The sequence below is a fragment of the Lampris incognitus genome, chromosome 21 (genome assembly GCF_029633865.1).
Source record: "Lampris incognitus isolate fLamInc1 chromosome 21, fLamInc1.hap2, whole genome shotgun sequence".
In the NCBI taxonomy this organism is placed as follows: domain Eukaryota; kingdom Metazoa; phylum Chordata; class Actinopteri; order Lampriformes; family Lampridae; genus Lampris; species Lampris incognitus.
The window spans coordinates 17906177-17975295 of record NC_079231.1 but is presented as its reverse complement, the minus strand read 5'-3'; the positions used below and the strand labels follow the sequence as shown (position 1 = coordinate 17975295).

At 49.0% G+C, this 69119-nt stretch overlaps 2 protein-coding genes across 3 annotated transcripts; both read left to right on the top strand.

Moving 5' to 3' along the window:
- Positions 1-9268: 9268 nt before the first annotated feature.
- Positions 9269-56274, top strand: appa (amyloid beta (A4) precursor protein a). 2 transcript variants are annotated; one of them, XM_056301466.1, is made up of 16 exons: positions 9269-9567; positions 29986-30153; positions 34372-34501; positions 34780-34892; positions 35233-35423; positions 35795-36108; positions 36516-36683; positions 40200-40333; positions 43757-43831; positions 44114-44263; positions 47032-47160; positions 47540-47639; positions 49788-50009; positions 50335-50426; positions 52642-52788; positions 55851-56274. In XM_056301466.1, exons 1-16 carry the CDS (start codon positions 9505-9507, stop codon positions 55950-55952), a joined length of 2298 nt encoding a protein of 765 aa, XP_056157441.1. In that variant the 5' UTR covers positions 9269-9504; the 3' UTR covers positions 55953-56274. The 2 variants fall into 2 exon arrangements, with proteins under 2 accessions (XP_056157441.1, XP_056157440.1); XM_056301465.1 differs by having other exon boundaries at positions 9270-9567; positions 44105-44263.
- Positions 56275-59780: 3506 nt separating this feature from the next.
- On the top strand, positions 59781-64049 carry atp5pf (ATP synthase peripheral stalk subunit F6). Its single transcript, XM_056301427.1, has 4 exons — positions 59781-59835; positions 61890-62060; positions 62886-63010; positions 63948-64049. Exons 2-4 carry the CDS (start codon positions 61891-61893, stop codon positions 63974-63976), a joined length of 324 nt encoding a protein of 107 aa, XP_056157402.1. The 5' UTR covers positions 59781-59835; position 61890; the 3' UTR covers positions 63977-64049.
- The last annotated feature ends 5070 nt before the right edge of the window (positions 64050-69119 follow it).

The following is a 69119-nucleotide window of genomic DNA, read 5'->3' as shown; positions in this document are numbered from 1 at the left end:
TGAAGTGACAAATTAAAAGTTAGGTACCCGGAATATTTCCCCTGGACTAACAAACAATGCTGCAAACCAAAGGAATGGGGGGGGGGGGGGGGGGGGGGGTTTGTTCCCCGGAAATGTTAGAATTTATGTTTTCTATTTTCTTATAAAGTATTTTCCGATTCAAATATAAAAAAATGTTTTGTTAACATTGTTATATTTTATGTGGAACAATATTTTATCTTATATGGGCGGCACGGTGGTGCAGTGGTTAGCCCGGTCGCCTCACAGCGAGAAAGTCCCGGGTTCGAGCCCCGGGGTAGTCCAACCTCAGCGGTCGTCCTGTCTGTGGAGTTTGTATGTTCTCCTCATGTCTGTGTGGGTTTCCTCCGGGGGCTCCGGTTTCCTCCCACAGTCCAAAGACATGTAGGTCAGCTGAACCGGCCGTACTGAACTGTCCCTAGGTGTGAATGTGTGGGCCCTGTGATGCACTGGCGGTCTGTCCAGGGTGTCTCCCCGCCTGCCGCCCAATGACTGCTGGGATAGGCTCCAGCATCCCCGTGACTCTGAGTAAGGATAAAGGGTTTGGATGATGAATGAATGTTATATTTTATTCTCCAAGACCATACTTGGAGAGCGTAGAGGAACCTTAGAGCCAGGTCTAAATAAGAGAAACGGGTACACTCCAAAACAAACTCGATCACCGTAATAGTTTACAAACTTCAGCCGACTGGTGATAGAAACATCTGAAACGTCCCCCTTTACCTGAATTTGTCAAGACTCAAAGCCATCCATGTACCTGGTGAGCTGGTGCTCAGAGAACGTCCTGTACCCTCAATACCGCGAAGACCAAGGAGCTAATCAATAACTTCGGAAGGTCACGGAATGATGAGGATGCTCCAGTCTTCGTCAATGGAGACAGAGTGGAGAGAGAGAATTCAGGTTTCTGGGCATTCACATCTCAGAGGACCTCACATGGTCCACTAACACCACTGCACTGGTCGAGAAAGGGCAGCAACGGTTGTTTTTCCTGAGGACGCTGAAGGAAGCTGCTCTGCCCCAACAGCTGCTGGGGACCTTCTGCCGCTGCACCACCGGGAGCATCCTAACGTACTGCATCTCTGTGTGGTATCTCAGCAGCCGACAGGAAGGCTCTTCTGCGGGTCATCTCCAGCGCACAGAGGATCACTGGGATACAGCTCCCAGCCCTGGGGGACATGTAGAGCTCACGATGCCTCAGAAAAGCTGCCAGCATGAGTAAGGACTCCACGCACCCGTGTCGTCGTCTGTTTGAACTCCTCCTATCTGGCAGACGTTATAGGGCCATCTATGCCTGCACCTCCAGACGAAGAAACAGCTTCGTCCCCAGAGCCATAGCTGCTCTGAATCAGGCCACCGAGTATCCCCCATAAACTGTCTGACTGCAGGGGCGTCCCCAAGTAGCATCGCTGTCGATTCCGTTGCCCACCAACACGGGGATCACCGGTTCGAATCCCCGTGTTACCTCCGGCTCGGTCAGGCATCCCTACAGACACAATTGGCCGTGTCTGCGGGTGGAAAGCCGGATGTGGGTGTGTGTCCTGGTCGCTGCACTAGCGCCTCCTCTGGTCGGTTGGGGTGCCTGTTCGTGGAAGGAGGGGGGGCTGGGGGGAATTTTTTTGTTATTTTTATATCTTATTTACTGTTTTATAGCAGCAAGTACTGACGCTGCGGGCTTAATCTCATTGTATTTGCACAAGGGAGATAAAGATATTCTATTCTACTTTGTTCTCTTCTTTTAACACACTGCAGTTGCTAAGCGAAGAAGGGGGTATTGCTATTTTTGCCAATGGTGTTATTACCTGAAGAGCTGTTCCCCCTGTAAGTGTTCCCAAAGACGTCTGGCCTCGGCAGGGTTTCCGCTGCTCATTATTTATTGAACGCATCTCGTTCTCTTCGGTACATTTTGCCCATGGTACGCTGCACAACGCAGGCCGGGCTACATCTGGAGTCGTGCTCCATACCGCACTGTTCGAGCACACATAATTGTATGTTATTAAATGGATATACATGACATGGGTGCCGTGTGAGTAACCGGCCCGTCATGTGCCTTTACACTGTCCCTTTGCGCTGTGTTGAGGTCATGTTAACCACGCGTGCCATGTGTGCCGTGACAAATTCTTGTACATTTGATTGTTTATTTCAAGACAGTAATCTTAGCAAATCCTCAGTCCCCCCCAGCGAAGGTTGGTGTACGGCTGTCACAGTGTTGAAGAAGTCACGCAGCCCTCACTTAGAGACCATTTTCATTGACCGTAAACCATTTTATTCACAGTGGGAATTTTCATCATTTATTCTGGTCGGTGTCTATATTCCACCCCAGGCCTGTGTTAAAGAGTCGTTAAAACACCTGGCTGATCAAATTACAAACATGGAGCGCAAACATCCAGACCCCCTACTCATCATGCTTGGGGATTTTAACAGAGCAAACCTCAGCCACGAACTGCCAAAATACAGACAGCATGTTAAATGTCCCACCAAGGACAAAAATACTCTGGATCATTGCTACACAATATTAAAGGACGCCTATCGCGCTGTCCCCCATGCAGCCCTGGGACTCTCTGATCACTGTCTGATTCATCTTATCCCAACCTGCAGGCAGAAACCAAAATCTGCAAAGCCTGTGATTAAAACTGTGAGGAAATGGATCAGTGAGTCAAAACTGGAGCTCCAGGCCTGCTTTGACTGCACTGACTGGAGTGTTTTTGAGGCTGCATCTACAGACCTGGACTAACTTACTGACACTGTGACCATCTTACATCAGCTTTTGTGAGGACGTGTGTGTGCCCACCAAAACTTTCTGCACCTTCAACAACAATAAGCCCTGGTTCACAGCAAAACTCGGGCAGCTTCGTCAGGCCAAAGAGGAAGCCTACAGGAGTGGAGATAGGATCCGATATCACAAAGCCAGAAATACACTCACAAAGGAGATCAGAGTGGCAAAAAGGTACTACACTGAAAAGTTGAAAAACAGGTTTTCTGCCAACGACCCATCGTCAGTCTGGAGAGGTTTGAGAGACATAACCAACTAAAGGAGACCACCCCCCACACTGCAGGGAACCATCAACTGGCAGACGATTTAAATGGGTTTTGCTGAGGGTTTGATAAGTGTACTTTCATACCCCTCACCCTCTCTGGCCACAACACACAACCAACTGCACTCCCTGCCAGCCCCTCTCCCCACCCCACCCTTACTCAGGATCTGTGATGAGGACATTTGCCAGCTCTTGCAGAGACAGAAGATCAGGAAGGCACCGGGCCTGGATGATGTGTCACCCTCCTTTCTGAAAGTCTGCTGACCAGCTGGCCCCCATTTTCACACTGATCTTCAACAGATCACTAGAGCTGTGTGAAGTCCCCTCTTGCTTCAAGAGCTCCACTATCATTCCGGTCCCCAAGAAACCCCGTATCACAGGATTAAATGACTACAGGCCCATTTTCCTAACATCTGTGGTCATGAAATCCTTCAACAGACTAGTGTTGGCCCACCTGAAGGAAATCACAGGCCCCCTGCTCGACCCTCTGCGGTTTACCTACCGAGCAAACCGGTCAATGGAGGATGCAGTCAACATGGGATTGCACTGCATCTTCCAACACCTTAACTCTCCAGGGACACACGCAAGGGTCCTGTTTGTGGACTTCAGCTTAGCGTTCAACACCATCGTCCCAGATATCCTCCACTCCAAACTCTTCCAGCTCACTGTACAAGCCCCATCTGCCAGTGGATTAAAAACTTCCTGACAGACAGGAGACAGCTGGTACGGCTGGGAAAAATCACATCCAGCACCTACACAATCAGCACTGGCGCCCCCCAGGGATGTGTGCTCTCCCCTCTACTCTTCTCCCTCTACACAAATGACTGCACCTAAGGTGACCTGTCTGTTAAACTCCTGAAGTTTGCGAATGACACAACCATCATTGGCCTTATCTGGGATGGTGATAAGTCTGCATATAGACAGGAGGTTGAACAGCTGGCCCTCTGGTGCCAGCTTCAGGATGAGGCCCCAACACTGCCCCACCCACCCCACCATACTCAACAACACAGTGTCTGTGATGAAAAACTACACATTTCTGGGTTTCACAATCTCCCAGGGCCTAAGGTGGGCATTCAACACAGACACAATCATCAAAAAGGCCCAGCAGAGGCTGTACTTTCTCCGCCAGCTCAGAAAGTTCAACCTGCCTCAGGAACTGCTGATTCAATTGTACTCTGCAATAATCCAGTCTGTTCTCTGCACATCCATCACACAATCCAAACCAGACCATCACTGTCTGGTTTGGATTGGCCACAAAACAGGACAGGGACAGACTACAATGGATAGTTAAGTCTGCAGAAAAAAAATCATTGGTGCCAAACTGCCCTCCATTTAGGACTTGTACACCTCCAGAGTCAGGAAAAAGGCAGGCAACATCACAGCAGACCCTTCAGACCCTGGTCACAATCTGTTCCAACAACTCCTCCCCTCTGGCAGGCACTACAGAGCACTGTACCCCAAAACAACCAGATATAAAAACAGTTTCTGTCAGTTTCAGTCATTCAAATGAACGCTTAACATTGTGAAGTAAATCCAACCACGGTGTATATACTGTACATTGAATGTATACTGGTACATGCTGTCATGTCAATCTGGTACATGCTGTCATGTCAATCTACCTCAGGCATGTATGTAAGTAACCCGTTTACATGTATTTCAGCATCTCTGATACGTTTTCTGCACCCTTGCCCTTTATTGACTCTTATTTCGCATAGAAATAGTCGATCCTTTTGTATATATCTGTAGATTGTTGTGTTTCGTTGTTATACTGTTAAATAGCCACGAAACCGGAGTCAAATTCCATGTATGTGCAACCCTACATAGCCAAAAAATCGGATTCTGATTCTAATACTGACTTGTCATACCAGGCCATTTTCTCAGAAGTGTGCAGTTTATGAATTTAACCACTAGGGGACGCGACTCCTCCACTGACAAGATCTCCAACACAGGGCTGGAGACATGTGACATGTGACGATCAAGTTTTCTTTACTCCCTCATCAACAACAAAACACACGATTGAAATGTTCGCCTTTAAAGCAGATTAATTTAATCCAACACTAGTCTCAACCTGTGTCTGGGAAGCCTGCCCGGAATTTCTTAAACATTAATACAATGTCCTTCTCCTTTTCTTCCTTGCTCTCAGGTCCTCCACCTCCATACACATACGACTATGAAATGTACACTCCCTCCCTCCACCCGCCACCATACACCCCAACTCAACCAAGGCCGGCCAACCACTCCCCGCCTCCGCCCTACCCCGGCTGCAACCGCAAGTGAAGCACCACTCCACTCGACCGGGGGACTGCTTATATTACAGCAGGCTGAATGCCTTTTATTTTTCTATTATTTAAGACGGAAATGTGACTGCACGGCTGACGCTCTGTGCTGCTCTGTAGCCGCCTTTGGACCAAAGCAGTGTGGAAAAGGGAAACCTGGACAAGATTGTATTTGGGACAGGGGGCCCCTCGACTCTTCAGTATTTCAGCTGTGTGCACAGAAGACAGTCTGACTGGCCCGCTAGCCTGCGGCTGGTATTTTTCAGCTCATACCTGATACCCTTATCTATCCCTGGATGTGCACAGCAAAGGCCCCGAGCGGCTTTGATGAAGGTGAAGACCACTTTGACGCGTCATGAAAGGGGACCTCTTCTGTGCTGGAGGAGACTCGAGAATATAACATTGACTGTTATTATTCTCCCTGATGGAGAATGATGGAAGGCTCTTGTCTCGGCATTCCCGGTTTCCCCCCCAATTATACCTGGCCAATCACCCCACTCTCCGAACCATCCTGGTCGTTGCTCCACCCCCTCTGCTGATCCGGGGAGGGCTGCAGACTACCACATGCCTCCTCTGATACATGTGGAGTCACCAGCCGCTTCTTTTCACCTGACAGTGAGGAGTTTCACCAGGGGGACGTAGCGCGTAGGAGGATCACGCTATTCCCCCAGTCCCCCCCCCCCCGAAAGGGTCGCCCAGACCGACCAGAGGAGGCGCTAGTGCAACGACCAGGACACATACCCACATCCGGCTTCCCACCCGCAGACACGGCCAATTGTGTCTGTAGGGACGCTCGACCAAGCCGGCAGTAACACGGGTTCGAACAAGCGATCCCCATGTTGGTAGGCAACGGAATAGACTGCTACCCAGTTGCCCCCCGATTTTGACATTTAAACTTGATTTGACTTGATTTCACAGACTGCCATAACTTGTTTTAACTTGAGTCACTCCCTGGGCCTGTTGTAAATGTTGGTCTTAAATGTGATGTTGATGATACTGTTTTCAGTGGAGTTTGGAGCTTCACTTTGTACACCTTAAAAAGGCTGAGTTGCTGTTACTGGTTGGAGCATTGCCATTTGTCCCTAATATTGCAGTGTCAATAGCAAAGATTGGGGTCGTTTAACCATCAAGAGAGAAAGCGGATTTTCCTTCAAATTCAAAGACTCTAAATATGAGTGTTAAATGTTGCTATATCCGAACTACAGGGACGTGATTTAGAATTGAAGTTTTTTGGGTGTAATCCAGTTTGAGTTTACATGTTGAATTGAACTCAGCCCTGACAGGTTGCTCTATGGGTGTGAATCTTGGAGTCACTCCAATCTGTAAAATGAGTCGGAATGAATCATTGTCGCATTTTGTCGTTTCTATTTGCTGTGTCTCAAAATAAAGGTGGATTTCAAAGTATGTAAATTGAGTCTCGGCTGCGGTTAAAGGGACAGTTCACCCCAAAATCACAAATACACATGTTTTTCCTCTTACCAGTGCTACGATGGTGGTTAAGTAGACTCGCTAGCCCTTGGCTAAGGGGGTTGGACCCTTTAGTTGATTGGCTAACGTAGTCGCCCGTGGTGCGGGAGACACGGGTTCACGTCCCGGCTGTGGCAGTTCCTGGCTGCCCCCCCTCCCCCGAATTCGTGGGAGGGTGAGACCGTAAGGCCATCAGAAGCGCATGCGCCCAGAGGCGTGAGGGGTTATGTATGCTGAAGCGCGGGGCCGCCCCTCAGGGTTGAGGAGGGGCTGGTGGTTAAAGGCAGTGAGGCAGCCCAAGCCGTTGAACAGAGAAGGCCGGCGTTGTCGCCAAGGCGAGCTAACCGTCAGGATGGCGGATCCAGTGTTGGCCAGGAGAGAGAAACCCAGGTCACAAAACAAGCGCTCCCCTGGCCGCTCCCGATGATCTCACTTCTAACACCAATGTAGCCAATTCGGGGGGGCAGCCGGGAACCGCCACAGCCGGGACGCGAACCCGTGTCTCCCGCACCACGGGCGACTACATTAACCAGTCGACTAAAGGATCCGACTAGCGAAGGGATAGCGAGTCTAGTTATCCATGGTCATTACAATAAGTTTGATAAACTCAATAGCAACGTCTCTTTCCAGAAATCATGACCCAGTTCCTCATGATAATCCACTGACCTTGTTGTGTGAGCAGTTTCATGTGGGTGTAGTTAGGTCTAAGAAAATAGTTCCTATATGAAGCTGCTCACAAGGTCTGCGAATTATCTTGTGTAACTGGGTCATGGTTTCTGGAAAGAGACGTTGCTGTTGAGTTTTTCTGAAAGACGAGACAAGACTACGGCCGATATCTCCAAAACTCGGCAAGTCACACCAAAACGATCTAGAGGGATAAATGACACAGCAGGTAAGCGGAAGAACATGTATTTTTAATTTTGGGGCGAACTGTCCCTTTAAATATTTTTACAGATTTCATTGACTGACGCAGCCTTCAGCCGAGGCGGACAGACGGTTTGAAGGAGAACCTGCATACTTTTGCACCCTATGACCACGTGGTTGTCCTTGTCTGGTCTGGACAAGAAAGGATACGCAGGTGTGTGTTCATGTATTGCTATATTTGTAAAGTCCGACCCTTGACAGTCCACCTCTCTTGTGAGGACAGATTGGATGTGTGAGGACATGGACGACTTCAAGGCAGAGGTAGGTTTGCAAGTAAACAAGTCTCACGACCAAGTCCCAAGTCAAGTCCCAAATAAAGATGGTTTAGGTGTCAAAGTCAAGTCACGTGTTGCACAAATCAGGTCAAGTGGAGTACTTAACATTCATTTTCAAGTCCTGAACAAGAGTCAACGTGTTTTCAACCGCATTTCATCCTGATTTCCAGAATTGTTTTCTTTGTTAGAGTTCAGTGTTCAACAGTGATTTTATTTTGTACATTTTGTTCCGATTTCTATTAAAAATTCAAATCCCACAGAGCTATTGGATCGTCATTTTTGGCAACAACGCTCCATAGTGTCCGGGGGGGGCAGTTATAAAGCTCCTCTTTTCACTTCATTTCTGTCAGGCGAAACGGACATTAGGACGAGTCATTCAAGTCGTTTAATTAGAGGTCGCAAGTCAGTCAGTCACAGCTGCACAAGTCGCTTAAAAAAATCCCATTTTAAGTCTGAAATGATGGACTTTAGGACTGTAGTCTGCTTCGAGTTTTTATGTTGGGGTTAGGATTTGGGTTTAGGGTTAAAACTGGGATTGGGTGAAGGTTAAGGGCTGGGCAATGAACGTAATCAGTGAAGGTCCCCGCAACCACAGAAATTCCGACGTGTGCGTGCGTGCGTGCTTTCCTCTCTCTCTCTCTCTCTCTCTCTCTCTCTCTCTACCCCCCCTCTCTCCCTCCCTCTCCCCCTCTCTACCCCTCTCTCTCTACCTCCCTCTCTCTCTCTCCCTCCCTCCCCCTCTCTCTCCCTCTCTCTCTCTCCCTCTCTCTCTCGCTCCCTCTCTGCCTCTCTACCTCTCTCTCTCTCTTTCTCTACCTCTCTCTCTCTCTCTCTGCCTCTCTACCTCTCTCTCTCTCTTTCTCTACCTCTCTCTCTCTCTCTCTGCCTCTCTACCTCTCTCTCTCTCTTTCTCTACCTCCCTCTCTCTCTCTCTCTCTCTCTCTCTCTCTCCCTCTCCCTCTCTCTCTCTCCCTGTCCCTCTCTCTCTCTCTCTCTCTCTCTCTCTGCCTCTCTACCTCTCTCTCTCTCTTTCTCTACCTCCCTCTCTCTCTCTCTCTCTCTCTCTCTCTCTCTCTCTCTCTCCCTCTCCCTCTCTCTCTCTCTCTCTCCCTGTCCCCCTCTCTCTCTCTCTCTCTCTCTCTCTACTTCCCTCTCTACCTCTCTCTCCCTCCCTCCCTCTCTCTTCCTCTCCCTTCCTCTCCCTCCCTCCCTCTCCCTCTCTCTTCCTCTCCCTCCCTCCCTCTCCCTCCCTCTCCCTCTCCCCCTCCGCTGTTCCGCTCCGGTCAGGTGATCTGACGCCGAGCAGCTGTGCCGCCTCGGTATCTCTCGGCGTCAAACGGAGCGGAGTTAGCGGGACCGACGGGGGGAGAGCGCGCGACGCAACACACACACATAATAAACAAACACACGCACGCACGCGCTCAGCACGTTTCACCGAGCAGACGGACACACAGGAGACACAACGGCAGAGACGCAGCCGGAGAAGACACGTCGAAAAACCCGGGGAACGGCATGGGGGACCGTTTGGCTCTACTGCTGCTGGCCGTAGCGGCGGCTTCCACGCTGGCCGTCGAGGTAAGAGGCCGAGGCGGGTGTCTTCACCCCGCTGTTTCCGCCCGTCCGCCGGGCTCCCATCTGCGGGCCGGCGGGCGGCGCTTCGCTCCGCCGCGGCTCAACTGCCGAAGGGCACCGGCTCAAACACGGCGCGCGCGTGTGTGTTTATTTTCGACGACGCTTTGTTTTTATTATTATTATTTAACGTTTGAATTTTCACAGAAACGAAACGAGGGGAACCCCCCGTTGTAATTAAAGCTAAAATAGAAACAGTTCAACGCGGTGCACCTCGTTGCCCGCTCTGAGGTCGGTGTTGCCCCCCCCCCGCATCCGAGCCCCCCGGGGAGGCTGTCCGGGCTTTGACCGCGTTGTTCTTGCCCTGGGAAACGAATGTGGAGACTTCGCTATTGTGGCTTTCATAATGCGATATGTATTTATAAGGTGGAGCCGGTTAACGCGCAAGTTACGCCGGCCGCGACACCCCCGATTCTTCCGGGACTGGGTGGCGGTGGTGTTTGTGGCACGTCGCGTGTGTTTTCGGGTCGGTATTGCGAACAGCGGCGCCCTGTGTGTTATTTTCCTATCGGGGGGGGAAGGGAGTGGGCGTGTTTTAGTGGGGGGGTACATGTCTATAGGTGCTACGCGTATACTTGCCCCGTCAATATGAACGGCTCGCCGTGAAAACCCCTCGCTTTAAAGCAGGAATTTGCGAGCGACTGATGGGCGTTTTCTAAGGGGCTAAACGCCAAGTTGTTTGTGGAGTCGGGGCGTTTTGTTTTTTGTTTTGTTGGGTTTTTTTTTTTTGCGGCTCCGGTGATAAAGAATGGGGAGACAGAAGTAAGATGGCGGCGGTGCACTGCAGCATTCCACAGCGAGGCTCGGCAGGACGGGAGGTCCGCGTTTCAGCGCTGACCGTTACGTTTGCGTGTTAACAATCTCTATCTCTCTCTCCCCCCCTCTATCTCTCTCCCGCTCTCCCTCTCTCTCTCCCTCTCTCTCTCTCCTCCCTTTCTCTCTATCTCTCTCCCTCTCTCTCCCTCTCTCTCTCACTATCTCTCTCCCTCTCCCCCCCCCTCTCTCTCTCTCCCTCTCCCTCCCTCCCTCTCTATCTCTCTCCCTCCCCCTCTCTCGCCCTCTGTTGAATTATAATCGCCCACCACACGGTTTTCTTGGAGGCGTGAGGTTTATCTGTTTATTTTTCATTCCAACCGATGCTGCTTCTCACAAATCACTTCTCATCCATATCTCAGGGGTCTTTACGTGTTGCCGTGAATGTGGCCCTGTTTTGAGAAAATAACACCGCTTGACGTTGGCTACAGACAGACTAACGGACAGACTGTTGTCTTCAGACTGGGGAAATTGTTGTTCTCAGTTGACGCAATTACAAAAATCGACAGACAAGCCACTTGACATTACACACCTACTAACAGATATTACACAGGGGATCACACGACACCGTGTATGACAGCAATATATATGAGGTAACAGACATAACAGTAAATACCACATTGCACCATACTGCAGTTACAGACATGGCCTCGCAAAGGCATTACAGAGTAAATCGGACGTCAAACGATACACGTGCACCAAAGACACCTAGGCATTACAGAGACGTAAGGCTGTGTTGGTTAGTTGTTGCTGGGGGAGGAAGGGGTTGATCACCGGTGGAGGGGGGGGACACAAGGCGTTTACCTAAACAGTTTCTCTCGCTAGTGAGTGTCACATATTTGTCTGTAACCACCGGCAGCAGCATCGTTGTCGAGGGGGGCCAGCGACTGTGGCGTAGCTAAGGCCCGTTTCGTCAGGGAGAACCGCTTGTACTTGAAGCCGTACCCGCCGGATATGCTAGTCGGCGCTGCCTTTTTACAGGTGTACGGCACCAAACAGCGGCCGTTAACCCGTTTTGAGACCTTTGCTTTGTGGCGTACAAGATTAAAGACCACAATGTCCCCAGGGGATCGAGCGTGGAGGAGGCCGGACGATTCAGCTGACCTTTCTGCACTTGGGGGAAAATGTCGCACACTGCGTCGTTTCAATCTACTTAAAATGTATAGTTCTGGCCACTCGTCGAGGATATTTGCTTTGCTAAAAAAAAAAAAATCTCTTGCAGATATCAGTGAGGTGTTTTATTCATGGGTTGTTCACTGACACGTGAAGGTCGACGACTGACCCCCAAAGCTGGATAGAATAGTTGTCGGGAATGAAAATATTTGTCTGTGTGAGACATAAATGTTTGCGTTACCTTTATCTCTTTATCTCTCTACCCCACATGTCCGAAGAACGTGCGCTTTCCCCGGTCGCACACAGTGTTCCGCTCACCTCCTTTTCCAAATAAATGACTTTAGGAAGCTACTTTCCCCGGTGAGCCAACCCTCCACACGGAGGCTGTAGTGTGGAGCGTGGGAGTTGGATGCCACCCTTTGTGTATTTTTCCATCCTTGGGAAATGGGCCTTGGATCATTGCAGGCAGTCTGTTTGTGTGCATACTGCAGTCTTTCAGCCTGGGGCGGACCAGCCCTCTCCCTCTATTAGCGTGCATTAATCCCATTATGCCAGTTTGGCACCACCAGCGTTGCTTTCTGGCATCTTCCCTGCTGCTGTTCCACCCTTTCAGAAGGGTTTTTTTTTCCTCCTAAGCCACACCAGCTTGGAAACTCTTGTAGGCTTAGTTTCTTGTTGTGATAACCGCAGGGGTGGAGATATCCTCTGCGATGATGAGACATGGATCTAGCTTGACGCTGATTCTCTCTTTCCCCTATCCCTCAGTCACTCCATCCCTCTTTCACTCTCTCGTGTTTCTTTCACATAAGCCTCCTCTCATCCAGACGAGGTGGCTTTTGAAACCCTCTCAAATCAGAATACACTTTCTACCTTGGTCATTTGAGCAAGTCATGATGCTGTGATAAACACCCAATTAATTAGGGTTAACCACACACATAGACACACACATACATGCTGCCCCCTAGACAGACATTCCTGGCCCTTTTGAAAGTTGTTTTTGTTGTCATGGTCAGAGTCTCTGGAAAAAGAGGGGGATGACCTTTACTCTTTCACCAAATTTCAGGCCCACCCCTCCCTTTCTTTTCTCTTGTTTATTTGTTGTAAAACCTCAAACGGATTCATGGGTCTCCCAGTTCGCTTTTAACACCTTTGGTGAGGGGCGAGGGACGTCAGCTGGTGCTTCTGTTTAGATTACCCGTTGCATGTGCTGCACCTTCTCAATGGGGTCTGCTCCCCACTCGTCACCGTCTGTCCCGGCCTCTAGAATCCCCCTCCATTTGTAATTCAAGAGGTCTTTCGGCAAAAGGTTGGGTCTCGAGCCTAAATGAAGTGGTAGGCATGTGGTGGAGGGAAATTCGGTGGCAGTAGGCCAGTGCTCAGGCTCAAAGAGCAGATTTGTGCGCCCCGACCTTGTCTCCGAATAAGCCAATGTGGATCGATGCCAGAAGACCTGATTAATTCCAACAAGAATCTAATGGCATCAGGAGTCTGACGACCATCAACTCCCGCTGCCCACCGAAACTCGTATATTCACGAAGCTCATTTAATCAGGCAGGTTGACTTACAGTGCATTTTCGTTCCCAGTGACTATGAGCGAGATCTTGGACCCGCCCGGTGCAACTGCATTCTTAGCCCTTGCTTAAAGCTAATGGAGGGTTTTAACCAAGTCAGTCTTGATACTGTAACCAGAAATGTTCCTGGTTAAGTCTGGCGTTTGCTTTGGGCACCATTCCCACAAGTGATCCGCCACATTTTTAAGATTGTATTAAGACAGGCGTGATGTGAATGTCCACTGGTGGCGCAGTGCATCTTAATAGCATCTCGCTGAGCTGAGCGCTGACGTTACCGTGGCAGGTAGTTTTGAAAAGTGTGGATTGTGACGTCCCTTTTTGCAGAGGAAGTGCGTTGAGTCGACGGCATCGTGTCAGTGTGTGTACTGATACTGCGTTGCGCCTCGCTCCTTTTAAACCGTTTCCTCCCATTTGTCTCATTCTGCTCACTGGCTGAGATAGGACTGTGTGGAATTGATAAGAAAGTCTAACAGAAATCATGTGTCAGCCTTTTTTTTTTTTGCCAAAACAGACTGGAAGTATTCTTTGTTCGCATGTAAGTCAGGTTAGCTTTCCATTTAAGGGTAAAACGCAGTCGGTCTCCTCTCCTCACCCTCCCCGTTCAGTTTTTTCAGCAAACCTGACCGGCTCCCAGCATCTATCAAAAACTTGAAACTTGTCCATCTGTACGTCAGCAGTGCGCCGTGAAGATGCAGTCTCCATTACAGAGCTGCTGACCAAGCAGCTGTTGGCACAAAATTTAAATAATGAGTTAAACACAGAAGCCAGTAAGTCCAACCCGAGCAAACGCAGCAGCACCCGTGAGGCACAGTACATCCTGCCCCATACAGCCCACATACACACATGTATGCTTACATGCACATGCCTACGAAGGCTGGCCTTCATCTGCGAGGACGTCCCCGCTGCTGCTCTTTCGGCAACACGGGTATGCGTCAGTATTGTAAGTACGTCATCATAAGTCCCTTCCGTCTAGGTTATGGTGTGGCACACGTGTTGGGGGTCGGAGGGGGGGGATATGTTTTTGTGTGCATCTGTGATCGACCTTCACACTAAAAACGTAGACCGTAGCGAAATAATCCGACTGGGGCTGACACAACCAACCATTCATCATGGTTTTGGTCTGACGGGAACAAGTGTTTGCGTGTGCAGTAAATGCCCATGTGGGCTCCCTCCCTACCATCGGTGCTCCGGTATCACGCGGTTGTGTTGGTCACAGAGAGGTGCGTCCTGTCACACCCTGGTGGACACAATGAGACAAACGCAGGCTTGTTTTCAGACTCGCACTTCATCTGATCATGCAACCAATCCCTAACCTCGCCCTCACGTGTCCTCTGTTGAATCTCGATCAAGGGTTGTGTAATCAACCAAATAGGTGCTCAGACACCTCAACTCTCGCTGTGACGCAGCTGAGATGCCACGAGGCTTATGCCAGGGAGGGTTTTATCGTTTATTCTGAGCATTGTGGGCGATGGCAGATTTGACGTGGTTCCACACACCGAAACAGGGCACATCTCGACCAAGAGTCGTACAGTGCATCTGGTGCCTTCTGGGGGGGGGGGCCTTTTAATAGCTGAAGAAGCATGTTTTGTAGACGTTGGTAAAGCGCTTCAGTTTTGATAAGGTATTACAGGCTGCTTTCTGATTTTTATAAGATCCAACTGCCAAAACTGGAATGAGAAGAAACGCATCCCAGGACCGCGTGATCTGTCAGAATTTTAAGTCCGATACAGCAACTAGCCTTTATCTCTGATTTGCACATGTGAGACGCTGAATTTTCTTTCCTCCCCAATTGTATCCGGCCAATCACCCCGCTCTCCGAGCCGTGCCTGTTGCTGCTCCACCCCCCTCTGCCGATCCGGGTAGGGCTGCAGACTACCGTATGCCTCCTCCGATACATGTGGAGTCGCCAGCCGCTTCTTTTCATCTGACAGTGAGGAGTTTCCCCAGGGGAACGTAGCGCGTGGGAGGATCACGCTATTTCCCCCAGTCCCCCCCCCCCCAAACAGGTGCCCCGACCGACCAGAGGAGGCACTAGTGCAGCGGCCAGGACACATACCCACATCCGGCTTCCCACCCACAGACACAGCCAATTGTGTCTGTAGGGACGCTCGACCAAGCCGGAGGGGATTCAAACCGGCGAGCCTCGTGTTGGGGAATAGGCCGCTACGCTATCCGGACACCAAGACGCTGAATTTTCAGTCCATCTCTTTTATTCGTAACTGGTCATCAGCCACATCACTTGGTACTGTACTAATAGGTATATGATACATTTCACGGTGTCATTAATTTGAAGGTGGGGATAGATTCCTACAAATTCCCATCTTAATGATGTCCCCAGCCCAAGCTCTCCCTGCCTAAACCAGGTGGTCCACTCCCTCCCCAGCTACTTGCACCTCTCGGGGGGGGGGGGTGTCTTTATTTTCCAAGACGCCGTTAAAATGGTTCCATCTCTCTCTCTCTCTCTCCATACCTTCCCGGGTGTTTGGGGTTGCTATGGCGGCGGTGTCTTCCCCAGGCGCCCGGCACTGAGACTATAATTAGGCCACCCCAAGATATTCCTATTCTCCATCCCCCCCACCCCCTCCTTTTCCTGCTGCTGTTTTACCCATTGTTTGTTCCAGGAACCTCCGACATATAAATTGTCCCCATTTTGAAATGCCGGGTCATCCTTTACCTTGTTGAAGCGCGAGGGGGAATTTTGGTCGCACTTCATGTCCGGGGTTGACTCAGGAAGTCACGGTTCAGGTTCTTGATATTTCGACAGAAATGGTCACCGACAGGTTTCCATGGAAATGGGAAACAAACGTACTTGTTGAAATGCCAAATTGTGTGTGTGTGTGTGTGTGTGTACACAATAATTTAAGAGGAAAGGAAAGGAGAGGCTTGTGTCAGACAGCAAAGGGATATTCTTCACTGTACCCAGCTATTTCTGGAACAATTTCCTGTTTGATCCGAGTGGGTTTTTTATTTGGATTCTGTGTTTGCTGCACAGCCGTGGGTGTATGTTGAGAGACGGGAGCAGAGAGCGAGAGAGACAAATTACATAAGTTGTGCAATCGCATACTGTAGAAATGACTTTGTAAGCTACTTTATATTCGGCCTGAATTCTCTGCGAGGGGAAAACAGATATTGTAACACACAATTACATGGACACCGCACAGCCATGTGAGGTTGTATGACATTTGAGATGGGTGTTCATTTGCACGCAGCCTGAAGAAAAAACTGCTTGATGACCATTACTCATAAATACTGGCTCTGTTTCTCGTCTGACAAACCATATTCTAAGGCAGTCTGGGTTTTTTCTCCTTCGGGAGGAAAATGGGCCTATGGCCAGGCCAGTAACTGATCTGTAAATTATCAACACCCGTCTCAGTTAACCCACTATTTAAGCTGGTATAAACAACATGAATTAATGATGTTCATCTTTAGATTTGATTATTCTTAATTTGACTATATATTAGGTTATATCTTTGTAAATATATTAGTATTGGTGCTGCTGTCTTGGTCATTGTTTGCTTTATGGCAATTACTCACTAGTGTTCAGTTCCCTGACCAGCCATTGTTGGATGTGTGTGTCTGGGTGTGTGGGTGTGTGTGTGGGGGGTCTTAATGTCAGTTTAACTCATCCAGTCTACTCACCAACCCTGAGTTTTGATTCATGTTTCTTAAGTTAAGACCACTTACCCAGGATTACCTTCTCCTGGATCGCCACCTTGCCGTGGTGGAGAAGCTTGCATGTGCCAATGATCCCAAGAGCTATGCCGTCCAGAGTTTGGCTCCAGGTAGGGTCACCTAAGGTGGATAGGTCAAGGGGGAGGTTCCTGACGAAGCCTGATCCAACAAAGACCTCAACGGCGGAACTGGTGGAAGATGTCTCCAGGTCACAGCGGCAGTGAAGGTGGATGAAGGCTGCAACAGAGGGTGTTCTCCAATCGTCTTGTTTCTCCATGCCGTTGGACTCTGGCCACCCCCTGCCAAAGACCGTGTGGTGGCTGCAGGCACATCAGCCACTCCATGTAAAAAGCTGTCACGCACAGGCGGCCTCCCATTATGTGGCTCCAGGATCGGCCTCTACCCCTCACCTGAGGGACCCAGAGGGAAGGACGGTCATTCTCGAACCCGAATGACCACGATGATGACCTTGGCGGGGCATATCATACAATAAACCTATATGGATTCTACACTGTATTGTATGTGTGTGTGTGTGTGTGTGTGTGTGTGTGTGTGTGTGTGTGTGTGTGTGTGTGTGTGTGTGTGTGTTTGTGCCTGTCCAGAGCACCGTCTGTGTGTGACAGCAGGCCACAGCATAGTGGCTACCAGCTGGATCCCAGAGAGGTCACTGCTAGTTTAGCCAGCCAGAGCTGGCCATCACCAAATGATATTGGACACACAGGAGAACATACTAAATACATGTCCTCCTTTTTTTTGCTTTAATTTATGAACATGTCCTCGTACTCATACAAATCCAAGTACATGTAAACTGTACATATGCTCACACACACACACACACACCCCTGCTCCATGCAGAAAGCAAATCAACCCGATGATGAAATTCCTGCTCCCGGGTGGCAAGGGTAATGCCGTTGACTGGGGTTGTTGTTGCAGTGATGACTGAGAGTTTATAACCGGCACCGTCCCTGGGGTTGGGAGCAGTCTCCGTCTCCATGCTGATTACAACCAAGGAAACCTAAAGCCACCAGCACCTCCCCTCCACCCCGCCTCATCACATCGAGACAAATTACGTGGGCCAAAGTCAGAACTAGTTTTCCAGCACACTTCTAATCAGATTTCAAGCAGATTTGTCTGAGATGGTAATACGCAAGAAACCACCCCTGAGACTGAGCCTAATCGCGTTGAATCTGAATGAAGATAACTCTTCAAACTTCAGTCCTGCTCATTGAAGAAAACCTTGTGAGGTTGGAGTGTGTCCCAAGAGGAGCCCTGGGGCCTCATGTATCAATCGTTACTACGGGCAAATTTGTTCTAACACCCCCATGGGATTTGTTTAGCCCTGGAGTTTGTCTCAGAGGCCAGTGTAGAACCTGGGTAACCCCTGAATTTAGACGCCGACTGGCTAACACCGATGTCTTTGCAGGCCTGGGTGATTGCTCGTTGCAAGAGGGAGACAATAGATGTTAGGAGGAAGGAATTGCAAATAACCATCATGCTTTGCTACTGACTGTCGAGACAATGCTGAGGGCTAAAAAAATTCCATGGGTGTGGAAGAACAAATTTGCCTGTAGTAACGATTGGTACACGAGGCCCCTGGAGAGGACCAGAAAGGAATGAGCATGGCATTCCCGTTGACACGATGACTTATGAAGCTTTGCGAATCAGTCGCTCCCGCTGCGGGTGATGCTGCAGGGGGGAGGTTTGTACAGTGCAAATGTTGGTTACGGTTTCACACTGGAAAAATCCCAATTTGACATTCAGGTTTTTCACCTGTTTCAGTGTTTTACACCTGGGGCTAAATGTATAAACCATGCGTACACACGAAAACCGTACTTAGGCCACTTCCCACGTAGGTTTACGAATGCATAAAAATCCACAGACTGAGAATGTGCGTACCGGCACACAGCTTTCACACCATCCATCTATCTATCCATCTATCTATCCATCCTTCCATCCATTGTCCAAACTGCTCATGCTTACTCAGGGTCGCAGGGATGCTGGAGCCTATCCCAGCAGTCACTGGGCGGCAGGCGGGAAGACACGCCAGACAGGCTGCCAGGACATCACAAGGCCGACACACACACACCTAGGGACAATTTAGCATGCTGATTCACCTGACCTACATGTCATATTTTAAATTTACACAGTTGATTTCTCGCTTGTGAATTTGGGTGACATTTTATTTAGAGCTTCTTTTCTTTCACTATGTTGTGTTAGGATGTAATCTATACTTTAAAAAAGCCTTCTGTATGATTACATAGTGGTGCGTCACTGGTTATCAACCCTATCTCTACAAGCCTTAATTTCATTCTATCTTGAGAATATATGTTTTTCACTAAGCATTATAACAGTTATAATGATAATGGCGGGTGGGGAGACACCCTGGACAGGCCGCCAGTCTGTCCCAGGGCCAACACATGCACACAACACACACATTCACACCTAGGGACAAATTAGTATGGCTGATTCACCTGACCTACATGTCTTTGGACTGTGGGAGGAAACCTGGGCACCTGGAGGAAACCCACGCAGACACGGGGAGAACATGCAAGCTCCTCACAGAGGATGACCCCCCAAGGTTGCACTACCCTGGAATTCGAACCGAGGACCTTCTTGCTGTGAGGCGACCGTGCTAATCACTGCGCCACCAGGCTGCCCCCAGTTTGACTATACAGGTCAAAATAATACGATCAGGAAAGTTGACCTTGCTCTATTCATGCGAGTTACGTCTGCAGTAACTTTTTTTTTCCCCTCCCCTTTTTCTCCCCAATTGTATCCGGCCAATTACCCCCACTCTTCCGAACCGTCCCAGTCGCTGCTCCACCCCCTCTGCCAATCCGGGGAGGGCTGCAGACTACCACATGCCTCCTCCGATACATGTGGAGTCACCAGCCGCTTCATTTCACCTGACAGTGATGAGTTTCACCAGGGGGACGTAGCATGTGGGAGGATCAGACTATTCCCCCTAATCCCCCCCCCGAACAGGCGCCCCGATCAACCAGGGGAGGCGCTAGTGCAGCGACCAGGACACATGCGCACATCCGGCTTCCCACCCGCAAGACACAGCCAGTTGTGTCTGTAGGGACACCCGACCAAGCCGGAGGTAACACGGGGATTCGAACCGGCGATCCCCGTGTTGGTAGGCAACGGAATAGACTGCCGCGCTACCCGGACGCCCCCGTGTCTGCAGTAACTTGAGAATTGACCTGCCCCACTAGAAATGCTGCCGTTTTGCTGAAATGCATTTCGCCTGACCTCAGCCTCAAAACCTGCAGCGGTGTCTGGAAGATAAGTTGTGAGATCCACCCTCTAACTTATTTCTGTCACTTACCCCACTTTTTTTCCCCCTTTTTTGTTGCCCTGGTTTGCTGGATAGCGGCATTTCCTTCCGCTCTTTCATCAGACTCTGGTGTAAGGCCATGGCTACAGTCTGTAATTGGAATTTTGGCAGGCAGGGTGTGTGAGGAGATGGAGAGGGTCTGGCTGCCCTGTAATCAGTGAAAAACACTACCCGCAAGATCCGCTGCCGCTCACATCAGACACGGCTAGCCTTACACACATCACAGGGGGTAATGTTACGCACATGCATGCGTGCGTGCGCGCACACACTTGAACCCCGCGGCGGATCTTCTGGCTGGAGTTCCTGTAAGAGCAGGCCCGTCTTGCCAAGTGATTAGAATGTGCGGCCGTGCACGGGCGTGGCTGCCACGCGCACGAGCGTTTAGCATTCTGTCGCCTCGCCGGTCTTATCTAATTCAGTCATCACAGATCCCTTCCGACCAGCGAAGCCGCTTCCCACGGCCTTGTAAACAACCTACAGACGGCCAAGCTCCCGGCTGTCCTACTTAAACCGGGCTGATTGATGGATGGATGGGAGTCCCGTGGTGATTTAGAGGCGGCTCACACATACGTAGGGTTTTGCGGGACACGGTTTGATGCTTGCTTCCAAAAAAAAACGACTTTTCCGTTGTGCATTTTGTTGCATCCACATCGGTTGTGAGTCTCGGAGCATGTCATTGCCGTCATGTTCCCAGCCGTGCCATTGTCGTGCAGAGATGCTAGTGTGTGTGTGCCTTCACGCTAGTGTGTGTGTGTGGAGAGCTCCTGCAACACGTCCAGCTCTCCAGGGAGTCCCCCCCACCCCGACCCCACCCGGCTAAGAGCTGATCTGGGGGACCCCTCCCCACCCCCAACTCCCTGTAGCAGGCCTGGGCCACTCAGATAAGACTGTACAATTAATAGCACTGTGGGAACAGCCCCCTTCGGGAGCACTTCAAAGCCCACTTGTGTGTACGTGTGTGTGCTCGTGAATACATTAAAATGTTTGTCAGCTTTGGTGTGTGTGTGTGTGTGTGTGTGTGTGTGTGTGTGTGTGTGTGTGTGTGTGTGTGTGTGTGTGTGTGTGTGTGTGTGTGCGTGCGTGCGTGCGTGTGTGTGCGTGTGTGTGTGTGCGTATATATGATTTCAGTGAAGTGCTTGTGAGTAAGGCAGGGATGTCATGTTAAATTTTGGTCATTTAACATCGATTCATGCACTATGTTTTGCTTCTTTTTTTTACCTCTTGTGTGTTTATTTGTGCTTTTTACATGTACTTTTTTTATGATTTCAGTCATAAATCTCAGCAGGCAGGGTGGTGTATCACTATAATGTGTGTCCCTTTGCACAGTGACATGTTGAAGGCAGTAGCTAGGTGAATGGGTAAAGACCAGCCTTATCTCACTAAAACACACACACACACACCTGAGACCTCTTGTCACCTTTGACTCGTTTGACCTTGGGCGGTCAGTGCCAGCCATTGGCTCAGTGGAAATTAAGCCACTTGTTTTAATAAGTCAGCTTTTAATGTCTTGGGTTTTAACCCTCATCTCTCAAAACAATATGTCCCTGTTCGTCTGTGTACCTGGTTTGGTTTGGAGACGGTGGCGCTGATGAAGAGACAGGAGGGGGAGCTGGAGGTGGCAGAGTTGAAGATGCTGAGATTTGCACTGGGAGTGATGAAGAAGGACAGGATTAGGAAAGAGTATATTAGAGGGATAACGGTTTGGAGACAAAGCAAGAGAGGCAAGATTGAGATGGTTTGGACATGTGTGGAGGAGAGATGCTGGGTATATTGGGAGAAGGATGCTGAATATGGAGCTGCCAGGGAAGAGGAGAAGAGGAAGGCCAAAGAGGAGGTTTATGGATGTGGTGAGGGAGGACATGCATGTGGCTGGTGTGACAGAGGAAGATGCAGAGGACAGGAAGAGATGGAAACGGATGATCCGCTGTGGCGCCCCCTAACGGGAGCAGTGCAACACAAAGACAAAAACACATCCAAACCACAAGAACACATATATCCAAACTACAAAACAGTATAAAAAAATTCACTGTCCAAGAAAGCGAACACCAGGATGACCGTCAGACTGCTGGTCTGCATGGGCTAGCAGTTAGCTTAGCCTGCCCCGCTTCCGCGTCCTGTCAGACCGTCCTCGGTGTTTCCTCCTCGGGTGCAGCTTGAAGCAGGGCTGTGGTTCCCCCAGCTGATCCAACGCCAGCTCTCCCAGCAAGACACCTTCGACACACCTCCTCGCACTCCACACGACGACACCAAAAACACAGTCAACGCCAGGTGAGGCCGCCGCCAGACTGCCCTCGGTGTTATTGGAACTGTTGGTCTGCATGGGGTAGCAGTTAGCTTAGCCTGCCTCGCTTCCGCGTCCTGTCAGACCGCCCTCGGTGTCTCCTGTTCGGATGCAGCTCCAGGCAGGGCCGTGGCCCCTGGACCCACAGGGCGCACCAGACCAGGCTCTCCCAGCCGATCCAGCGCCAGCTCTCCCAGCCATCAAACAAAAACACAAACTTAGACGTGGACAAAGACACTGCAAGGCCGCCGCAAGCGGGAATTCTGCCCACACCGGAAGCAGCCGTGCTTTTGTAAGTAAGATACAGATTCCAGTACACTGTGTTTTGTGTTTTGAGCTTTGCCTGAATGGGATTTGTGTCACACTTCCAGTTGTGATAAAGGGTCACCTATCTAATTCCGAGTCAAAACTTTCAAACAGGAACAAACATTACACGAGTTTGTAGCTGCGGCTCTGAGCTTGGTGTCCGATTCGTGAACTTCCTCGGGGTAGCAGACTGCTTTATCGAAATATGGCGGAACATGGGCTTGTGTTTGTTTCTTCCCTGCTCAATACTTTTTTTATTGCACATTACCCGTTGGGGTTTTCACTGTCTGCATTCGTGGCTGTTTGCGCGTTACTTCTTTTTCCGACTATCGCCCCCTGGGAGCAACGGATTCTATTACATCCACAGGTTATTGTTTACTAAATGTGGTTTTATTGTGTACAATCTCCACCCGAGTCCGCATCCACCATACCAGCCTGTCGTTTTCCTCTACATGGGCTGTGGGCAACTCAATTTTGCTCCCCGCCCGGTCCCAGTTGGGCCAGCAGGCGCTGTAGATTAAGCCCTTAGTTTGTTTCATGATTGACTTGATTTTCTGATACAGCGTTGGCCCATTTTCCACAAATAATACACGCGGAGCAGAAAGGGCACCGCTCTCGCTCTTGCTTCGCTCGGCTTATTGTGTCGTAATGCTTCGTGCTCGCCTAGTTTCCCCTCCATTAGATTTTGGGTCCATTTGATTTCTTTCTTCTTCTTTTTTTTGCCACTAGAGGCATCTAGTGTAATTAAAACAAACACCCAGAGAGGCTGGCTAAAATGATAAAGCACTACTTAAGCTATATTGCGTTTTGTAATCGGTGTTTGGGCGAGGTTGGACGCCTACCAGTATGTGGCTACCAAGCACTTGTCTCTCCTTTCGGTCTCGGTAGAGACCGTCCCTGCCGCGGTTGGACACGCCACTGCATGTCACGCTGTAATGAAGCCGTCTTGTGGAGTCACAGCTAGACAGCATCAGGCCGCTTCCCCCACCGGCCTCTTTCCTGTCCATTTGGTGATGGCTATCATAGAGGATTGAGACCAAAGAGGGATATCTCTCCCTGACCAGGCTCCCGCCCTAATCCTCAGTGCCCAGATTACTGCTCTCTCTCCCTCCCTCCCTCCTTGCAGACAGGCAGGCTGCTTCTATAAAACATAGATAGGAATGAAACACGGATAGGACGGACAGAAGGAAGGTCCGCTGCTTTAATATCCATCTATCAGCTTCTCGTCTGCAGCGACCTCTCGCCGTTTGTCCACCCGTCATGGCCACATTGGCGCCGTCTATCCGCTTTGAGCGGCGTTGCGCCCGCATGCCTTCGGGGTGTGCAGCCGAGACACTTATCTGGAGCAACTTAACAACGGGTCGGCCGGTCGGCGTTCAGGGCTTTGCTCGCGGACGACTTGGCAGACGTGGCTAATGCCGGGGTCGAACTTGTGACCTTTTGATTAAAAGACGGGCTTTAAATCGTTTGGCCACCCTGCCTCTTACTCGCTAGCTAAGTAGCTGCCGAGGAGGGAAACGGAACGAGAAGATTTGGCTCAAGTCAATTGTTCTCATGTTTGTTTTGCCTCTTGGGGGATTTGCAAATACACACACACACACACACACACACACACACACACACACACATATATATATATACACACACACACATATGTACTTGGGTGGCACACCACACAGTGGTTAGCACGGTCGCCTCACAGCAAGAAGGTCCTGGGTTCGAACCCTGGGGTAGTCCAACCTTGGGGGTCATTCCAGGTCGTCCTCTGTGTGGAGTTTGCATGTTCTCCCCGTGTCTGCGTGGCTTTCCTGCGGGTGCTCCGGTTTCCTCCCACAGTCCAGAGGCAGGTAGGTCAGGTCGGCCCTGTGATGGCCTGGCGGCCTGTCCAGGGTGTCTCCCCGCCCGCCGCCCAGTGACGGCTGGGATAGGCTCCAGCATCCTGCAACCCGACTTCGGATAAGCGGCTTGGATAATGGATGGATGAGCATAGACCTGAGCCCAGTCCAAGATTGGAAGGAGCCACCCTACACACATGGGTTGTGTGTGCGTGCGTGTGTGCGTGTGTGCGTGTGCGTGCAGCACCTTGTGACAAAGACATCTGTCCAAATGGAGGTAGCAGGCTGTCCTTTTTTTCCCAAAATGGACTAGCGCTTTAATGAACAAGAATTCCCCATCTCCCCACAATGCTCCTTCTGTCCTAGCTCGCTCTCGCTCTCGCTCTCTCTCGCTCTCTCTCTCTCTCTCTCTCTCTCTCTCTCTCCTTGTCTCTTTCGCTCTCTCTCCCCCCCTCCTCCTCGGAGCTCCTGCGTGTGTCTTGAGGCTTATGGTCCAATTCATCTCCACTCCCAGTCTCCCCGTCTCCCGCTGTTGTGGTTGTTGTACTTTCTCGAGGTTTCTGCCACTGCTCCTGTCTTTGCTGTCACCCCGATACTCGTGATTTATAAGCGTGTGGTGGTGGTGAGGGTGGGGGTTGGGGGGGTGTTGGCTGTCTGTAATCACCCCTCGGAAAGCAGGAGAGATGGAAAGAGATGGGTGAGGGGGGGGGTGAGGGATAGGTAAGGAGGAATATGATTTACCAGCCAAAAGAGGGATGACGCAAAGAATTTGAATGTCGTTGAGTAGCTGGAACAGATTTGCCTGCCTGGGCCCTGAGCTGACAGGAAGGCTGGTTTATCTCTTCCATTAAGGGGCAGGAAGGCCGGAGGGTGCGGGGGAACAGGTTGGAGAGGAGCTGGGCACTCAGAGGCACAGTTCATGAAACGACGAGGCGTTTTCGAGCGGCGTTTCTAAAGACTTCCGGAGCGCCACGTGGCCGTTATGTCTCCACGTTCACGCTGTTGGAACGAGGCGGCGGTCGATCGGCGTCCCCCGAGCCGCAGCCGCTCGCAGATGGCGGTGTGGAAATTGAGCGACTGCCCCTTTTTAATAAGCCCGTGTTGCGCAGATGGCCCGGTGTCAGGACTAATGGCCACCGGCACTAAGATGCCATGTGTTTTAAGAGCTGAGGAGAGATGCGGAGGCGAGGGGGGGGTAAGAGGGGATTTCACACCCCCCTCCCCCCATGCGATGCACTTGCGTGAGTGTTGTGTGTGTGTGTGTGTGTGTGTGTGTGGGCTTGTGGCTTGTGGCTTGGCATGTTGACCTGTGAAGGACATGATCTTAGTGTGCGTCATATCCGACCCATTGACCAGTATCCTGGTGTGTGTTTGTGTGTGCGTGCGCGCACAACACTACCGCTACACTGCTGTACTTGTTTACCAGCTGCTGCCTTTGTCTGTTAAAAAAGATGGCAAAACAATGGATAATCCCCACGAGGCTGTCGGGAACATTTTTTTCATATCGGTTATATTGTACTAAAAATCATTTCACAGTGAAGGGACATCTAGCTAGGCTGTCCGGGTGGCGTAGCGGTCTATCCCGTTGCCTACCAACACGGGGATCGCCGGTTCGAATCCCCGTGTTGCCTCCGGCTTGGTCGGGCGTCCCTACAGATACAATTGCCTGTGTCTGCGGGTGGGAGCCGGATGTGGGTATGTGTCCTGGTCGCCGCACTAGCGCCTCCTCTGGTCGGTTGGGGCGCCTGTTTGGAGGGGAGGGGGAACTGGGGGGAGTACAGGATCCTCCCACGCGCTACGCCCCCCCTGGCGAAACGCCTCACTGTCAGGTGAAAAGAAGCGGCTGGCGACTCCGCATGTATCGGAGGAGGCGTGTGGTAGTCTGCAGCCCTCCCCGGATCGGCAGAGGGGGTGGAGCAGCGACCGCAACGGCTCGGAAGAGTGTGGTAATTGGCCGGATACAGCTGGGGAGAAAGAGGGGGGGGAAACAAAAAAAAGGCGACATCCACCTGTCTCCAGAGGGTTTACCATGTGTACCCGATCCTGCTCTTCAAAGTATAAATGGGGACCGTTGGGATTATTTTGCCGTGCTGCCCCCCAGCAGTCGGAGAGAGTAGAGAAATGCTGCGTGGCGTTGATACAGAGCTATCTGCTGACCTTCTGGCACAGATGACAGATAGGCTAAGTGGGGCTACTCTTCTATATTTATGGCTGTTGGCCATTAAAGCTAATTTGCTCCCTCCATTTTACAATCTCCTCATAGCAGCTGCAAGCAAGTACGCTGCACTTGACCGAACAGCCCTGCTACTGTGTGCCTCCATCCACATATGTGCTCTTATGTACGGACAACTTTTTAATTCCACTAGATAACGCAAATAAAACCTTGCTCATAGGGCATCCGGGTGGCGTGGCCGGTCTATTCTGTTGCCTACCAACACGGGGATCGCCGGTTCAAATCCCCGTGTTCCCTCCGGCTTGGTCGGGCGTCCCTACAGACACAGTTGGCCGTGTCTGTGGGCGGGAAGCCGAACGTGGGTATGTGTGTCCTGGTCACTGCACTAGCGCCTCCTCTGGTTGGCCAGGGCATCTGTTCGGGTGGGAGGGGGAAGTGTGGGGAACAGCGTGATCCTCCAGCCTGCAGCCCTCCCCGGATCGGCAGAGGGGGGTGGAGCAGCGGCTAGGTCGGCTTGGAAGAGTGGAGTAATTGGCCGGATAAAATTGGGGGGAAGGGGGGGGGTAAATAAATAAATAAGGCCTTGTTCATATATAGTCTTTAACTGGGTCTTTACCAATTATTTGCTCATTTTATAGAGGGAAGCCATGATTATTTTTTTTACAAAATCATTCTCTTCCCATACAAACGTATACGTCTCATTTTTCATCTCGGGTTATGTCTTATCTTTTTCCGCAGCCCTGCCGAGTAAATTCCTAGTCTGTGTAAACTTGCTTGGCTAATGAGGGAAGCAAGTGATTCATGGAAAACGGCACCGCCGGCTGCTGACCGACCTTGGCGAGGGTCCGGATGCAATCGGCGAGTAAACACGGCCAGCTGAAGGCTAGGAAAGTTTTGTCTTTCCAATTTTTGAATTGATTTTTAAGATTTCAGATTTGGACTCGGAATTTTGTTGGAAATGGATGTTTTGCCGGCTACGCTGCGCCCCCTCGATGTTTGGAGAGAATCAAGTTTTTTTTTAGGGGGGGGAGTGGTGAGGGTTATGCTATCCACCTCACAAAAAAACATTTGTTTGCCTGCCAGAGTCCTCAGTACCATTAACAAGATTAGGGAGCCCATAATGGCAGGTCTGTCCCTCCCTCTCTCCCTTTCTACCCCTCTGTTTTCTTTTGGTTGTTTTTTTTTTTTTGCCCCATTCCCTCCCATTTTGTTCGGGCTCATTTGCCGGTACAATGCTGACATTCAGGGAATTGTCTGCACCTCTTCTTCTAAAGGGACTTCAACAAAAAACCTCCTTATGCAGGCAGATGGACGGGTGTGTGTGGGCGGGGGGGGGCACACAGACACACAAAGAAACACACAAAAGTGTATACTGTCATGATAAGGCTGATTTCGAAACGCACGCACACAGAAGCACAATCTCACGTTGTGTCACGCCAGCCTGCCCTTTGCACGTTGCACAACAACAGAGCCAAGTTAACACACATCGGGAATCAGGAGTGGGAACAATTTATTTGTCGTTTCGTCTCATGTACCAGCACGTACACAAAAGAAACGAAATTCCGTTTTCCCCCAGCCCACAGCGGTGCAACACAAAAAGATAAAAACACATACAAAAACAGAGAGAACGAAGCAAAAACAGCCAACAACACAGTCCGCCCAGTACAACACAGTCCGCCCAGTACAACACAGTCCGCCCAGTACAACACAGTCCGCCCAGTACAACACAGTCTGTCCAGTACAACACAGTCCGCCCACTACAACACAGTCCGCCCACTACAACACAGTCCGCCCAGTACAACACAGTCTGTCCAGTACAACACAGTCCGCCCACTACAACACAGTCCGCCCAGTACAACACAGTCCGCCCAGTACAACACAGTCCGCCCAGTACAACACAGTCCGCCCAGTGCAACACAGTCTGCCCAGTACAACACAGTCCGAAAATTCCACCATCCAGAGAGTGAATGCCAACCAGGATGACTGTCAGAACTGCTGGTCTGCAGGTGCTAGCAGTTAGCTTAGCCTGCCCCACTTCCACATCCTGTCAGACCCGTCTCGGTCTTTCCTCTTCGGGTGCAGCTCCAGGCAGGGGCCGTGGTCCTTGGGCCCACTGGATGCAGCAGACCAGGTTCCCCCAGCCGATCCAACACCAGCTCTCCCAGCCAGACACCTTCGACACACCTCTCCACGCGATGACACAAACGCATACGCAGTTGACATTAGGCGAGGCCGCCGCTGCCAGACAGTGTGCTAGCAGTTAGCTTAGCCTGCCCCGCTTCCCTCCCCCTCGAATTCCACAGGACGCAGCAGACCAAGCTCTCTCAGCTGATCCAGCACCAGCTCTCCTAGCCAAGTAAAATCAACACTCAAAATGAAAACGTCATACGACGACACAAACGTAGACGTGGACAAAGACGCTGCATAATCGGTACTGGATGAGGCCGCTGCAAACGCAAGTCCGTGTTAGATAAACTTCTCGCTGTACCGCCCTGGAAATGCACAAGTGAAAAGGGCCTGACGTGCACACGTGCAGATTCCTCTCGTGGACAGTGGGACTCACGGGAAGGCGTGTTTGTGCGTTGACATGCAAAATGTTGTTTGGTGTCAGAGGCGGAGAACGCGAGGGTGATCAGTTTGCTGTGGAATTGCCGTTTGAACCAGTTTCCTTTTCCCCTGCAGTAATAGATAATTAATGCGCTTGTCTCTCCCAATTCTGTTTTCCTCAGCGGTTACACACACACACACACACACACACTAACAAAACCAAGTTTTCTGTAGTTTGAAGCACATCATGAAATGCATATCAGAATATGGCATTGTTATATAATTTTTTTTTAAATTGGCATAGCAAAGAATATGTGGCAAAAGAAAAATTGTCCTTCACCACCCATCCTCCCCCTTATATTCTTCTCTCTCAGCTTCTTTCCATCCTCTTTCAAATCCTGTCCCCTCCCCCTTTCCTCTTCATCTGTCTCTAACTTTTCTATCCTCCCCTCCCTCTCACTCCTGTGCAAAACCATTCATGCCATTGTACTCGCCATCTTGTATGCTGATCACTCCTCTCACTCACTTGTAATAAAATTTAATTGCAGTCATTTCACATTTTTTCAATATGGGAGCTCTGTTTTACGCAGTGAGCGGTATGCTTCATCTCTCTCTCTCTCTCTCTCTCTCTCTCTCTCTCTCTCTCTCTCTCTCTCTCTCTCTCTCTCTCTCTCTCTCCCTCCCCCTCGTTCTTTCATCTCCCTGCGCCTCAGGTACCGACAGATGTTTCCATGGGTCTGCTGGTGGAGCCCCAGGTAGCCATGTTCTGCGGTAAGCTTAACATGCACGTGAACGTGCAGAGCTGGAAGTGGGAGCCGGACCCCTCGGGCACCAAAAGCTGCATCGGCACCAAGGAGGGCATCCTGCAGTACTGCCAGGAGGTGAGGGTCATAGCGTGGGTGGGTAGGTGGGAGGGGCCTGGGGACATCTCACAGTATGGAAGTTGAAGGACAAAGGTATACATATACTTAGTTTGTTCTATTTTGGTCTTATCTAAATCTTTGCCATAGAATTTTAAAGCTCTTTGGCACATCTTAACATCATTGTATTGTACTACAAGATCATAAAGTGATCTTGTAGTACAATACGTAGTACAAGATCACTTTACTGCAGTATGTATGTCAAGGTGTGTCCAAGAGCTTTACTACGAGCTACCAGAAGATATCATCTGCAGTATTATAGAGGTGGCAAGATGGTGAAAGGATCGAGCTGTCAGTGGTCCTCGAAGGGGATTTATGTGGGGTTTCCGGTTTCACCACAAGTTTCATGACGTGCTGCTGGTTTCCTACAAGACGTTTCTTGAATACTTGGGTCATAATGTGTGCAATATTTCAGTTGTGAATACCAGTACGCTATATGAGGTGCTGGCTATAGTCCAGGGTGAGTGATAACCCCAGATGTCACATTCAACATTAATTTGGGTTTTGCCGTCCAGGTAGCGTAGCGGTCTATTCTGTTGCCTACAAACACAGAGATCGTCTGTTCGAATCCCCGTGTTATCTCCAGCTTGGTCGGGCGTCCCTACAGACACAATTGGCCGTGTCTGCGGGTGGGAAGCCGTATGTGTCCTGGTCGCTGCACTAACGCCTCCTCTGGTCGGTCGGGGCACCTGTTCGTGGGGGGGGAACTGGGGGGAATAGTGTGATCCTCCCACGCGCTACGTCCCCCTGGCGAAACTCCTCACTGTCAGGTGAAAAGAAGCGGCTGGCGACTCCACATGTATTGGAGGAGGCATGTGGTAGTCTGCACCCTTCCCCGGATTGGCAGAGGGGGTGGAGCAGTGACCGGGACGCCTTGGAAGAGTGGGGTAATTGGCCAGATACAATTCAGGAGAAAAAGGGGAGAAAATTAAAAAAACAAACATTTATTTGGGCGATGGGTTTTGTCATTTACATTACGGGCATTTCAGCTAGCATTCCTACCCATAGCTATTTACAAGATGTGAGCAGATAGGAGTGAGGTGTCTTACTCAAGTGCATGCAGTCCCCACAGAGGAAGCAAACACTCATGACTTAATAAATGGCGTCACGAAAAAAAAACAAGTGGAAGGTATTGGCAAATGAGAAGCGATTGGCATATGAGGTGACAGAAAATGAGATTCATGTGATAACCACATATAATAGGCTCGATTGAAGACACATTTATAAGCTTCCCTTTCCATTGTTTTTAGGACTTTGCAATTCCAGCATGTATATGCTGAAATGATTTAAAGCCCTCTGATTTAAACTTTCCAGTTGTGATGTCAAAAGTCAAATAAAAGGCTGGACGAGAAATGAGAGAAGTTTTAAGGAGGTAGAGATTTCCAGCCCACAACTTAGGAGAGAGCCAGGTTGAAGCACAACAAAGAAGCGAGAAAGAATAATTCAGTTCAATTCAATTTATTGTCTTAAGAAACAATGTGCAGGCACGTGTTAAAAATGAAATGAGGCCTGTGGCTTTGCCAAACAGTGCAAGACAGACATAGACAAACACAGCAAACAGTATAAGATATATATACAGATGAAGACTAAAAGCTAAAGATAAGTAAAAAGAAAAAAAAAGTGCACGAATATAAACATATTTACAGACATTCAGTGGATAGCCAGGTTCAGGTGGGCAACAGCTTGGGTAAAGAAGCTGTTTTTGAGCCTGGTAGTGCGGGCTCTGAGGCTCCTGTAGCACTTCCCAGAGCGCAGGGGGGAGAACAGTCCATGGTTGGGGTGGGTGGGATCTCTGCTGATGCTGGGTCCCCTTCAAAGGCAGCTTTTGTGATAAATGTCTTATGGCTGGGAACTGGGTACTGATGATATGCTGGGCCGCCTTGACGACCCGCTGCAGAGCTTTCTGGTCTACTGAGGTGCAGTTGCAGTTCCACACTGAGATGCAGCTGGTCAGGATGCTCTCTGTGGCGCAGTGGTAGAAGTTGGTGAGAGTTTTGGGGGATAGACGGGTGCTCCTCAACCTCCTCAGGAAATGCAGGCATTGTTGGGCCTTTTTCGCAAGGGCCTGGGTGTTTGATGTCCAGGAAAGGTCCTCGCTGATGTGGAGTTTAAGGAATTTAAAGCTGGAGACACACTTCACTTCCACCCCATTGATGTGTATGGGGGAGTGGCTGCAGCTTCTAGACCTCCTGAAGTCCACAATCGGTATCGTTGTCTTCTGCACATTGAGGACAAGATAGTTGGTAGTGCACCATGATGTGAGGTGCTGAATCTCGTCCCTGTAGGCCGTCTCATCATTGGTGGTGATACGGCCAATGACTGTGGTGTCATCCCAAACCTAACTATTATATTTGATGGGTGAGTTGGCAGGCAGTTGTGGGTAAAGAGGGAGAAAAGGAGGGGGCTCAGAACACAGCCCTGAGGGGCACCTGTGCTGAGGGTCAGGGTGGAGGAAATGTGGTCACCTAACCTAACAGACTTGAGGTCTGTTGGTCAGGAAGTCCAGGGTCCAGCTACAGTGGGAGGGGTCTAGGCCAAGGGAGAAGAGTTTGGTGGTTAGTTTGGTGGGGGTGATAGTGTTGAAAGCAGAGCTGGTATCTATGGACAGCATCCAGATGTATGTGTTGTTAAGTGCAAGGTGGCTCAGAGCAAAGTGCAGGGCAGTGGCAATGGCATCCTCTGTAGGCCTTTTGGGGACGGTCTGCAAACTGATGTGGGTCGAATGTGGGGGGGGGGGTAGTCTTTTTGATGTGAGTCAGAACCAGTGTCTCAAAGCACTTCATGACAATGGGGGTGGGTGCTATGAGTCGGTAGTCATTCAGACATGTGGGTGTTGATTTCTTGGGGACAGGAATGATAGAGGTGGTCTTAAAGCATGCCGGGACTATGGATTGGGACAGTGAGAGGTTAAATATAGTTGTGGATACCTCAGGGGCGGAGAAGAGATGGAGTAGGAGTTTGTCACAAAGAAGATGAAGATGACAGTTTGATTCAGATTAGGACTGAGAGATGGATGTCGTGCACAGCCAAGAGCAGTGCAGCAGTACAAAGGCGGCAGCAAATTTGCTTAACTCATACGGTGGATCAAGCACTGCCGAATGCAAATCAGCATCATTTGCACAGATGTTGCAGAAGAAAAGGCAGAAAAGGGTCAAAATTTGAAATTTAATGGGCAGTGAACTGACAGAATCCATCGATAATTTAGCTAGTGCATTGAATACAAAATGGCTTTTATTTATTCTCCCCAAACCAGGCCTGGGTTGCTCTCAAACGAAAGGTGCTGTTTGTAAATTCTGCTTGAATCCTGGCCTCTCCTTCCGCGATGTGAATCCTAAGAAAATAATTGGGGCGTCCGGGGAGCGTAGCGGTCTATTCCGTTGCCTACCAACACGGGAATTGCCGGATCGAATCTCCTTGTTACCTGCGGCTTGTTCAGGCGTCCCTGCATACACAATTGGCCGTGTCTGCGTATGGCAAGCCGGATGTGGGTATGTGTCCTGGTCGCTGCACTAGTCCCTACTCTGGTCGGCCGGGGCACCTGTTCGGGGGGGGACTGGGGGGAATAGCGTGATCCTCCCATGCGCTACGTCCCCCAGGCAAAACTCCTCGCTGTCAGGTGAAAAGAAGCAGCTGGAGACTCCACATGTATCGGAGGAGGCATGTGGTAGTCTGCAGCCCTCCCCGGATTGGCAGAGGGGGTGGAGCAGCGACTGGGACGACTCGGAAGAGTGGGGTAATTGGCCAGATACAATTGGGGGGGGGGGTGATAATCAAAGCAAGCAAGACACACAAATTCAAAATGGAAAGGATTCATCTGCCCTACCTTCATCCTGTTGGAAGACGCTATGCTGTGACCGCTGCACAATAATGTCTGAGGACTGTGAGTCAATGTGTGGGGTTGTGAGTCATTTGCTTTGCTTCAATCAGTACAGTTCAACAACCCCTGCTGATATTAACTAGTCATGTCGGGCTTAAGAAATGCCCAGGTATTAAACACGGAACCTTTTTAAAATGGATTAAAATGAGCTGTAGTGCAGATCATCCTACACCCTGGGAAACACATCAGGGGGTTAGCATTGCAGTCTGATCGTGGAGGATACAGATTTGACTCCTTGTTTTGCGTGTGTGTGTGTGTGTGTGCGTGCGTGTACGTGGGTGCGTTTGCATATGTGGGCTTAGGTGTACCCAGAGCTTCAGATTACTAATGTGGTGGAGGCGAACCAGCCAGTCAGCATTAACAACTGGTGCAAGATGGGCCGCAAGCAGTGTCGCAGTCACATGCACATCGTGGTGCCCTACCGGTGCCTGGGTGAGACAAGTCTGTGTGTTTGTGTGTGTGTGTGTTTGTATTCTCTAGTGCTCAAATGAGTTTGTCATTTGGGCACGAAGGTACAGTAGACCAGCACTGTGGAATGCGTGTGAAAAGTATAAATATAGATTCTGTAGCAACCAATAAAGAACAGCTGTCCATGCTTTACGTAAAATACGAGCTACGGTTGGAGTGTGTCAGTGGCCAATAAGAATACAAGTTGCTACAAGTTGTGTAACGTATATTCATTATACATTTGAATGTCATATGTGTTGTAGTGGGCGAGTTCGTGAGTGATGCTCTGCTGGTTCCTGACAAGTGTCGATTCCTGCACCAAGAGCGCATGGACCAGTGTGAGAGCCACCTGCACTGGCACACCGTGGCCAAAGAGGTGAGGGAACTTGAGAATATGCACACGCACACACACACACACACACACACACACACACACACACACACACACACACACTGAGACAAATGGTAACGCTGATAGATGCTTTTGAATCCCATTGATTATATTTGTTTTTGATATTCCGCACACACCACACACACACACACACACACACACACACACACACAAAAAACACAGACACATCCCTTCCCCTGACACAAACACCGAAACGAATACCTGGTGGGTTAGTTATCTCTGACAACAGAGTGGGGAATAGAAATTGGACTGTCAATCAATTTTACTCATGGCGAACCAGAAATCCCATGCTCTCCTTCTGTAGTCCTGTGGAGACCGCACCATGAATCTCCATGACTACGGGATGCTATTGCCATGCGGCATCGACCGTTTCCGAGGGGTGGAGTTTGTGTGCTGTCCGTCAGAGGCGGAGCGTGACGCCGACAGCGTGCAGCAGGATGAGGACGACTCAGACGTCTGGTGGGGCGGGGCAGAGGCTGACTACTCTGACAACAGGTACACACACACAGGCATATTGAGGGATGCTTTTTTTGCAGTTCCCATTACCTTGTGGATGAAATTTCTCTCCGAGATGGCATTCTTCATAATTGAAAATCTCTTTCCCTGCACCTCTCCCCCTCTTTCCTACCTTTTCATCATCCTTCGATCAATGTCTGTCCTTCTCTTGGTGACATATTGTATCTTCTCTCCCTTCTCCTTTATCCCTCTTTCCTCTCCATCTGCCCCTCTATCTCTCCTCCCCCCTTTTTCCTTCTGGACCATGTCTCCTGTCCCCTCCAATGTTCGTTTCCTTTCCTCGCCCTCTCTCCTTCTCTCACTATCTCTCTCTCCCTCCTCTCCGCTCTCGTTCTCTCTCTCTTTCCTAGTATGGTGCGGGAGCCGGAGCCAGTAGAGCAGCAGGAGGAAACCAAGCCATCCTCGGTAGATGAGGAAGAGGAGGACAGGGTTGAAGATGTGGCAGAAGAGGAGGACGATGGGGAGGAGGAAGACGTGCTGGACAACGACGAGGACGGAGACGGGGAGGAGGAGGAGGAGGTGGACAAGCAGCAGGAGGATGAGGAGGAGGACTATGTGGACACGCTTGACGACGACATTGGCGATGACGAGCCCACCACCGACGTCGCCATGACCACCACCACCACCACCACCACCACAGAGTCCGTGGAGGAGGTCGTTAGAGGTGAGGCTTTACCGCATGGCCAGAAGTCTCGGGATTCTGAGTCAAATGCATATTTTAAGTTGAAATATTGATGTCAGATCACGTCCTACCATTTAGAGCAGTTATTTGAGCAGCTAGCACACCTGAGAGCTTGACCAAGACACACCTGGGGAAAGATTCCCCATGGTAGAGTGTTTATACCAAGATATGTATCACATGCTTACATGAGCGTGTCAAAACCACCGCCAAAAGACACATGCGGGAGAGTACCGCTTATTGAGAATGACAAGCTCTGTGTGCATCATTGCATTTGTGTGTGTGTGTGTGTGTGTGTGTGTGCACATGTGTGTGTGTGCATGCGTGCGTGCGTGTGTGTGTGTGTGTGCGTGCGCACGCGCATGCATGTTCATATATGTGTATCCTCCCAGAGGTCTGCTGGGCCAGTGCAGAGACTGGCCCGTGCCGGGCTATGCTGCCCCGTTGGTACTTTGATCGGCAGGAGGGCCGCTGTGCCCAGTTTATCTACGGTGGCTGCGGAGGCAACAGGAATAACTTTGAGTCCGAGGAATACTGCCGTTCTGTCTGCAACAGCGTCAGTAAGTCCCACAGATGGCGGTTTATGTCGCCCGTTGGCAGTTTGTGGTCTCGCTGCAACTTGCTAGCGTCCTCCCCCCCACTCCCCCTGTCTGTTAACTTCTGCTTGGTGCCAGATCTTAACACCTCACCCAAACTCTGCTTTCCCTCAGCTCTATCTTAGTTCAGCTCTGCTTCCACCTCTCGACACCATTACAGGCTAATATTTTGTTTTCCCTAACTCTCCACTCTTTGTCTGTGTGTATGTTTCCTTTGAGTGAATAGTTTTACACCACACACACTCGTTTCCCTCTTAGTCATGTGTGGACTCTGACCTGACCTGACTGACCTCAAACGTTTTTTTTCTTTTTTTCTTCTTCATACTTTTCCTCATACTGGTTAATAGATAACAGGAGTCCATTTGGTGCCACAGGCCCTATTCATGCTAAAAAAACATTTTGTCAGTCATTTTGGCTGCTTAAGTCAAATCCAGTCCTCCGTGGGGTGTGAGAAGTCCTTACGCTGGACCAGCTAGCGCCGTGTTTTAGAAGCGACTTGAAGGAAAAACAAAGAGAGAGGTTCCCACCAAAAGTATGCGTGGAATGAATAATGAAGAGATTTGTTAAACCTCCGCTTTGCAGCGCCATGCCACCACACACGTACACTTGGGGAAATCAGCTACACACTCCTCTCTGAGCTCGATGTTTTAGAGCTCTGTTGATTTAACTGTAGTTTAAGTCCCCCCCCCCTTTTTTTTCTCCCCAACTTGGCCAATTACCTGACTCTTCTGAGCCATCCCAGTCACTGCTTCACCCCCTCTGCCAATCCAGGAGGGCTGCAGACTACCACATGCCTCCTCCGATACATGTGGAGTTGCCAGCCGCTTCTTATCACCTGACAGTGAGGAGTTTCACCTGGGGGGACGTAGCGCGTGGGAGGATCACCCTATTCCCCCCAGTCCCCCCCCCCCGGACAGGCGCCCCGACCGACCACAGGAGGCGCTAGTGCAGCGACCAGAACACATACCCACATCCGGCTCCCCACCCTGCAGACACAACTAATTGTGTCTGTAGGGACGCCCGACCAAGCCGGAGGCAACACGGGGATTCGAACCAGGATCCTCCTGTTGGTAGGCAAAGGAATAGACCGCCACACCAGCCGGACGCCAACTGCAAAGTTTTAACGTGCGGTGAGCAATATGGAAGCACTGCTGTAGTTTTGTTGGTTGGTATCACTACTGAACAGATCTGGTGGCCAGCATTCCTTGAGTTTTGCACCGAGTCAATATGAACTGCAGGGGTAAGTTATAAAAAAAAAGTTTCAAAGAGTCGTTTCTGAAACGTGTACATAAGATTTGAAACTTCAGTGTTGTCTTCATGAGCATATTTTGGGGGTTTCAATCATTCCAGACAAGGTAATTCAGTTGCCTGTTGAAAAGATTGGATCTCAAACAGTGATGAAGTCCGGGGTTGCCGAACAGTTACATCCATCCTTTATTTGATATGGAGCTGCAGGCTATATTCATTTATCGTCGGTAGCATGTGAACTGCTGTTGTCGAAAGAGTGTACGGCAAAGGGTGTAAAGGTGTGGTTTCAATGCTGAATGTGAAGGATGTGCGAGGTTCAGCGACGCTTTGGGCTGCGTTCGTGCATACGTGTGTTGGTGCTAAGGATGGGTACCGAAACCCGGTATTAAACGGGCACCAGTGCTAAATTATCAAAGACCGCAGTATTGATGAGCTGCGATGTTAACGGTTCTGCCATCGGTATTGGAGAAATTAAGAAAGTAAATATGCTGTTTATTTAGGCTACATTAACGTTACCTTGCACTTTTTTCTCGCCGACTCTGTTTCTAAGATTAAGACTTTCACCTATGACGCATTTTTTGGGGGGATTTTTTTCACCCTTTTTCTCCCAAATTTTACTTGGCCAATTTACCCTACTCTTCAGATCCGGCTTCCCACCCGTAGACACGGCCAATTGTGTCTGCAGAGTCGCCTGACCAAGCCGGAGGTAACACAAGGGATTCGAACCGCCGACCCCCATGTTGGTAGGCAATGGAATAGATCGCTACGCTACCCATGCGCCCCGTGATGCGATCGGCAGAGGGGGTTGGGCAGCGACTGGGACGGCTCAGAAGAGTGGGGTGATTGTCCAGGTACAACTGGGGAGAAAAAAAAGAGGGGGGGGGGGGGAGTACCGGCTTGATAAGCAGTATCGGTAGGAGTAGTCATACCCCATCCCTAATTGGTGCCATTGCGTGGGTGGTTTGCCCTGCAGCAAAACATTGATATATCGTCTCCCGCCTTCCATAATTGTCTCTCCTTTTTCACATCTAGTGTGTGTGTGTGTGTGTGTGCATACGGGCGTGCACGTGTGTGCTGGTATGAGATTTCTGCTCTGCTGAGCGTAGCGGAGGTGAGAAAGTGCTGCGGTGTGAGACTCGAGATCCATTCCATCTTTTTGCCCCCACAGCCCTCTTCACATGCTCTACCTTACACACACATACACACACTTACTTTCACACTCACGTGCACTTCCAGTCAGTGTGCGGTCAGTAAATGCTCGCAGGAATGCCGCGTTCACCCACGCTGACCCTGCCGCCCTCGGTTCAGACCCAAGAGCATGGAGTTTTATTTGCCCATATTAAAGCCTGTGAATTGAAACCAGCTGACAGAACAACTTGGTTTTGTGGGGTCGAAAAGAGGAGAGCAGAGGAAAACAAGATGCTTCACAGAGCGGGACAGGGTGAAAAACAACTTGGCTGTTTTGAGGTTGTTTTTTTTTTTTTGGGCGCCTCAGTGAAGTCACGCACTCTCTCGGGCGCTCGTGCGCGGAGACGACCGCAGTGCGACCGCGCCGGCCCGCTTCTCGCAGTGCGCGCACACCAAGATCGACTCGCCTCTCATTAAAATCTGTTTTCACACAATACACGATCATTTATATTTCGCTTGATGTTTAATTAGACTTGCCGGCTGGAAGCCAACCGTGGAGCAAGAGAGTAATCCACGCCATTAACCCAGCAGGCCGAATTCTGATGGCAGCATTTTGGCAAGAGAGCCGCATCGCGGTCTGAATGAAGTTACACAAATGAAGTGAGAGCTTTGTCTGTGTTACACAAAGGGCTGTGGTTCAGCCGAGGCACTTCCTTGTTTTCCTGTCAGGAGTCCGGGCTTCAGGATATGGCTGCACGCTTTTTTTCCACTCTCCGTCTCTCTTGGTCTCACATTAACCCCATCAGCCCGTTTCAGGCTGTCTTGTTTTCCATGTGTGCTCGCTGGCGTGTGGTGAGGTAATAACTGATCATCCAGAATTGGCCGCAAAAAGGCTTGGAGTTAATCTTCCCCCTTATCTTATCCCTCTTTCCCTCCGTCACTCCTCTGTCCCCCCCTCCTCCCCACACACCTCCCTTCCGCTCCCTGCAACCTTTACATCGCACCTCCCAACCCCCCCCCCCCCCCCGACACCCTCTTTCTCCTCCTTCCGTCTCTCTCTCGCTCTCTCTCTCCTCCCTTACATCTGTGTCCCCCACCCCGCAGTGCCCACAGCCACGCCCAGCGCCCCTGACGCTGTGGACCGCTACCTGGAGACGCCCGGTGACGAGAACGAGCACACCCACTTCCAGAAAGCCAAGGAGAGCCTGGAGGCCAAGCACCGCGAGAGGATGTCCCAGGTACTGAAGGAGGTTGGGAAAGGGGGGTGGGGTGGGGGTGGGGGGGTTAAAGGGAGAGTAGGGCCGGCTGAAAGAGAAAAAAAAAACATAACCACTGAAGTGTCTTTTAAGTAAGATGGTGGGAAGAAAAAGAAGACAGATGGAGAGAGTCTGGAAAAGATGTGTTCAGAGAGCCCTGAAACTGGAGCAGAGGGATAATGGGTGTGACGTGTGCTGTGTCTTACACACACACACACACACACACACACACACACACACACACACACACACGATCCAGTTTGCTAACCGTAAGGTAGACTAAAGCATACAGCACATGAAAAAACATCAGTAGCAACATGTTAACTACATCAGCCACGTGGCATCACATTACCTTTCATTCCGCCAAGATTATTTACCCTATAAAAGATAAGATGATTTTATGGTTGGTAATTCGTCATATTAAACCTTAACAAAACAATAAAGGAACTTTAGCTGATATAAAAGGGAGCTTGCTGAACAGCAGGCATTACACATAGAAGGGTAGAAATGTTAGAGAGTCAAAAGGCATTTGAAAATGATTTATTGAAAGTTTCTGTTAGTGCCTATAGGGCGGATTCAGGGCTTAGACTAATCTCTAGGCTACACAGGGGACTCCAGGAGATTAAGATAGCAAGCACCACCTACGTAAAACAAAAAAGGGAAAGGGGAACTAACAGTTCCATTCCAGAGGATGTCTGGACAGAATATTGTGAATCTCAGTGGAGGAGGATAACAAGCTCAGCCTCATGGAGAGGGGTTGGCTGGAAGAGCCCTAAGCCTCCTACAGACTGTGTGATTTCAGCCGTCTCAGACGAAAGATGACTAAACGTGGCGAAATCTTTGGGTCATGGCTCCGAAACGGTGGTGCTACGTCGCACTGTGAGACAGGTTCGAAGACGGATGTCACGGTCTTGCGACCGAAGATAGCCTGGGACAAAAGTCTGACAGCGTCAGAAACTTAGGACGACCATCTCACAATGCAACCTGCGTCTACTGACCGACCAATAGAAATGCAGCACGAACGCAGAATCTTTGATGGTGCTAAACACAAACAGACTGTTAGCATCTGTGACCCAAATGCGATGGAGTCAACAAAACGAGCTGCGGTGACGGCGTAGATTGCTTACGTGCGCTGATGATGTTGTTATGGACTTGCGTCGTAGCCTGCGATTCAGTAGGTGTTATCATCGTACAGTCTGCATACATCAAACTTGATGTCGTACCCACGTTTATTAGATCCGTGTCGCGCAGTGTGGCGTGCAGTAAACTGATAGGATTGCTAAAATTGCACAGTCTGTAGGAGGCTTTAGTAGATATGTTGTCACACCCGTTCAGACGTCTCACCACTCAGCCTCTTCCAGCTGCTGGAGAAGCTGTCGTGTAGCCAATCAGAACCACTTGTTTTGGGCCTGCCCAGAAGTAAATACCTTTCGGCGTAAGATTTATGTAGAATTAGCGACTACGTTTTGGACAAAAATTACTTTTAATTGGGAGGAACTCCTCTTTGGTCTCTTACATGCGACACCCACAAACATTAATACAAGTTACTTGGTGATGGCCTGGTGGCCTGTCCAGGGTGTCGCCCCGCCTGCTGCCCAGTGGCAGCTGGGATAGGCTCCAGCATCCCCACGACCCTGAGAGCAGTATAAGCAGTTTGGATGATGGATGGATGGATGGGTGGATGGAGTATAGCTGCTAGAAAAGCAATTACAAAGAAATGGCTTCAGCCAGATAGTCCATCTATAGAGGACCGGTGTGGTGTCATTTATGACATTTTTTGTGATGGAACGAATCACCTTTTCCCTGAGGCTTGAGGAGACTTAAATGTGAGGAAATTTGGGAGAAGTGGAAACTGTATATTTCCCCCAAAACGTCCTTCTTTTGTTTAAACTTGTTTATGTGAGTATGGATTTTGTACTTTTTCTTTTATCTCAAATTGAAAAGCACCCTGTGTTCTATTGTTGTGTTCTATAATTACCCTGTAAGAAGCAGAGAAGATGGATGCTTTGTAAAAGTATCCAGCTAGAGATGGTTATGTAAAGATACTGTTAATATGTGATTCCAAATATATAACAATAAAAAGGAGAAATGTTAGGTGAGAAAGAGATGGAGCAGAAAGCAAGTGAAGTCTGTAGTAATGCGAGTGGAGCAGGGGGGGAAGGAAGAAAAGGAAAGGTGGGGCACGTCAGAAGAACAATGGGTGCGTTCTGTAATCACTGCCGCGGGCACCGATGGAGCTCGCTCAAACTCTTTAATTGCGTCGTTTAATTAACCCGACTCGCCCCCTGGCCGAGAGCCAGGCGGCCGCAGCGAAGCTCCCTTTTCACAGCTCGGGACACGGATCAGCGATCGAGTCGGTCAGCGCTAAGGAAGACTTTTACACCATCGTGGAGTTTGCTGCTCCACCCTGCATATATTCTATGGTTTTCCTGGTTGGTGTGTTTGCTTTTACTTCTCTTCCCTCTCGTATCGTGTGTGCTCAGCCCAACTTGGTTGGCGTTGTTTTTGTGCAGCCAGTCGCAAGCGCGCAGTCCGCTGACTTAACCCTCGCATATTGTTTTTCAGTCATGTGACCTGTCCGTGGCCTGGGTTGAGTTAAAGAACGCACCCAGTTTAGTCAGGGAAGGAGGAAGGAATGAAGGTCCTTCCAAAGAGGAGAACTCTTGCACAGTTAAGAACTTTAAAGGAACAGAAACTTAGCAGATGTTTAAGAATTCCCCGATAAACTTTTGGATCCCCCCCCCCTTTCTCCCCAATTACCCCACTCTTCTGAGCCGTCCCAGTCGCTGCTGCACTCCCTCTGCCGATCCGGGGAGGGCTGCAGACTACCACATGCCTCCTCCGATACTTGTGGAGTCGCCAGCTGCTTTATCTCACCTGACAGTGAGGAGTTTCACCAGGGGGACGTAGCACGTGGGAGGATCAGACTGTTCCCCCCAGACCCCCCGCCGCCCCGAACAGGCACCCCGACCGACCAGAGGAGGCGCTAGTGCGGCGACCAGGACACATTCCCGCATCCGGCTTCCCACCCGCAGACACGACCAATTGTGTCTGTAGGGACGCCCGACCAAGCTGGGGGTAACACGGGGATTCGAACTGGCGGTCCCCGTGTTGGTAGGCAACGGAATAGGTCGCCACGGCACCTGGACGGCTGAAGATCTCATGAAGTTTTCAGCTCAGATTAAATCTTTCTCAGAATCTGACCCATCTGAACAGCGACAGACAGATGAAATGTGATTAGATCTGGAGAGAGCCAGAAATCACATGCTTTTTATGGTACATGGAGACCCAGCATGTGGTAAAGTAGGCCAACAGACCAGTCTGTGGTTTATGAGCTAGCATGATGTCATCAGCCTGTGTGTGTGTGTGTGTGTGTGTGTGTGTCCTTTCCATTGTCGTCTTCAGTTGTTGAGGGAATGGGACGAGGCTGAGAGGGAGGCAAAGAGTCTACCCCGTGCTGATAAGAAGGCTGTCATCCAGGTGAAAAACAAACACACACACACACACACACACACACACACACACACACACACACACACACACAGCCAAAGTGTTTCTATCCATGTGTTTGTGTGTCAGTGCATTTGCAGGGATATGTAATGTGTACAAAAATGCCTTTTTGCATAAGCAAGTCTGTGCATGTGTGCCTGCACTCATATTCTTGTGTGTGTGTGTGTGTGTGTTGTGTGTGTGTGTGTGTGTGTGTGTGTGTGTGTGTGTGTGTGTGTTGTGTGTGTGTGTGTGTGTGCACAGCGCTTCCAGGATAAAGCGGAGGCCTTGGAGCAGGAGGCCGCTAGCGAGCGACAGCAGCTGGTAGAGACGCACATGGCGCGGGTGGAAGCCCTGCTGAACGACCGCCGCCGCCTGGCTCTAGAAAGCTACCTGACCTCCCTGCAGCAGAACCCACCCAGGGTAGACTAACACACACACACACACACACACACACACATTCTTGTACTTTTATCTTTGTGAGGACCCCTCATTGACTACATTTACTCCGAAGCCGTTAACCTTAACCCTTACCCCAACCTTAATCTAATCCTATTCTGAGCCGTCCCGGTCGCTTCTCCACCCCCTCTGCTGATCCGGGGAGGGCTGCAGACTACCACATGTGTCCTCTGATACTTGTGGAGTCACCAGCCACTTCTTTTCACCTGACACTGAGGAGTTTCGCCAGGGGGACGTAGTGCATGGGAGGATCACGCTATTCCCACAAGTCCCCCCTGAACAGGCACCCCCGACCGACCAGAGTAGGCGCTAGTACAACGACCAGGACACATACCCACATCCTGTTTCCCGACCGCAGACACGGCCAATTGTGTCTGTAGGGACGCCCGACCAAGCCGGAGGTAACACGGGGATTTGAACCGGCGATCCCCGCGTTGGTTAGGCAACGGAATAGACCGCCACGCCACCTGGACGCCCATCTAATCCTAATTCTAATGCTGCATTCACATGGAATCTGGGAGATGGTAAACAGCAGTTTGCAAAATGGAACGGGTAAACACAAAAACACAAACTGCTCAACGGAACGGCAGGATGGTTGAAAAAAGGCTATGGTGACGTTGTTTTGTTTGCAGAAAAAAATTCAAATTGTACAAACATGTTTTGTGTTTGTTTTTTCATTATATACGGTAATTCTGTTGATTCATATACCTGCAAAATGAATCTGCCGTCTTCTCTGTTTGGTGATGTGCTGCGTTACACCTGGTCGTGAATCTGGTCGTAAATTCCGTCGCGGAGGACGTCAAAAAGTTAAAATGTTTTAACTTTGGACGGTAGTGCCGTCTGCCACTGCCGTTCTCGGCACAATTTGCCGGTGTCATTTGATTTTTACCGTCCCGCTCTCGTCCACAGTAATGGCCTCGGGTTCGCCGTCTGCTGTTTACTGGATACCGTGCGGGTGCAGCGTAACCTAATCCAAGTCCTCGCCCTAAAACAGACCCGTAAAGAAGCGAGGGCTGGCTAAAATGTCCTCACTTTGCAAAGACGTCCTCATTCTGATGGTTAAAAACTCAAATTGGTCCTCACTGAGCTGGAAGTACAAGTACACACACATGCACACATCAGTGTCGTCAGTCCGTGATTCATTGAACTGTGACTGATGTTGATAGTTGATATTTTGCCCCTCACCTGGGGTCGGTATATTTCCAGGTTTGGTTTTGTCTGTCCCCCCCCCCCACCTTTTTTGTTGTTGTAAATAGCAAGATTTGTGGAGGGCAGTGACATCAGACAGGCACAAACCTTCGTTCGCTCGTGCGTTCAGTCATCTGGATGTTTTTTTGTAATCCTTCTCTCTCCGTATCATGTCTGCGGTGATTTAATTTCCCCGCAGAGATCATCCACATTTAATCTTCAGCTAATTTGAGCGTGCCGTTGAATATGCGATTTTCTTTTTACACTGCGTGCAAGTATGTGTGTCGTTTTAAAAAAAAGTTCTTTGGGCCTTAATTTCATTGTAATTTGATTAAAACAGAAAAAGTATTTCTGAAGTTCTGCCCGTGGTCTTCACCCCATGAATAGTGCGAGCAGTGAGTCTTTTGATACGCCCCGGAAAATTGAACAAACTCCGTAAAACCCTGTGGGATTTGGACTGATGTCCGCTTGTCAGGAGTAACAGTTTCTGTCCTATCGTTTTTGTCGCAAGCGGTAAAGTGTGTGCCCAAGCATCTTTTATAGATCACGCCGACTGGTCTGGCGAGCTGCAACCTGTCGGGCCAGAATGTGTCACACATCCCTCTCCTTATGTATAATTTCGGCACGAACTCATGTTTGCGGCGGCCTCACCCAGCACCGGTGTGGGAAGATGGCGGCGCGAGCTTAACGTTTGCGGCGGCCTCACCCAGTGCCGTCCATGCAGGGTCTGGGTTTGTGTCCTCGTCTGATGGCTGGGAGAGCTGGCGCTGGATCAGCTGGGGGAGCCCAGTCTGCCGCGTCCTGTGGGCCCGGGGACCGCGGCCCTGCCCAAAGAGGAAACACCGAGGGCGGTCTGACAGGACGCGGAAGCGGGGCAGGCTAAGCTAACTGCTAGCCCATGCAGACCAGCCGTTCTAATAACACCGAGGGCGGTCTGGCGGCGGCCTCGCCTGGCGTTGACTGTGTTTTTAGAGTCGTCGTGTGGAGTGTGGGGAGGTGTGTCGAAGGGGTCTGGTTGGGAGAGCTGGCGTTGGATCGGCTGGGGGAGCCTGGTCTGCTGCCTCCAGTGGGCCCAAGGATCACGGCCCTGCCTGGAGCTGCGCCCGAAGAGGAAACACCAAGGGCGGTCTGACAGGACGCGGAAGCGAGGCAGGCTAAGCTAATGCTAGTCCATGCAGAACGGCAGTTCTGTCAGTCGTCCTGGCTGGCGTTCACTCTCTTGGACAGTGACTTTTTTTTGGGATATGTGTTCTTGTAGGTTTTGTAGGTTTTTTGTTGTAGTCTGGATATATGTGTTCTTGTGGGTTTTGGATCATGTCTGTGTCTTTGTGTTGCACTGTTGTGGGCTGGGGGAAACCATATTTCGTTTAATTTCATGTACACAAGTACGTGAAATGAAATGACAGATAAATGTTCCTGATCCTGATCCCTGATCTTGATTTCCTCCATCAAATTCTCTCTGTCTCTGTCTGTCTGTCTGTCTGTCTGTCTGTCTGTCTGTCTGTCTGTCTGTCTGTCTGTCTGTCTGTCTGTCCGTCCTCCAGCCCCGCCACGTGTTCAGCCTGCTGAAGAAGTACGTGCGTGCCGAGCAGAAGGACAGGCAGCACACCCTCAAACACTTTGAACACGTGCGAATGGTGGACCCCAAAAAGGCAGCGCAGATCAGACCACAGGTACACCACCCTCTTGCTTCTTCCCCCAGATGGCCGTACCTCTTCCTCTACCCCTCCCTCCGTGTAGAGTCATGGAGCAGGATCTTGCATGTCATTTTTAATACCCTGAAACAATCCTGCCCTGCATGCCCATGCATGTTTGGGCCTGTTTGTCACTATTGGTACATAACAATACAAATGTGTGATACAGTAATACAGTACTTCCTGTTGTCGGGCGATAGGAAAGAAAAGGGGGAGGGACACGGGAGAGAGAACTATTTGATTCGATCCCAGGCCAGAGAGGCCATGCACGGGGCTGCAGAAGTGACGCTCGATCCCTTGACCATCTCCGGTACGATGTGGTTAACACGGTATTTCTGCATTCACCCCCACCCCGTAGGTGCTGACCCATCTGCGTGTGATCGAGGAACGCATGAACCAGTCTCTGGGGCTGCTGTACAAGGTGCCCGGCGTGGCCGATGACATCCAGGACCAAGTCGGTGAGGGTGAAACTTGATAGCGTTTGATACCATTTGGACTTAGCGTCCCACACATGCGGACTTGACTTTCTGTGAAGCGTGTCGGGTTTTTATCAAGCGGCACAAGACGAACCTGAAACAAAATCTGAAAACGGACTTAGAACGTCAACCATGAATCTTGACACCGTGGCGGCACGTTTTTGTTTTTCTACTACGGGTCTCCTCGTGTATTTAGACACGACATTTCGTTGCATCGAACTCGCGGTCGGAGCATACACAGTCTGCTTGTTTGGCTTGTTTTGAGATACGTGTGGTCTGCGAGTGCCTGACCCCGTGTCTCGTGTCCTCCCACCCCGCTATCAAATCATAAACCTACTTTATAGCTGGGTTTTATTGGCAAATTAAATTGACAATAAAAACATTAAGTAAATGAGGCCATGGAGCAGCAGGGACCCCCGGAGTGCTCTTTAAGCCACAACGTGCAAATCAGATGTTTGTCTTATGGATTTTCCACCGTCAGGTTGGCGAAACCATATCTCTGTTTTAGAAGGATGTAATTCCTAATTATGCTGAGTGTTGTCTGGTTACGGAGCGTGCTGAAATCTCCCCCAAGGGACAAAAGAAACCGCGATCGCCATTTGCTCCATCCGTTCCAGCCGTTATCTGAACCGCTTATCCTGCTCTCGGGGTCGCAGGGATGCTGGAGCCTATCCCAGCAGTCACTGGACAGCAGGCGGGGAGACACCCTGGACAGGCCGCCAGTCTGTCACACAGGGCCGACACACACACTCACACCCAGAGACAGTTTAGTACGGCTGATTCACCTGACCTACATGTCTTCGGACTATGGGAGGAAACCCACGCAGACACGGGGAGAACATGCAAACCCTATACAGAGGACGACCCTGGGACAACCCCCCCCCCCAAGGATGGACTACCCCCGGGGCTGGAACCCAGGGCCTTCTCGCTGTGAGGCGACCGCGCTAACCACTGTGCCACCGTGCACCGTGATTAGAAACTACGCTATTTGTTTGTGCTGGAGCATCGGAGCCATTTGGCCCCATTCTGTTCAACCTTTCAACTGAAATAGTTAAAAAAGAAAAACACCATTTCAATGATGATAAATCCCCCCCCCCTTCTCCCTCCCTGGGGTTTTTTTGGAGTTATGTGCGTCACAGAGCCATCTGTGTCTGTCCCTGAGTCAGTCACAGTCTGTACTGTCCAACTTCCCCAAAACACATGCAGAAGAAAAAGAGCACTGTATTTCTTCCTGAGTCACGGTTTTACAAAATGCCGCCGGTGTTTGTCTGAGTTGAACAGTTGTGACGCTCTTTAACTGTGAAGCACTATTTTCCCTGTGATACAAAGAGCATTTCCAGCTCGACTTATCTGTCTTGATGGACTAGAAGAGAAGGTGTTCTGGAACAGGCCTGTCTGTGAAAGCGCTGATATAAAACTGTTGTACAGTACATGAAACAGTTATACTTACTAGAAGGTTCTCCTTGTCCCATTTTCACGTACTCGCAATAACGTTCGGCTGTTCAATTTGAGCAAAGTAGCAATCGTTCTGCAACCTTAAATGAACCTCGGGGCGTCCGGGTAGCATGGCGGTCTATTCCGTTGCCTACCAACACGGGGGTCGTCGGTTCGAATCCCCGTGTTACCTCCGGCTTGGTCGGGCGTCCCTACAGACACAATTGGCCATGTCTGCGGGTGGGAAGCCGGATGTGGGTATGTGTCCTGGTTGCTGCACTAGCGCCTCCTCTGGTCGGTCGGGGCGCCTGTTCAGGGGGGAGGGGGGAACAGGGGGTAACAGCGTGATCCTCCCACGCGCTACGTTCCCCTGGTGAAACTCCTCACTGTCAGGTGAAAAGAAGCGGCTGGCAACTCCACATGTATCGGAGGAGGCATGTGGTAGTCTGCAGCCCTCCCCGGATTGGCAAAGGGAGTGGAGCAGTGACCGGGACGGCTCGGAAGAGTGGGGTAATTGGCCAACTACAATTGGGGAGAGAAAGGGGGGGGAATGGACCTCGAACCTTAAGCTGACCACTATAACGTGTGAAACTGTTGAGCAAATGCAATGAGTAAATGCACTGAATGAAAGGATTACACTAAAAAGAACCTCCAACTCTTGCGTGTCCTCACCCTTCTCTCCCTCCATCCATCCAGAGCTCCTCCAGAAGGAGCAGGCGGAAATGGCCCAGCAGCTGGCCAACCTGCAGACGGACGTGAGGGTGAGCTACGGCAACGATGCCCTGATGCCCGACCAGGAGCTTGGAGATGGCCAGGCCAGCAGCCTGGACCTGCTGCCCCAGGAAGACTCCCTGGGCCTGGGGGAAGTGGGCTTCATCCATCCCGAGAGCTTCAACCAGCCCGACACACAGAGCCAAGGTAGGTGGATGCAGTCATTAATACGGAGCCAGAACTGCTGCTGAGAGAGCCCTGCACACAGGGTCAGGTGGGTCGTGTGTGGGTTGGCCGTAAAGGTGGATTTATTTCCTAGACCTGGTCCAGAAAGCATCTCTAAATATGACTTAGCATACCTTACTCCACCCAAACCTTACCCCACCCATCTGACACTGAGTAGGCTGCACCTTGCCACAGAGAAAAAAAAAGACCTCAACAGCAAGAGCTTGCATGCTTGTTTCATGTGCGTGTGAGAGAGAGGGCGGGGGGAGCCGTCCATGATAAGTGCCCCTCGTTCTTTTCTTGCCAGGGACAGAAATGAAAGTGGAGGCTGCTCCTGAGCTGCGGATGGAGACCGAGGACAGACAGAGCACCGAATATGCAGTCCATCACCAGAAACTGGTATGCAAACACGCGCACACGCACACACAAATGCACACATACACACACACACACACACACACACACACAGACACACACATAAATGCATTATTCATCTACTTTTGCAAACTTTTTTTTTTTTTTTTCCCCTTTTCTCCCCAATTGTATCCGGCGAACTACCCCACTCTTCCGAGCCATCCTGGTCGCTGCTCCACCCCCTCTGCCCATCCGGGGAGGGCTGCAGACTACCACATGCTTCCTCCGATACATGTGGAGTCGCCAGCCGCTTCTTTTCACCTGACAGTGAGGAGTTTCACCAGGGGGATGTAGCGGGGGAGGATCACGCTATCCCCCCCAGTTCACCCCACCGAACAGGCACCCCAACCGACCAGAGGAGGCGCTAGTGCAGCGACCAGAACACATACCTGCATCTGGCTTCCCAACCGCAGACACGGCCAGTTATCTGTAGGGATGCCCGACCAGGCCGGAGGTAACACTGGGATTCGAACCAACGATCCCCGTGTTGGCAGGCAATGAAATCGACCGCCACACCACCCGGACGCCCTACTTTTGCAAACCTTTTAATGCGGAAAACAGATGCAGTCACACCGCATGTATAAATGCAGACTAGCAGTCACACCTACAGAGGTGTGTCTACTGAGACATGCTGTCACATGCTCTGTTTTTCTCTCTCTCCTCACACACACACACACACACACACACATAGAAATTAACGTTGAGTGTAATCAAATGTTATCACACTTGGTGCGTGTGATGGCACTCACAAGTAAGTGTCGACACGCAAACGGACTCGATGGCCATCCCGAATCTCCAGTTCGTCCTCCGAGTCCCCTCTCAAGGTCGTCGTCATAGAAACAAGTGCTCGAGGAGCCATCAGCTGTAATGTAGTCTTGTGTCACGCTTCTCCGCTCTTCCACCCAAACGCAGTTTTCTCCGGGTGACAGACGTGTATATTATCCGGGTGTCCGCTCGCTCGCGTGCACGAGCGCTTGTTTGCGTGAGTTCGTGCCTCTTGGCTGTCTCTGCCCGCTTTTCATATAGCCGGGCCGCGAGACGAGGTATCGAACCAAACATCAATGTTTGACCTCCTTTTTGTTTTAATACCGACTCTGAGAACCGTGACCCACATGGTGCACTGAAATCCAAATCCCCCACCCTTATTCCTTGCACCTAAAGAGTTTAATCCCTTAATCCTGACATTTTATTACACATCACATCTCTGGCATTCATACTTGGAAGCTGCCGTGTCAAACGGTTTCCTTACCCCACCCAGCTCCTCCATTTCCTGCTCAGAGGAACCCAATTACCCCACCCAGCTCCTCCATTTCCTGCTCTGAGGATCCCAGTTAGACAGCCTAAAACATTAATCTCGCAGATAAACAGATTTTTATTGTTTCTCAGTGTTATTACTCACAATGTTTTTATTTTTTTTCTTCCCCTTTTTTCTCCCCCAATTGTACTTGGCCAATTGCCCCACTCTTCCAAGCTGTCTCAGTCGCTGCTCCAACCCCTCTGCCGATCCGGGGAGGGCTGCAGACTACCACATGCCTCCTCTGATACATGTGGAGTCGCCAGCCGCTTCTTTTCACCTGACAGTGAGGCGTTTCACCAGGGGGACGTAGCGCGTGGGAGGATCATGCTATTCACCCCCAGTTCCCCCTCCCCCCTGAACAGGCGCCCCGAACGACCAGAGGAGGCGCTAGTGCAGGGACCAGGACACATGCCCACATCTGACTTCTCACCCGCAGACACGGCCAATTGTGTCAGTAGGGACGCCCGACCAAGCCGGAGGTAACACGGGGGATTCGATCCGGCGACCCCCGTGTTGGTAGGCAACGAAATAGACCGCCACGCTACCCGGGTGCCCAGGTTTTGTGGTGTTTTGTATGCATAATGTTGGAAAGGAAAAGTCAGTGACATAAAAACAGACAAAACGGATGGATATGGAGGCTCGCAGGTGGCAGTTTTTAGTGCTTACCTGATGGCTCACAGAGCACTAATATATAACCGTCTGTCAGCGCTATCACAACCATTCTTCTAAACTCCGGGGAAAAAATAGATTAGCGCGGTTACACTCATTAAAAGGTCATCAGTGGCCATCCAACCCTAGACCCTTAACATCTTTCTAATTTGCATACCGCAGTTTTTAATGGCTCCTCGTGATTGTTAGATGCTGTGTGACTGACAGGGGTTCTGACCTGTGTCTCCCCCCCAGGTGTTCTTCGCAGAGGATGTGAGCTCCAACAAGGGCGCCATAATTGGGCTGATGGTGGGAGGGGTTGTCATAGCAACTGTCATCGTCATCACCCTGGTGATGCTGAGGAAGAAGCAGTACACGTCCATCCACCACGGAGTCATTGAGGTGAGAGCAGACACGCCTGTGTGTGAGCGAGAGCGACTATGTATGGATGTGGTAGACACACAAAATCCTGTGTGTGAGCAAGAGCCGCTATGTATGGATGTGGTAGACACACAAAATCCTGTGTGTGAGCAAGAGCCGCTATGTATGGATGTGGTAGACACACAAAATTGCCATGGATGAAACCTCGTCCACTTGATTGTGTCAGTCTCTACCAGATCGGGGGGGGGTTGGACTTTTTTTCTTTTTCTTTTTTTTTGGACCCCTCCCCCTCCCTTTTTCTCCTTAGTTGTACCCAGCCAATTACCCCACTCTTCCGAGCCATCCCGGTCGCTGCTCCACCCCCTCTGCCAATCCGTGGAGGGCTGCAGACTACCACATGCCCCCTCCAATATACGCAGGGTTGCCAGCCGCTTCTTTTCACCAGGGGGACGTAGCGCGTGGGAGGCTCACGCTATTCCCCCCAGTTCCCCCTCCCCCCCAAACGGGCGCCCCGGCCAACCAGAGGAGGCGCTAGTGCAGCGACCAGGACACATACCCACATCCGGCTTCCCACCTGCAGACACCGCCAATTGTGTCTGTAGGGACGCCCGACCAAGCCGGAGGTAACACGGGGATTCGAACCGGCGGTCCCTGTGTTGGTAGGCAATGGAATAGACCACCATGCCACCTGAACACCCCACCAGTTTGTTTTTTAATTGTGTTATTTAGTTTTTTTCTGTGTTTATGTATATGTGTTTGTGTGTGTGAGCGAGGGAGCGGGAGAGAGAGAGAGAGATGGATGCCTCCTCTACACTTGATCATATTGTGTAAGCAGCCCGCCAGCTAGACACAACGCCTCTGTATCTGAACTACTTTCATCATTACAGGCACAATAAAAAGAATCGAGGGAGGGAAACATAGCTACCTCTTAATTTATTCTTGGGCTGAAAGAAAAGTTATTGACAACTGTGAGTCTATTGTACTGAAGACACCATGCCTTTGTGAAAAGAGCACCCATTTTTTACTGTAATGAAAGCACATGTTGGATATTGATAAAGGTGTGTTAGTGTTTTCAGATCCTGTTTATTGGGAGTAACGTGTGTTGATATTTGTATGGACAATAAAGATAGACTTCAAGTGTCATGTGACAAACATGTCGCAGCCACCTTTTCCCCTACATAAGCTTACATTCACAGGCCTGACGTGCATTTAACCACACAGGACTGGTTTAGACTGCAGCGCTGGATAAAGTGAGGGTGATTCTGTTACGAGACACAGACAACAAACACAATGTGACCAGTGTTGGCCAGGGCCAAGAATTCCCGTGTGTGTGTGTGTGTGTGTGTGTGTGGGTGTGTGTGTGTGTGTGTGTGTGTGTGTGTGGGTGTGTGTGTGTGCGCGCGCGTGCGTGCGTGCATATCGGCATGATGGTACAGTAGTTAGCGCGTTCGCCTCACAGCAAGAAGGTCCTGGGTTCGAGCCCAGGGGTAGTCCAGCCTTGAGGGGGTCGTCCCGGGTCTTCCTCTGTGTGGAGTTTGCATGTTCTCCCCGTGTCTGTGTGGGTTTCCTCCGGGGACTCCGGTTTCCTCCCACAGTCCAAAGACCTGTAGGTCAGGTGAATCGGCCGTACTAAAATGCCCCTAGGTATGAATGTGTGTGTGTGTGTGTGTGTGTGGGCCCTGTGTGATGGTCTGGCGGCCTGTCCAGGGTGTCTCCCTGCCTGCCGCCCAATGACTGCTGGGATAGGCTCCAACGTCCCCGCGACCCTGAGAGCAGGATAAGCTGTTCGGATAATGGATGGAGATATATATATATGTATATATATACACACACACACATATATATTTACACTCACTGGCCACTTTATTAGGTACACCTTGCTAGTACCGGGTTGGACCCCCTTTTGCCTTCAGAACTGCCTTAATCCTTCGTGGCATAGATTCAACAAGGTACTGGAAACATTCCTCAGAGAGTTTGGTCCATATTGACATGATAGCATCACGCAGTTGCTGCAGATTTGTCGGCTGCCCATCCATGATGCGAATCTCCCGGTCCACCACATCCCAAAGGTGCTCTATTGGATTTAGATCTGGTGACTGTGGAGGCCATTTGAGTACAGTGAACTCATTGTCATGTTCAAGAAACCAGTCTGAGATGATTCGAGCTTTATGACACGGCGCGTTATCCTGCTGGAAGTAGCCATCAGAAGATGGGAACACTGTGGTCATAAAGGGATGGACATGGTCAGCAACAATACTCAGGTAGGCTGCTCAATTGGTACTAAGGGGCCCAAAGTGTGCCAAGAAAATATCCCCACACCATTACACCACCACCACCAGCCTGAACCGTTGATACAAGGCAGGATGGATCCATGCTTTCATGTTGTTGACGCCAAATTCTGACCCTACCATCCGAATGTTGCAGCAGAAATCGAGACTCATCAGACCAGGCAACGTTTTTCCAATCTTCTATTGTCCAATTTTGGTGAGCCTGTGCGAATTGTAGCCTCAGTTTCCTGTTCTTAGCTGACAGGAGTGGCACCCGGTGTGGTCATCTGCCTCAAGGTTCGACGTGTTGTGCGTTCAGAGACGCTCTTCTGCATTGTAATGAGTGGTTATTTGAGTTACTGTTGCCTTTCTATCAGCTCGAACCAGTCTGGCCATTCTCCTCTGACCTCTGGCATCAACAAGGCATTTTCGCCCACAGAACTGCCGCTCACTGGATATTTTCTCTTGTTCGGACCATTCTCTGTAAACCCTAGAGATGGTTGTGCGTGAAAATCCCAGTAGATCAGCAGTTTCTGAAATACTCAGACCAGCCCGTCTGGCGCCAACAACCATGCCACATTCAAAGTCACTTAAATCACCTTTCTTCCCCATTCTGATGCTCGGTTTGAACTGCAGCAGATCGTCTTGACCATGTCTACATGCCTAAAGGCATTGAGTTGCTGCCATGTGATTGGCTGATTAGAAATTTGCGTTAACGAGCAGTTGGACAGGTGTGCCTAATAAAGTGGCCGGTGAGTGTATATATATATATATATATAAATGAAATATGCTCCTCTCTCTCTGGCTCCCCTCCAGGTGGATGCTGCAGTCACCCCTGAGGAGCGCCACCTGTCCAAGATGCAGCAGAATGGATATGAGAACCCCACCTACAAGTTCTTTGAGCAGATGCAGAACTGAGGAAGAATCTCATATACGCACACACGTATATACATACACACACACAACCACATACCACCCTTCCAACACACATCGACCAGTACCCTATTACCAATAAAAATCTGACCTGGACCCCAACCACCTACCCACCCACCCATCTACCCATCCTCCCCGATCCCCATTTCTCCAGAGGCAGTGTGGGTTAGACCAATGAGTGACTGAAATAGTCAGTTATGAGGAAACGGAATAATAATAATTTTTAAAAAAAACAGAAAAAAAAGGTTTGTTTCATTTAGCCTGGGCGTGCACTGTGGAGAAGCTTGCATTAAAGTTACTAAAAGAAGCCTGTAATCGTGTGTGTGTGTGGGGGGGGTTGTATTTAAATTGCTCCGTCTGGCCCCAATGTACACAAAAAACAAGCCCCACCCAGTGCAATAAAGCAAACCCATCCAGCGAGAGAACATGTCCCGTACATACTGAGCCAGGGGTCAGCCGATAGTTGTTTTGGCTTGTGATGATTGAGGTGTGGACTTGCATAGGGGAATCTGACCAGGGATCAGTAGTCCAGGAGACCCTCTCTCCGTTTCTCTCACACTGGGCCTCGGTTACAACTAGGCTCACATTTCGTGCTTAAGAACCGACTCGGAGCCAAAGGTGTGACTAGCCAAAATTGTCTTGGTCAAAAACAAAAGTACACATCGATTCTAATTTCTGTTGAGCGCTTGACCATCTTTTTTTTTCTTTTTCTAATCATAGTCTTCACCCGAGGTCTGGATTTGTTGTGATTGTAGGACAATATCAAAAGATGAACAAGGCCCAGTAGCGTTCCCTGCTGCACCACTACTGCACTCACTCTGCAGTCGACACTGGAGTATAAGTGAGCCCTCTCCTCCTCCTCATCCCCCCCTCCTCCCCCCCTCCTCTCATCCTCTTTCTTTGTGCATTCTTACAACAGCTGGGCTGTGTTGAGCCACACGAGGCTCTTAAGGATATCTCGAGATGCTGATGACGGCAGTAATGACGACGTTGATGATGGTGGTGATGATGATGATGATGATGGTAGTAATTACATATTCTGAATGAGCTGTTTTTATTTCAGAGTTACTCTATGGTTTCCAGTTTTGTTTTTCAAAAAAAAAGAAGAGAAAAGAAAATGGAGGAAAAAAAAGACAACTTGTGTAAAGTCACTTTTTTAATTGCGTGTAATGTACTGAATTCATGCTGAAATCTCTTAGCTGTTCATATGTAGTGCATGATGACAACAACGGTGACTGAATTTGGGTTGGGGGCTGGGGGGGGTGCAAGAAAAATAACCACGCTGCTCTTGAGAGGTCCTTTCTCACGCATAGATTGTCGTTCTAGAAAGATTGTACATTTAGTATCTTCTCGTGAACACGTGACTTCAAACGAATGATGAAAAATCTAGATCGATCTAGACAAATGTGCTCTGGCTTTGTTGTTAAACACACTTCAAGAGACATATGTGTCTTTTTTTAATTATTATTATTATCAAATTGAGCCTCCTGTTTCGTTTCCACGCTGCGTTCCTGAAGCTTCTGGAAGGGGCGTGATCCCTGTTTGTATCATGTACTTATTTGAAATGTGTGTTGAAAATCCTTCTGCGTTTGCAGACTTTTTCTCTTGAGGCTCTTTGATATCACCTTATTTAATTCAGTTTTGCTGCTTTCGATCCATGTTAATTTTTTTTGGGGAGGGGGGGCGGTTGTTTTTAAAGGGCTTGTTCTGGGGTAGATTGTGGGGGGGGGGTGTGCAGGAGAAACGATAGGGGGGGTTGGGATACTGCATGTAGGTGTTTGTCTCCAGTCTGATTATGCATTTTGTCCAGTTCTGTGTTTTGCCAAAATAATCCAGCACCCTCCTGTATTTTTTTTTTGTATGTTTTTTTTGTTTTCAGTCTTGTCACGTTTGCAAAATATGAACAGGGGTGATTACTTCTTTCTTTTTTTTTCTTTTTTTTTTTAAATCGCCCCTTCTCGTCAACTCCTCTACCGCTCCATCTCACACACACTCTCCAATCATTCTATCTCCTGCGACAAGAAACAGGTGCAGCACTCAGGAAGGGGGGAAGGGGCTTGGGGGGGTTGACGGAAGAAGGAAAGGAGGGGTGGGATGGGATGGGATGGGATGGGAGGAGGAAATGACTGGCAGTTCCGGTTGGATAGCTAGGCAAGCAGACGGTGTATAATGGATTTTCAAACACTCACACTCTCTCTCTGTCACACACACACACACGCACGCACGCCAACCTACCCCAGTCTCCTCCATCCCCCTCAGGCACACTGCTCGCCACCTTCAGTCGAGGCGCGCCGTCTCTCCAGAGATGGAGGGCAGCAGTCTCTGTACAGAATATCGATATCCAGCATCAAGAGCCCTGAGAGGGATCAGGGAGGTGGGGTTGGTGGTTTCATAAGGAGTGCATTCCAGCATTAGCCATCATCTGTTCAAGCAGCGGGGTGAGGGTGTGTGTGTGTGTGTGTGTGTGTGTGTGTGTTGGGGGGGGGGTCAACTGTTAGGAACTGATAACACAAGTGACAGCAGCAAAGGGACCCCATCCACCTGCATGCAGTCTGCTAATTTCTTTTAATAAGTCAAAAGGGGTCAAGGGTAATATAATTGTCCAAAGGAAAAGAGTTGTGGATTAAACCATTTGTGATATAGATCTCATGAAAAGTAAGACGTATGGGTGGATAAAAAGGAAGACGTATGGGTGGTTAACCGGCTCTTGGTGAGACTTATCTATTGAGCCTGCAGTGTGGCGTAATCATGACGCCTTGGTCATTCTAGGCTGCTGCTCGCTGGAAGCCCAACAGAGGGCAGTAGATTTGAAGAGAGCAATTTTTTTCTTGACGTCTTCTCCTGTGTCTTGTCCCCCCCCCCCCCACTGTGTTAATATTGTGCAGGTCATTTGCATTGACTGGGAAAACGCTTTCTACACTGTATTCCATAATAAAGTTTTGAATGTACATACAGACACTGTGCGACGCCTCTCTCGTGTATATTTCAGAAAGTGGAAATCCTGATGGGTAAATAACAGGTGTCACATGTCAGCAGAAGGGACGCTGAACGTGTGCATGTCGGTTATTATTATTATTGTAATCGGTTATTTTCCTGCCCGGTGGGGGATTCGATACGGGGTGTACTGCACCACAAGGCGACGTCACTAACCGCTCGGCTAAAGGGTTAGACCCGTTAGCTAGGGGCTAACGTGTGTTATTAGTAGTTTACATTATTATTAAAGCGTTTTCTGACAGATCAATCTGAAAGTAAACCAAAATCTTATTTGTCTCTCGGAGTTTGGTCAAGCGAGTCAGAAATGCGCAAGTTTTTTTTTAAAATTGAACAAAACAGCAAGAACAAAACGCAGACAGGGGCCACAAGACGAGTGACACATAATCAAAACACGCAGTAAGGAAGTGGACGTACAAACGCAAAGGAGCGTTATTTTACAGAAACAAACCGACAATCTACAAGATTCCCATAGATGCTATAGCTTACCAGCCTTAGTATTTGTTTTAATACTTTCTAAATAGTTTGAAAGGTCGTTTCTGAAAACAGGAAAGCAAGGTGTTCAGTTAACATTTATGAATACAGAATTGGGCAAATGTAAAGATAAAATCTATTATAAAGTGTGTCATCCTCCTCCTTCGTGTGATCGAAAATCCCCCCAAAAAATGTCTTTGAAGGAGAAATAAAACTCATCTAAGAACATTTATATAAAGAAAAGAACGTCTGACCAGAATTGTTCTGTTTATAGCGGGGGGGGGGGACTGCGCAAAAGCGACGCAGTTGCCCTTGCGCGAACCTTCCGTATTGTCCACGTGATGTTCCCACAATTCATAGCGGTTCATCGCATTTGGTGGGTTTGCGAAGTGTCAAATTCAAGGTGAGTAGCGATTCTATAAAGAAGGGGCATTTTAAAAAGGAAAATGTTCCCTCTCTGTATCATATTTGTGGAGGACTGCGTGTATATTTTCCCTGTTCATATTTAAGGGCTCATGGCGACGCGTCAAAAGGTAGAATACCCCTTGTTAGAGCCAAGTGAGGTCGGCTAACGTTAGCACGCCACGGCTAGTGGACAGTGGTTGACGGCCGGGGCTTCGTTAGCTTTGGCTGTTAGCTTGCCAGAATCAAATGTGACCTTTTGCAGTTTTAATTCACAGTATTTTTAGCGGCAGTGATTCGACCAGAAATGACAAACATCTCGACGCGTTCGACTCGGAAGAAGTCGAACCGTACTACTAATGCAGGTTGTTAGCCTTCCTGTTCAAGATCTCAAATCGGGTCCTGATGGACCCACGGTACTGCTGGTTTTCTGCGCTGCCAGTTAGTTACAGTCACCTGTTGCAGGTATTCCAGCCTGCAGGGAGGTTCTACACTTGGAACAACTAGTGACTATAACGAGGTACCTGGGAGAATACAAAACCAGCGGTACTGGTGACCCCTGAGGACCTGATTGAGCACCGCTAGGGTACTCGACCAGTGTCTGCTATATACACTGCACGTAGCAGTGTATATTTTCCTTATTCATATTAAAAAGGCTCATGGCGACGCATGAAAAGGTAGAATGCCCCTTGTTAGAGCCAAGTGAGGCCGGCTAACGTTAGCACGCCACGGCTAGTGGACAGTAGTTAGGGCCGGGGGCTTCGTTAGCTTTGGCTGTTAGCTTGCCAGAATCAAGTGTGACCTTCTGTAGCTTAATGTACAGTGTTGTTAGCGTCAGTGATTCAATCAGAAATGACAAACATCTCGATGCGTTTGACTGGAAGGAGTTGGGTGCTTTTCTGAACCGTACTACTACAAGTTGTTACCCTTTTTGTGCTAGATCTCAGTCAGGTCCTCATGGACCCACAGTACTGTTGGTTTTCTGTTGTGCCAGTTAATTACATTCACCTGTTCCAGATAGTCCAGCCTGCAGGGAGGTTATACACTTGGAACAACAAGTGAATGTAATGAGGTACCTGGGAGAATACAAAACCAGACCTGACTGAGCACCACTAGTGTCCTCGATCAGTATCTGCTAAATGCACGTAAGCAAGATGAACGGCCATATTTCCAAATAAACATGTGCTTTTAGATTTAGCGCTTTGATAAATCTAAAACACTCAAGTCAAATGAAATATTCTTTATTGTGATCATTTTGGTGTTTACTGGAAACCAGGTTTTATGTAGCCTAAGACAAACACAGTACATTTATCACTAAAATGAGTTGGAGTCTTTTACAAACTATTCTAGAGATGCTCTGATTGCAATTTTCTTGGCCGATAACTATTTCCAAATTTTTAAAAGTCTGACCTGCCTATTCCGATTTTGTTTGATTTTTTTTTCCCCTAAAAGCTATAATTTACAGCATACACAAACATCTTTTTTACTTTTCTTAAATAGAAAATTCTGTTGTACAGAATAAAACGTTGATATTTAAATAACTGTTAAATTTTCTCAAAAACTGCACCAGGTTACAGGACCTTCTCTCACTTGAGCAAATCTCAAAATAAAAAAGTTCCAGGTTACTGGACAGACCTTTTTTTTTGTACAAATCCCACTGAAAATGAAATGCAGTGTATCCCACTTTATCTCACATGTTTTACCTTCCCAAAGTAAATGAATGTTTTCAACAACATGTAGTGTGTGTGTGTGTGTGTGTGTGTGTGTGTGTGTGTGTGTGTGTGTGTGTGTGTGTGTGTGTGTGTGTGTGTGGATGTGACATTACTCTCTGTGCCGCTGTGTGTGTGATGTGAACCATAGTGTGGTGCATGCATGTAAATTTGACCTGCACAGAACCAGATTTATCTTGAGACTGACCCAACGGTCACCGGTCATGTCCGATCAAGCTTGAAATTGGCTCATTCCGGTCACCGGCCGATCAGTTGGTGCTTCTCTAAAATTTTCTGACATCAGCGTATCCATCAATTTCAATCTATGCCTCTGGATTTTTTACAGCATGGCACTCCACCGTTTATTCCAGCTGTCATCCCTCCTTCGCTCTGCTGTGACAGTGACATTGCGCAGGAATATTGGTATTTCTGCTGTCCTCTTCACCCGGGCCAAGGACCTTGATCCTGTCCAGAAACTGTTCCTGGACAAGATCCGCGACTACAACACCAAGAGCAAGTCAGTAACCACCACGATAATGCCATAATTAGAATGAACACAGATTTGCTGTTTTAACATAACACAGCCATAATGTCAAAAAAGGCAATAACTCAACTAGTTTAGAGTTGTCAGTGCACACATGAATTCTCTGTGCAAGTAAAGACTAGGGCTTCCTCTTTTAGTGAGTCTTTTGCCAGTCTTTATTCATGCAAGCTTGATGGGCTTTATTATTTATGTGCTTGATGAGCTTGCCCTTCATTTAAGATGATTGGTATTTCTCTGAAATGGGAGTTTGACTTTTAGAACTTTGTTAATCAGCATGAAATTGGAATCATTAGCTGGCCCACACAGATTCACACCCATGACTATTAATGGGAAAGTATCTGGGATGCTCACAGCCCAGTCCAAATGACACTTTCCCTTTTACATTATATTACCATTAAAGGAATATTCCTGATTGTAAGGGTGGCAGCATTGCTGTGTAATGTCATAACCTGTCAAGGAGACTGAAGGACTCTTCTTGGTCAGTAACTATTTTGTCAGCAGCAAGCAAAGTGTGACCAAAAATTGGGGAGATGGTTTTATCCATAATTAGAAATGAATGACAGTTGTGTTTGTAGAAAAACAAAAAGTTAAATTCCTTAAGAAAAGATTATGTCTGGAATATGTAGCTGATTGGTCAGCTGGTTTGTTGCTCTTGCAATAAGGTTTTAGCATTTCCTTCTTTGGTAACTACACATCCAACTTTCATCAAATCTTTGTGTCTTTTTCCACTGTCATCTGTTAACGTCACCCCCTTCTCTCTCTCACATTCATCTCCTTGTGTTTCGTATCATCTCGTAGGGCTGCCGGTGGGATTGTGGATGCAGGCCCTTCCTACCAGAAGAACTTGTCTGAAGAGATGACTAAACTTCAGAGACTATATGGTGGAGGGGACCTCGCCAAGTTCCCTGACTTTAAATTCCCAGGTCAGTTTTGGCTTATGTTGCACATCCGCTGCAGGTACAGGTTTTTGTTTAGTTTTATTTTTCTTATTTATTTGTTTGTTTGTTTGGTAGAAAAGGGGGGTGGGGTCATTTAAGCACCCAGGGGCAGGGTTCCCACAGATCATGCAAAACACAGAAGTGAATCAGTTTGAAAGTTCTGGGAAATTAGAAATAATTGCAAATTTTAACAGGATGTGGGAAGTTTTATTATTTTTCTTTGTCAATAATTGAACTGTTTAATATAAACTTCGCTTACTGGTAGATTTGTTTATTTATTTGTTTATTTATTCAAGAATAAAAAGCCAAATCGGTTGTGTAATCATTAGCCAAAGCCAAACTCTTGGCTGAAGCTAGCCAACCTGGGACAAGGGATTTCAAATGCAGATGCAGTTAAATGTTCAAGTGCAGTTAAATGCAGTGCATAATTTCCCTACGGGGATCAATGTAGTATATAAGAATATCAGCTATAATGCTGACACCCAAAAAGAAAAACCGTTTGGGAAGATGCTATAGTTGGATATACTTGCAATAACATTTCGCCCTTTTTAACTGAATAACTTGGAGTGATTTGCCAAATTCACTTTCCTATTATCTATCCTGCCTTCGAGAGAATGCACAGTACTTTGACTTGGATCTTTGTTTAGCTGAGGTTATAAATAGCATAAGAACACAACAGCGGCTCAGAAAGACATTTTTATTTATTCTCATTGAAACTGGTTGGGGAATCAGCTTTGTATCACACTCACTTTACACTGAAGCTACCATTAGCTTGCAAAGTTGGTCAGAAATTGCAAATAAAGTTACTATACTGTGTTAAGAAATCGACTTAGCTCAGGGACTCATACTGTAGTTTGCATCAGCTACCCTTAGAAGTTTTGCTAGCAATCATTGTTAATCTTTTTCTTTTTTTTTTTTTCAGAACCCAAGCTTGATGAAGTGGCCAAGTGAATGCTATCCACGTTGTGTACGTCTCCTACATGTCACCAATACGTTGTATTTAATAAAATGATCCTGGATTGATCTCCGTGTACTGGTTATCAGTAAAGCTGCTATTCTTTTTTTTTTTGCCATTTTCCGCCTTTATTGGATAGTGATAGCAGAGACAGGAAAGACATGGGGATGACACGCAGCAAAAGGCCCGGGCCGAATTCAAGCCCAGGGTGCTGTGGTAAGGACTCAGCCTTATGTGGTACGCGCTCTACCAGGCGAGCCATCGAGGCGCCCCCAAGCTGCTATGTTTTGACTGCGACCATGCAGTACCTAGCTAGTGCAAGTTAAAAGTTCACCTGAAATGTCCAATATTAGTGATGGTCGGTCACATTGTTGAGCTATGTCTTGGTTTTTTGCACGAATGGCCATCTTACATACTCTAGGTAGTTACCCTGCAAGCACAATAGAGAAATCATGTACCCAGTCTGAGACACTAGGGTTTTTTTTATTGATGTTGAAAGGACAGGCTGAAGGATTGTGTTCAGTTGCCCTTTAAAACCCTGTTGTAAAGCTGTGTCCAGGGGTGGTCCCATGTACAAGATCTCAAAAATGAAGCTTCTACATAAGATGTAGTCCACCTGTGCGCATTTTCCTCTACTTTTGTACGTCACCCTGTGTTGCTCCCTCTTCTTGAAATATGTAAAAATGAAGCTATTGAGTAAAATAACATGAAACCATCATGGCGGGAGCAGGAATTAAGGACCTAAATGCAGACGCGTTAACGGGTGAAGCAAAAGGTTCACTGGTAGGAAACGAGGGTATCAGGAACACACAGGTCATTGTCATGGTAACGTGGCATGGTACAGATATGGAACACTAACAAACTAAACATCCATCCATCCATTATCCAAACCGCTTATCCTGCTCTCAGGGTCGCGGGGATGCTGGAGCCTATCCCAGCAGTCACTGGGCGGCAGGGGGGAGACACCCTGGACAGGCCGCCAGGCCATCACAGGGCTGACACATTCACACCAAGGGACAATTTAGTACGGCCGATTCACCTGACCTACATGTCTTTGGACTGCGGGAGGAAGCCCACGCAGACACGGGGAGAACATGCAAACTCCACACAGAGGACGACCCGGGACAATCCCCAAGGTTGGACTACCCTGGGGCTCGAACCCAGGACCTTCTTGCTGTGTGGTGACCGTCCCAACCAATGTGCCACCGTGCTGACCCCACAAACTAAACAGCCAAACTTAGATACACAGAAACTTGACTGACTGCTCAGCTTGAGGCAGGAATCAGGTGTAGGTGGAGCTGGTCCTGGATGAAGCTCGACAGCAAAGGTGAGGTCAATGGGAAGGAATGTGTTCCCGATGTCCCAGTTCTGCCAGATGCAGTCTCTGCTGCAAAGAAATAAATTATGGGGCCAAGGGCTCCCATTCCCTTTTGGCTCAGCACAGTCAAAAGGTCATGACTATCATGACCACACGTAGTGTTATGGAAGGGACAACACAGGGACCATCACAGCAGGGCACAGCAGAGCAAGGCCCATCGCAGATGAGGGAAAGGGTGAAGGTGCCTGTCCCCCTTTTTGAAAGGGTTACAAATTCTGAGGTGAGTGTTAGCTGGCCAGTATGTGCTAGTTTTTTATCTATATTGATATAGGCTAGATCATTAAAGTCCCTCAACTACAATAAGCAGAATAGGAAGTCCCCCAAGGATGCCCCATGGTACAGTGAATCTCAGTATTGATTTTTTTTAATGCTGTCAATTTTATTTATCATGATGTGCTTTGTAGTAGGAGGTGGTGGTGGTGGTGGGGGGGACTAATAAGATTTTTGTGCTTTTCCAGGCAATGGTTTCTTGGAGCTATTACGGAGCATCCCCTCCCCGCGGCTGCAGCTCCAGTAGTTGTGGAGCTCGCCAAGACACTGGCACGGGATAAGCCTGCGTTGGAGCGCGCGAAGCTCCGCCGGACGCGAATTTACGAATCCTACTATGGCCCCGCCAAGACCCGCCCTACTCTGTCTGTCATTGGCTGGGTTGCATGCAACTCAACTGGACGCTTTGGAACTCTACCGTACCCTCGCTGTGAGCGTTCGAGGGCGTCACGCAAGAGCTTCTACGCCGTATTTGGCTTTCGTTTGGCTACTCAAGACACGTTTTTGCTTCCACGTTGACAAGACGCAATGAACCGTTCATTTAAGTATATCTGGCCATGGAAGTGTAAACTACTAATAAGACGCGTTAGCCCGTAGCTAACGAGTCTGACCCTTTAGTCGAGCGGTTGGTGATGTCGCCTTGTGGTGCGGCACACCCCGTATCGAATCCCGCACCGGGCAACAAAATAATCGGTTACATAAGTTAACGAATAATTTGTTTATTGTCTTGCTGTTGTTGTTTTTTTAATAACTGTAACGTTATGTGGCCTATAGGCTACCCTTTTGACCACATCCTTACATTTTCACCTAATGTGCACTTTAAATGTACCCCCCTGGGCAAAAGTGCTTTGTTTCTGTTCAGCATTATTATTATCATTATTATTGTGGATACTACAGCTTACTCATTTTCTTTATTTACTTTTGTGATGACCATGGAATGTGAAGGTTGTTTATATACTTGTGTGTGTTTGGTAGATGATTTCTTTGTTGTAACAATGCTTCTGAGCAATAAATCTTACACCGTTGGAAAGCCTGTTTATCTCCCTTTTAAATGGCGCCACGTGTGTAAGGAACACGCGTTTGTGGGATGAGCAGCAGAGCTGAGTATGTGGGCTGCACCCAAATCTTCTCTGCCAACGCCAAACAGCTTGTTTTGCTGCTGCTGCTGTTGACTCTTGTTCTGAGCTTCCGGTGCACGAGCTGCTGCCAATCAGCTGCCTGGTAGAAGATTTACTGCCGAGAAGCGTCGTTACAACAAGGAGAGAATCTACCAAACACACATTTCCTGACTTTTTGTGCTTAAGTGTAGCTGACATGTCTGATGACATACATGTACAATGTTTCTGTATCGTTTGTATTCTTGTTAATAATAATAATAATAATAATAATAATAACAAAAGACGCGGTCGGGAGGCTCTTCAACCCCGTCATCGGGACGTCCGGCACAGAGGAACATGTTTTGTTTCCTTTCGCTTCTTCAGACGGTGTCGTGTAAAATATGGTACCCCCGGTGAATTAAGTTCTCTGGCGCACATAATGAACCAACGTGTATTCGAATCCTTGAGGGACAGAGAGAGAGACAGAGATTGCACTATCTTCTGCGACTTAGTGGCGCTGGTTAGTGTCGCCCTCTGCTGGCGAAAGCAAAGTAAATCTCTTTCTAACCTTTGTAATAAAGTGGACATTTTTATACAAAGAAAGAAAAAAGGAAACCCCGGACAGGTTTGGTCGCTTGCCATGTCAGCAGTCTAGGAGTTAAATAAAAACCTTGTTCCGCTTAACGTCTCTGGTGTGACGTCACGCCCCAAACGCCCAACGTGGTTATTTAACAGATCTCCCATGAACACCTGCGTCACGCTGCGGACACGAACTCTCCAGTCTCACCGAGTCGTCGCTTTCTCCTCACGTCTTAATGTCTTCAGACAGTATTTGTTGACAATCCCCTACCTTTTTTTTAAATCTTTAATTAGTAATTAACAACTTCTATACAATATTGGCTGATGCGGTATTGAGGCGTTATGTGTTTGGCGTTGTGAGCGAGCTGCCCAGCCACCACGGAAGAAGGAAGTGGCACGTGGATACGGACGCGGTGTAAACCAGCAGATTTGGGAGAAATAACCAGGCGTGTTGTTAAACTGTGAAACTCATCCCACATCTTTTGTTTCTAGACAATCCAGCAGTTACGAAGGACAGGGAGGCGCTACAGGTCACTGTAGGTACTACAGGTCACTGTCAACTAAGACTAAACGCTTAGCAAACAGTTTTACCCCAACACACACACACACACACACACACACACACACACACACACACACACACACACACACACACACACACACCACTGGCATAAACACCACCATTCATTCATTTGTTATGCCTGATATGTTTATTTCTGTTATTGTGTAACTGTATTGTTCGTGATGATTTGTGGAGTGTCTGTTGTTGTCCATGTATGTATTGTGCTGCAGTGTAAAGTGGACCAAAAACAAATTCCATGGCCGTCGTAGTGTGGCTAATAAAATCAATCAATCAGTCTATCTATCTATCTATCTATCTATCTATCTATCTATCTATCTATCTATCTGTCTATGAGTTGTAAAGTCACAGGATGGTAAATATCATGTTAGGCATGTGTGTGAGTGTTCTCATTCATCCAGGTCATGGTTATCCAAAGGAGTTGAATCAAGTGCAACTGGACTTGGTAAATATCCGTGAAGACGTTTCGCCTCTCATCCAAGAGGCTTCCTCAGTTCGTGCCTTCCTGACGAGACCAAGCTAGTCTGACTGGCTGGTGATGAGACTCAGAATTGATCCTCTTGGAGTCGTTGTCAGAGCTATAGATGTCCACGGCTCTTTGTGTCCCGATGTTTACCAACGCCCGTCGCTAACAGAGCCATAGAGATGAGTGGCTCAAACTCAGGTTGAGACCCTCACACATTTATTATGGGACTGCAGCTTTTCCAGAAAACTTTGGAAGGAACTAAATGCTTTTATTATGTCTAAAGTCTGTAATAATTCCTGATAATTTGTGGAGTGTCAGTTGTTGTCCATGTATGTATTGTCCTGCAGAGTGTAAAGTGTACCACAAACAAATTCCACGGCCGTCGTAGTGTGGCTAATAAAATCAAACAATCAATCAATCAACCAATCAATTAACAAATTAATCCATCCATCAACCAATCAATTAACCAATTAATCCATCTATCAATCAATTAACCAATTAATCCATCCATCTATCAACCAATCAAACAATCAATCCATCCATCAACCAATCAAACAATCAATCTACCAATCATTCAATCTATCTATCTATGAGTTGTAAAGTCACAGGATGGTAAATATCATGTTACGCATGTGTGTGAGTGTTCTCATTCATCCAGGTCATGGTTATCCAAAGGAGTTGAATCAAGTGCAACTGGACTTGGTATATATATATATAATCCATCAACCAATCAACCAACCAATCAACCAATTAATCCATCAATCAGCCAATC

Excerpts from the sequence above, each read along its gene's own strand:
- appa (XM_056301465.1), top strand. The coding sequence starts at position 9,505 with ATGGGGGACCGTTTGGCTCTACTGCTGCTGGCCGTAGCGGCGGCTTCC. Across the intron at positions 47,640-49,787 it reads TGACATCCAGGACCAAGTCG|AGCTCCTCCAGAAGGAGCAG; the intron begins GTGAGGGTGAAA and ends CCATCCATCCAG. Across the intron at positions 52,789-55,850 it reads TCCACCACGGAGTCATTGAG|GTGGATGCTGCAGTCACCCC; the intron begins GTGAGAGCAGAC and ends GCTCCCCTCCAG.
- atp5pf (XM_056301427.1), top strand. The coding sequence starts at position 61,891 with ATGGCACTCCACCGTTTATTCCAGCTGTCATCCCTCCTTCGCTCTGCT. Across the intron at positions 62,061-62,885 it reads GACTACAACACCAAGAGCAA|GGCTGCCGGTGGGATTGTGG; the intron begins GTCAGTAACCAC and ends ATCATCTCGTAG. Across the intron at positions 63,011-63,947 it reads CCCTGACTTTAAATTCCCAG|AACCCAAGCTTGATGAAGTG; the intron begins GTCAGTTTTGGC and ends TTTTTTTTTCAG.